Here is a 63465-nt window from a genome sequence, read left to right on the forward strand (position 1 = left end):
GCATAAGGGAAAGGGATAACTAAGCCTCCTTAGCAGAACAACACCCAGAACCAGAGGAAGTGCAGCATGGCTTCCCATGCTGACCCAGGTGGTATGCAGTGAAGCAGCCCGACTTCTACCTGTCTTTATAGCCAGATCACACTGCTCATACATTAAGCACTGTGCTCTCAGAAGGGCAGATCACTAAGCTGTAAGGTTCATTTCGCTCCAGATGCTGTCCAGATGGCTTGTGTGGGTGCAAAAGCAGCCTACGGTTAGCCCAAACCTTCTCCTATTCCCTGCTGAGCGCTAGGCCATCAAAAGCACTTCAGCAAACACCACCTCATTGTTTCAACTGAAGGAGGTGCCAGCAGGGAGGAGCCTTATTTAAGACTTCCCTGGAGCATTTTCTTTCCAGGATTCAGACTACCGTGGTCAATCAGAGGTTAGCCTTCTTGTAGCTATTCTAGCTCACTACATCCAGCTGAGCTAAACCTGATCACGACTTCATAGTCACCTTCATTGATGCATGCAAGGGAAACCAGGAGGGCTGCAGGTTACCATTAAGCTTAAACAAAAGGGTCAACGTGGCACTTGACAGCAGGTCTGTTCAGTAAGACTTTGTTATTACCTAGTCACAGAACAACCAAAATGCAAATACTGAGTCACTCTACATTTTGTTCAAGATGCTGTCAACACAAACAGCTTTTGAAAAGCATTTCTGTATGAGACATTCCAGTGAAACTTTTATGTCAATACTTTATTTTGCCTGTCATCTTGGACAAGAACATCACTTTCTGGGTGAACAGAGAGTATGAATCAAATGAAAAACAAGCACACACTTCACCTTACAGGCTTATGAATTCTTCACTGACATTCCTCAGCTCTTTCAAACCACACAATGAGCCAGAGCTGTCCAACTCCCACTGCAGACAACTGTTTCAGGCTTACAGGTGCTTACAGATTAGGCTAAGAGCTAGAAAATCTTCTGTTAATAGGACTTTGATAAGTCTGAAGTGAAATCTGTTACTGGAGTCTCTGATTGAACATCAAAACCTCAACAAACAAAAAAACCATTTCATGAGCAACACGGACAGAGCTCAGTGGGAGATTTCCATGCATACCTTCACCTCACAGTCCCCCCCATATGAGAAATACAGAAAGCTTTTCTTGTGAACAGCAACAAAAAAGTACCAGTAACCACCACAAGAGGAAGCAGTCTGTATTCCCTGTAGGATGGCTGTGAGAGCACTCCACAGCCACTGCTCTCGCACACTTTGCTCTCCTCCAATTCATCAAGATGTTTAAGTCTTCAGGAACAGATTGTTAAGCAAGTCAATGCGAGAACACATTTGTAAGGATGGAATGGAGACATAGCACAAGAACTCTGAAAAGGAAGCAAAACTGAAACCAAAACTCTGTTGCCACTTAGTGCAAGCACACTCAGCCACTGAGTTTGGCAAGAAGGCAAAAGATTACTCTTCTGAACAGGTAATACCCATCTGCCCTCTGGGCAAGGGCAGCTTTGCTCCAGCTTTAAAGCAAGCAAAGCTCAAGAGGGAGATACTGCATATGCACAGTGATTATATTAATTAATCAAGCAAAACATGGAAACAATGGATTCTGACACAGACAAGCAAACTTGCTAAGAGCAGCACTTTTGTATTACCAAGAGATCTGAAGGTCTGTTGCGGACTCCAAACTGTCCTTTGCACCCGGATGTTTAAGATCACCTATCACAGAAGTAACGCTGCTTTGTGCTGTACAACCTCACCAGACCTTTGACTGGAATCACAGCTCTGCATTTTATTTTCAGTTTCATCTTCATTCAGAGGCAGTGGGGAGCGTTCAACACCTTCCTGAACACCAGGACAGACAAGGCAGCCCTCCGTACTTCCAACAAGAGTCATCAAGGCAACCCTCCGTACTTCCAACAAGAGTCATCCTGTGCCCCTTCAGGTCTGGCAGAAGCAGGGGATGACCTTAATGCCTAAGCAGGGGATGACATTCAGGCCTAAACTGCGAAACCAACTTGTAGTTCACACAGTACTTTGACCTGTCAAGGACGCAGCCGAGGTACTTGGGAGACTTTGGCTGAACTTTTGCCTGCCCAGCCTCAACTCCAAGCTATCCAATTCTGCCTCCACAAAGGACTTGTTTTGTTTAATCCCTTCTGTTCCAAACAAAACCACCCCTTCAGCTCCAACCTAATAAACCTAGTGACTGAAGGAAGCACCTCTCTTTTCCCCTCCCCTTGGAAAAACCTCCCAACATATTCTTGATAAAGCAAATCTAGACCTTTGTTGTTTTATTTATTTATTAATTTTTTTTTTATTATTTCTTTTTTTTTTTTGTTTGTTTTTTAAACAATTTGCCAAGACTGGAATGAGAGATAAATAGAAGGCACAACAATTTTGCTTTTTCTTCTTTTTTTTTGTTTGTTTGTTTTCCTTTTTTTTGTTTTTTATACAAATACAACCTAAACATGGACCAAAAAAAAATGAAATCAAACAAAAAAACCAAAACAAAAGGAAACAAGCAAAAAAAAAACCCAACCCAAAACCACCAAACCTTCCCTATTTCAATTAAACAAAAAAAAAATTCATTTCACAAGTTCAGGAAAAGTGTTTTAAAGAGTCAAGTTCTAGACAGTTTAAAAACCTATCTCCCACAATCCAAAACCAAAGCATTTCTTTTTTGAAGTGGTAAAAACAGCAGTTCCAATTCCTTTCCGTGATCGATGTGGCAAAAGAACGACAGAAGAGAAGAAGAGAGCCTACAGACAGCCATTATTCCACTTTCACAGGGCCACAAGAGAGAAAAGGGGTCAAGGTCAAATCTGTCAAGTGGCAGCGTCTCCAGACCGGAGGGTGTTCGGATGGCCTCCAAAAATGTATCACCGAGAGTTCTTGTCCTGCCAAAAAGTACTATGTTCTCCTACAGGCTTCTTGAACACATGCACGTGAAACGGCATTCCGCTGACTGAAATGCACCCAAATTCAGGAGAAAGGAGGGGGTGGAAGGGGGGGGGGGGGAGAGGGAAAAAAACCCCAAAAGTAAAGAAAAAAAATTAAAGAGACATTCCTTTAGGGGAAAAAATAATAAACCAACCAACCACTGGTACCAAAAAGAGAATCCAGTCCGTTACGTTTGAGGTGAACCAAGAGAAGAAAAAGATTCAGTTCCTTTGAAAATCCACTTTGCCTAAAGCGTTGTTCCACAAAGCTGGAATCTGGGACAAGGACTAGGGGGAGGAGGGGGAAAAAAAAAAAGTAAAATCACAAAACCATAACACAAACCAAAAAGGGCCAAAATAGTATCAAACGTAGCAGTCTCTAACAGGCTAGGGCCACATTCCAAGATACCCAAGGCTGAAATTCACAAATCGGCAGGAAGAGAGGGTTTGCGCCACCGTGTCAACATCCGGCATGCCTTCACTGGCGTTGCCCGATCCCCCTTCCAGCTCCAAAGCCTGGCTTCTGGGACATTCCTCCACGTGGAGGCCCTCGAATCCCACCTCCCAGCCCCCCACGAGTGCCTCCAGGTCCACGTGGTCTGTTATCCCGGCGGTCGCCCTCCCTGGCGGCCCGCGTTTTCTTCTCCTCCACGTTCAGGCGCACGTCTCCCCTGAACATGATGGGCTGCAAACAGGAGAAGAAAAGGTCCTTTCGTTAATGACTCGTCAGTAACTCTTCAAGGTCAAGCACCTGTGGTGCATCCAGATTCACTGCCTACCACCACACTGCAGTCAAGCTGAGCAGGTAGCCCCTGCCTTTGCCAGCAGAAACCCTTTTCAACCTGCACACTTGTACAGCTTCTCCCTTTCCAGCTCTTCTCAGTCTGTTTACCAAACAAGATTCCACTTGTCTGTAGGGTCAGACTCTACCTTGCCTTCCTGAAAGGTATTTACCTGCTTCCTGTGTGGAACTCAGCAACTCCCCATTGGGTGAAAAAGCTCTATAATGAATAAATTCATGTTCCCCTAATTTGTTAGTAGCTATTTCAATAACAAAAGACTCAATCTGTACAAGTGCTGCACAAGTCCTAACAACAGGAGGGGAAAAACATCATACCTCCTGTAAGATGCTCAAAAAAGGCCAAAGGGACCAACATTTTTTTCCTCAGAGTAATCCCAAAAAGCATTGTCTGTTATTAACAGACCGAAACACACTGGCTAGAAATTTATTTACCCTGCTGCTAAGGATCTTCTGAACTGGCTCAGGATCATCAAACACCACAAACCCAAAATTGGGGAGCTTTCCACCACTGTTGATGCGGAGTTCAACAACATTGCCATAGCCTGCAAGAGAAAAGCCAAGTTCTTGGGTCATACATTAGAATGCTCTGTTGGCCACACCTATGGCTGCAACCCCCCCAAGCCCCAGAAGCTGAGCAAAGCATTAACTTACTTTGGAAAAAGTCTTTGAGTTCAGTTTTATCCACATCATGGGGGAGGTTCCCAACAAAGAGCTGATGGCTGTCAGGGTATCTCACAATCCGGCGAGTTTCCACGTCTCCTTGTTCGCCCTCACGAACTTGATCAAAGAAGTAAAATTTGGTTAAGGAAGAGTCAATCCCCACAACAAACACTAAACAATCAAGCCATGGTCCACATCAGCACCTTATAGAAGAATCAGAATTCATTTTACCCATCTGTATAAGAAAAGGAAAGTTTTCTACAAACAGTTTGTAACTGTTTGCTTAATACCTGACTGAAGCCAAACACCTGAGTAGAAAGCTACATACCTCAACGGTATGCTAGCAAAATTCAGCTCTAAAGCTTGACAAACACTCAAACCAAGCTCACCTATAACAACCATATCTAAAAAAGGGGAGCTAATTCATTTATTGACAAAACTAATGAGATTTTAAATGCTTTAGTTGTCATACTGCTTCCCCTCAAACCCTCAAATAGCAGTGAATAGTTTGATCTTTGTAGCTTCTCTTACTTGGTCTAGGACCCCTCTGCGGTGGGATGCTTGTTCGCTGCTCCCTCACTCGCTGATCCCTCTGAGGTCTCTGAGGTGGGGTCTGAGATTCAGGCTTTGCCTCAGGGCGGGGCTGTAGAGATTCAGAAAGAGAGATAACAGGAAAGAATCAGATAGGAGCAGAGTTCTGCTTTTGAGAGTCCACTATCAAGATGTTAATAAAGTAACTTGAAAATACAGTGGAGGTAAAGTTCTTTTTGACTTGTAACTAAAATGCCTGTTAGCTCACATTGGCTAATATGCTGAAAGCAAAAGTGTCACTCGAACAAGTCAGAATTTCAACATCACCTCACTCAGTTATACACAGTGAAGTGTCTGCCCCAAGTGGGGCAGTGAGGCAGACACAGTGAGGCTGGGGAGAGACTAGGGGGAATGGAATGAAGCTGGAGGTGGGGAGATTCAGGCTGGATGTGAGGAGGAAGTTCTTCCCCATGAGAGTGGTGAAGCCCTGGAATGGGTTGTCCAGGGAGGTGGTTGAGGCCCCAGCCCTGGAGGTGGTTAGATCAGGCTGGCCAGAACCTCATCCAGCCTGGTCTTAGTGTGGGGTGTCCCTGCCCATGGCAGGGGGGTTGGAACTAGATGATCCTTGTGGTCCCTTCCAACCCTGACTGATACTATGATACTATGAAACTCCCTCATCACAAAACCTCATTCATGAGCAGGCAGTGGAAAAAGAAAAGTTGCCTCTTGTTGTTAGGAGGGTGCAATCATTTTAGATGCAGGTACATCCAGCCTCTCATGTGAGCACTCCCCTTTTTTTCCCCTCCATGAGAAAACTCCTTCTCAACCCAAAAGCCAAGGAATAACATTAATGAAGTCTACCAGGAAACACAGACCTTCAAAGTCTTTGGAATGTGATCATTCAGCCCATGCACAAGCAGGTTTCACACTGTTTTTCCCCACCTCAGTCTACCGTCAGCCTGTTTAGCACTTACAGCTTCTCTAGGTGCTGAATTCCTACCTGTGAGACTGGTACTTTCACAACATGAGGTGGTATTCCAGAAACTGGAACAGCTCCACTGGGAGGGAGGTTCTTACTGGTTACTGATGCCCAGGAAAATGTCTGAGAGGATAAGTAAAAAATAAAGATTGGAACTCAGTTTCAGATGCTTTCATCCTTCTAAAATACATTTCTGGTACAGCTAACAGATGCAGGATACCTACCAAATACACCTTAGCTCCTGGAATTTTAACCCACTAGTTACTAGGTGGAATTTTGACTACCTGTTACTGTACAAGAACTAATGAGAAAGAGGCAAATGGTCACAAGAGTAATTTGGAGGGCTGGAATTAGTGTTTAAACACTTCTAGTTCCTGATATTTTATCTGTTACCAGAGAGAGGACCACACTCTGTAAGACAGGAGAGCCAACATAGTGATGAAACCACCAAGTCTAGGAAGAAAAGCCATCCACTATCATTACCCTGGAGTCCTCTTGCACTGCAGGAGCTGGATCAGCAGGAGCTGGAGAAGGACTCTTTTCCACAGTCTCTTCTGGAGCTGACTCCTCTAAGACGGGCTCAGATTTTTCCTCCTGCACCTCCTGTTCAGGTTCTTGTTCCGGTTCCGGCTCTGGCTCAGGCTCTGCTTCTGCAGCTGTCTCTTCCAGGTGTTCCTCAATGTCATTGCTATTACACAGCACCACAAAAAAAAGTAAAAAAGGTGCTATTACATGTGATTCTATGATTGGGAGGTAAGGAAAGCTACTTGTGCAAGACAAGTCAGACATCTCACCTTTGAGAGGAAGAACAAGGCTGATCTGCCTTAAAGGCCACGCTGCACAGGCATGAGAATTTCACTTGCATTACAGGGCAGCAAAAGCATCACATCTACTGAAAATTCAGTCGCTACACTTAGCCTGACAGCACTTAGGTTTCACCTGCCCGGTATTTTAAGTGAAAGGAAAAGTCATGAGCAGCAACACACTCCTTTGACCTGTCCTACAAGCAGTCTGTATTATTAGGTGAAGTCAGATGTTGCATAAGATGTTATTACCTGACAGTCTGCTCGTAATAAGCACCAGTATCATCAGGAACAGCCTCAGGTGTCTGCTGTCTTTCCTCAGGTTCCTCCCCTTCCTCCTCTGATTCTACATCAAGTCAGAAAAGGAAAAAACACACCAACCATCTCATTAGTGCATGGTTCAAACATAAGATATCTTCCACAACATACAGGTGAAGACTCTGCACGTGGGAAGCATTATCAAGATACAGGATGGAACAAACCTTCACTTATACTGCTGTTACTCGGCTTACTCAGTTTTGACCAAGGTCAAACATGTTCCAAATACTTCAGAGAAGCAGATTTATAGCCTACAAATCTAACTGCAACTGCTAAAATAAGGCTTACAGTTCTTTTAACAGAAAAGAATATGCCAGAAAAATAATCATCTGCATGTCACAACTGCTCACTGGAGTGCAAGGAAACCAGAGGCAAGGCAAAAAACCTAGCAGAACATGAAACTTAATGCTGCTGTGTCTTCTCCAGCAAGATTTCTTCTGGTCTGGGAATGGAGTGTCGATACAGACTCAAAACAAATACCAGAGGAACCATGCTTTAAAAATTCCTGCTACTTACCCTCTGGAGGCTCAGTGTCAGAGTCACCAAACACCTCATCTTGGTAGCGGAAGATATCATTGTGGACGTAAAACTTGTTTGCAACAGAACCCTACAAGCAAATCAAAAGGAGGAACTGATTCAAATTACATCATGTAAAAACTGGGGGGGGAAAAAACCCAACAGCTTGAGCAAATCATCCTTCCCATGTAAGATTAAACCAAAGTTATTCAGGGAAACAAGAAAAGAAGACAAAATAAACCAAGTACCACAAACAAAGCAAGCCCCAAAATACGCATCATGCTATCAAGTCAAGTATGCAGGGAACAATGGGAGAACAAAAGTTAATCCTATTAGTGCCTTTAATTCTAATAGCTTATAACATTGGGAAACAAAAGAACAACTTTCTGGGATCTGAAGTATCAAGCCTTAGCTCCAAACAAGAAAATAAAGTGATCTTGCAACACTCTTCTTTTTTATCCCATCAATTATTAGCAATTTTTCAGTCATGGGAATTGTTTTGTTCAAAAAAGAGGCCTATTTTTAAAAAGCCCCCTCAAATGCCAGTCAGCAGTTTATACAAGAAAATCTTGATTGTATCTTCAAATAGAACAGAACAGAATTAACCAGGTTGGAAAAAACTCAGAGATCATCAAGTCCAACCTATCACCCAACACCATCTGACCAATTAAACCATGGCACCAAGCACCCCATCCAGTCTCTTCCTAAACACCTCCAGGGATGGTGACTCCACCACCTCCCTGGGCAGCACATTCCAATGGCCAATCTCTTTCTGGGAAGAATTTCCTCCTGAAATCCAGTCTAAACCACTCCTAGGTGCAGCTTGAGACTGTGTCCTCTTGTTTTGGTGCTAGTTGCCTGGGAGAAGAGACCAACCCCCACCTGGCTACAACCTCCCTTCAGGGAGTTGTAGACAGCAAGAAGGTCTCCGCTGAGCCTCCTCTTCTCCAGGCTACGCAACCCCAGCTCCCTCAGCCTCTCCTCATAGGGCTGTGCTCCAAACCCCTCTCCAGCTTTGTTGCCCTTCTCTGGACACATTCTAGCATCTCAACATCTTTCCTAAACTGAGGAGCCCAGAACTGGACACAGGACTCAAGGTGTGGCCTAACCAGTGCCAAGTTCAGGTTCGTGATCATCTGAAGAACCTGAAAGTGTTCAAGTCCATGGGACCCGACGGGTTACACCCACGGGTACTGAGAGAACTGGCAGATGAGGTTGCTAAACCCCTCTCTATTATATTTCAAAAGTCCTGGCAGTCTGGTGAAGTCCCCACAGACTGGAAAAGGGGAAACATTGCCCCCATCTTCAAAAAGGGCAAGAAGGAGGAACTAGGGAACTACAGGCCAGTCAGTCTCACCTCTGTGCCTGGAAAGATCATGGAACAGATCCTCCTGGAGTCACTACTCGCTCAAAAGAATAGTGAAGAGGTGATTGGGAACAGTCAGCATGGCTTTGCCAAGGGCAAATCCTGCCTGACCAACCTGGTGGCCTTCTATGAGCAGGTGACAAAATTAATAGCTGAGGGGCGAGCAACTGATGTCGTTTACCTGGACCTGAGCAAAGCCTTCGACACTGTCCCGCACCACATCCTGGTCTCCAAACTGGTGACACATGGGTTTGATTGGTGGACCACTAGATGGATAAGGAACTGGCTTGATGGCTGCACCCAAAGAGTGGCTGTCAATGGCTCCATGTCCCAGTGGAGGCCAGTGACAAGTGGAGTCCCTCAGGGATCAGTCCTGGGACCTATCTTATTCAACATCTTTGTGGGGGACATGGACAGTGGCATTGAGTGCACCCTCAGCAAGTTTGCTGATGACACCAAGCTGTGTGGTGCAGCAGACACGCTGGAGGGAAGGGAGGCCATCCAGAGGGACCTTGACAGGCTGGAGAGGTGGGCACAGGCCAACCTCATGAAGTTCAATAAGAGCAAGTGCAGGGTCCTGCATCTGGGTCGAGGCAATCCCAGGCACAAATACAGGCTAGGCAGTGACTGGCTGGAGGATAGCCCTGAGGAGAGAGACTTGGGGGTGCTGGTGGACAAAAAGCTCAACATGAGCTCTCAGTGTGCACTTGCAGCCCGCAAAGCCAATCAGATCCTGGGCTGCCTCAGGAGAAGTGTGGCTAGCAGGTCGAGGGAGGTGATCCTCCCCCTCTCCTCAGCCCTGGTGAGACCCCACCTGGAGTACTGTGTCCAGTTCTGGAGCCCCTATTACAAGAGGGATGTGGAGGTGCTGGAACGTGTCCAGAGAAGGGCCACGAGGATGATCAGAGGGCTGGAGCACCTCTCCTATGAGGACAGACTGAAGGAGTTGGGGCTGTACAGTCTGCAGAAGAGAAGGCTCCGAGGTGACCTAATTGTCGCCTTCCAGTATCTGAAGGGGGCCTACAGGAAGGCAGGGGAAGGACTTCTCAGGATATCAGGTAGTGATAGGACTAGGGGGAATGGAATGAAGCTGGAGGTGGGGAGATTCAGGCTGGATGTGAGGAGGAGGTTCTTCACCATGAGAGTGGTGAAACCCTGGAATGGGTTGTCCAGGGAGGTGGTCGAGGCCCCGTCCCTGGGGGTGTTTAAGAGCAGGCTGGATGAGGCTCTGTCCAGCCTGATCTAGTGTGGGGTGTCCCTGCCCATGGCAGGGGGGTTGGAACTAGATGATCCTTGTGGTCCCTTCCAACCCTGAATGAAACTATGAAACTATAAGTACAAGGGCAGAATGACCTCCCTGTTCCTGTTGGCCACACCAAATGACAGGAAACACGCTCTTCTGCTATTTTTTTCCAGCAAGAGGATCAGTTGCTGGGGGCGGGGATAAATCAAAGATAACTTTAAAATGCTGAAGAAAAAAAACACATTACATTGCACATACCTAGCAGCCAATGTTAGGATATTTACAACTGTAACTGCTATCCAAGATGAACATGTCACCACACAGAAGTGGGGCCATCTCCCTAGGAATCTGCAGAACACTGATGAATTTTGTGGCAAACTTTCCAGCCTAACCCTTCAGATCCCAACACTGAACCAATTCCTAACCCAGCACAGAGTGTAGTGGTCCAAGCCACGAGCTGACAGCTTAGCCAGCAGTTTGCTGTGGGGGACAGTGTCAAAGGCCTTGCTGAAGTCCAGGTAGACCACATCCACAGACAGGCCTCATTAACCCTGACACATTACAAGCAGTACAACAGCAGCCCTCACTGCAGCATACCTCAGGTGCAAGTACAAACGTCTGCATGAACCTGCGCACGGGCTGCATGTTATTGGAGAGCTCTCCCATCACCTGCACTACAACACCATCGTTGAGGGTGGCATGGGCATCCACATGGCGAATCTTTGTGTGGCAATCCTTGAAGTTCAATGACAGCACCTTCTTGTGGATATCCTGTGAAAGAACAGCACAGATGTTGCACTGCAGAAGACGTTCTGGCTTTCCAAGAAAGCAAACCCAGAAAACGTGGTTTCAGAACTCGTTCCCTAACTCAAGAGAGAAAATTCAGCAGCAGCAAAGTCTGTTTTATAAGCAATTTTGCATTATTCACTTTAAAGAAAGTACTTGTCTAACTATTGCTGTTTACATAGCTTTGTCTCCCCCTTTTTTAAGGGAAGGCACTTGGACAAAGGGGGATAAATCACAGCTGGATGTGTTTCTTAACCACAAAGGTGAGAAAAAGAGGGGTTGTTAAGCACTTACAGATTGCCCATAGACTGCATCAGCTGGTTTTCCATTAGAATCCAAGCCACCATGGACATAAGAAGAGTTCTTCCCATAAAACCTGTTGGAAAGAAATACTTTTAACACTGAGCATTACTATCTAAGAAGACTGAGTTTCTACATCAGAGTGCACTAAGAATAAACAACTCTCTATCTGAATTATTAGAACAAATTCTATTAACCTCTCAGTGACTTTAGGGCTTTTAATCAAAGGGGAGAATGCAAAGCTCTCCTGTGTAAACTGTAGCATTCAGGCATATCAGATACCCAGAGTCTCAAAGGAGCCTTTCTGTACAAGGTCCCTAAAGCAACACAGTGCCTTCAATATCCAGGATGCTGAAGGCTTCCCTTCAAGCTCTACTTTAAAAGCTTGAGCAAGGAGCTATAGTACTTTTTATTTTGTCTATAGGGAAGGACTGCAGCTATAGCTCCCACTTTCACTGAGGGATTACAAGCTAAATAGTCATGAACATCAAGGGATCACATTCTGCTAGAAGATAAAAGGACTAAACCTGAATTCCATAGGACACTGTAAACTTTCCTGCCCCAGTGGACAAGGTCAGCTGTCCAGTGTTCCTGAGACTGGAAAAAGGAAGGTTTCAAATATTTGTCTAGCTACTTCTAGCACAGCAAAACATAGTGTTGTCTTCAGAAAGGAGATTAGTTCTAGCAATGTAGGATATTTGTCAAATCAAACAGAACCAATTTGTTTAGATAACAGATTGTAGTTGTCTGTACATTCAAAATTCCTCTGACTTTTCTTTATCAAATCACTGCTGCTATGACTGAGACACCAACACACAAGCAAACAATCATTTTCAATGTTTTTCCCCTAGTTAGGGGGCACTGTGTCAAGACACAACTACAAAAATGCTTAGCTAAGTAACATTTATCCAACTTCAATTTATATTGATCACAACTAGAAGCAGCAAACACCACACTTCTGATTTACATTACTTCTTTTGGCTTGCTTAGAACAAATCTAGCAGCATTCCAGTAACAATCAGAATACAGATTGAAAGAATGCCTCCAAGTTTTATTATTCACATTTCAAGACTGCTGAGCAAGATTTAAGGCAAACTACACCTAGAGTAAATCAGATTTAAGTGTACACATACAGCAGGCCAAGAGATAAGCTTATTCACCAATTTTAACACACAAACTCAGAAATTCCCACAGCAAAAGGGATGATCAAGGGGAATGTTACCTGTGCAAGTAGTCAGGTGCTTGGTTCAGCAGGGTATAGTACTGCCTCACAAATTCCCGCCCGACCAGCAGGGGACTTGGCTTCTCCATCACCATTTCTTTGGTCAACTGAAAACTATGGGAAGAAGAATTCAAAAAGCTCCATAAAACAAGAGTTTCAGGCTGCTGTTCACATACTGATAGCATAAACCCCATAACCACAGGGGAAAGCAAGCACCAAAACCCATCAGCTGTTTTACCACAGTAAGCAGTTTAACACCAATGCATTTTCAGTCACTAGACTTTTGTGCTGAGAAGACTGCTGGGTACCAAACCAGGAGCGGGAGAGGCCACATGGGTAAGGGAGACTACCTCCTAACATGCCAGCATTTAATCATCCTACAGTAAAAAGCAGGTGGGAAGCAAGTATGGTTCTTCAAGAGGATTTACTAAGTAGCTCAGTCATTTACAGTCGATCCCAGTTCTACTTACCTCACTTGACTCCACAATCAGAATTAAAAGTCAGATGTTCTAAGGCAAAGTCTGTGCTAGTGTATTAGAGGCATTTTCAAAAGGTCAGAAAAAGTCCAATCTATTTTTATCTAGCAGCACAGTCCTTGCTTCTAAGTGACAAATACTGTAGAGGAATATCAGATTATATCAAAATTACTATGCTAGAAACAAATCCATCTTGCTCTACCCCTGATTCCACAAAGCTCAGCAGGTCACCTTACTTAAATCCAGAGGATCAGACAAATGGATAGCACCATCCAGGTGCAGGGACAAACTGACCTAGGTACCTCCTCCCTAATTTCCACAGATCTGCAAGTTACAAAAGGGAAATCTTTGCAGGAAGATTACACCACATGTACCTGCAGGGCAGATCAGTCAAAACTGAAGCACATTCCTGTATTTCCTTGCTTTCAAATACTCATACAAAACAGGTTCAATCTGGAAGGGGAAAAAGACTGATACCAGGTTTTCTGCTTCATACTCAATTATACCAACAGACAGCAGGATGGGTGCTCAACAGATCCTTTTGCTGTTGATGCATCACAGACTATATATGATGGTTTGTTTTCAGGCCCTGCCTTGTGGACACAAAAGAGCTAGCAAAACTGCTTTCTGCAGTGAGCCCAGCAGCTGTTGACCAAAAAGGGCATTAAAAAGACCACATGCAGCTCAAAGGACTTTCCCACCCAATAATGGACAACCTGCATTGCATCCAGCTTAGCTGAAGATACAGCACACTGATTCCTACCCTAGCAAGTGTGCAGTTTAAGTTTCAACCCAAAAGGTATAACTAGAATTATTACCACCATATGAGGAAGTGTTACTTACATGACAACATGCAGAAAGGACAAGAGCGAAACTGATCCAGAGTTCAACAAGGCTTTTCAATACATCCCAAAGCTATTGGTTGTTTTGAGGCTACTTTCAAGAGTTAACTGTGCAGAAAGTGATACTGGCCTGCAGGAAATGCTCAAATTCTGCAGACTACTTTCCTTTTAGGAAGTATCTGTGGGTTTGAAGAAGCCTTTGAATTGCAAGGGTCATGTTACAGACAGAGATGTTTGAGACCAGGCAGTCTGAGGGGACAAAAACCTCAGAGATCTCAACTTGTTTGCCTTCTAGTGCATGTTAAATTAGATCCCCACAGTGTACTATCAGACAGCAAAGGAAATAAAACCCACAAGTAAAGCAAGAATAAATTGTGGGTACCACTGATTTCCTCATTTAACTTTGCTTCCTGTCAAGCACTTGTGAAATTCTGTCATTACAAAGGGCAGGATGACCCTAAAGCAGTGGGAATTAAAATGGCAGGCAGACAAGATTTGCACTTTTAGATCCACTCAGCTTAACTGACAGTGCAAGACTGAACTGCTCCACAACAGTTAAAAAACTTGCCTCTGCACTGAGAGTTTGCAGTTAGAAGCCACTCCTGCCATACACCCCAAGATACCAGTGGGAGCAGGACAAGAGCTCTACACAGAACATACACATGTTGCTTGTTCACTGTTTCAGGTGAGGATGAGGAAAGTGCAGGGGTTGCATTTTATGTCTTTGTAATGACTGATTTCCTCTGGAATTCAAGGGAAATCTTATTTTTACAGATGTCAGTAGGCAGGTTTTCTGCTCAATTCTGTTAAGTGCTGAATCAGGCTCTTTGGGGAATTCTTTTCTATTGCTTCTAGAATATTAATATACAAAGCTTAACTTCTACACAACAGTAAACTGCTACCTGTAGCACTCAAACCCCAACAGCTCATTCATCAAAAGCTTTCAGGCTACTATTCAGTGAGTCCTTGCCTGCATTAACCCACTAAGCACACCAACTTCACTGCTGTTCTGAGCTGTTCCAGTGCTGTACTGAAGACACTGACAGTCAAGTGTCTTGTGCTTATTAGTTGTGTCAGATTTGTGTGCTAAAACATCAAGTCAAAATGCTTCCCTACTGCTAGGGTGCAAAATCTATTAGAACTAACTTTAGCATGGAATGAGGAATAGCTGAGTGCCCAGTTCTCATTATGCAGATCTGAAAAGAAATGGGAAAAACCTTTACATGACCTAATCAGAGGACAACAATCTGTTTTCACTCCTGCTGCACCTGCTGCTACGCTGCCAGTTGCCATCTGTTCCTGCTGTCCAGCCAGCACAACCTGAATGATAGAAGCCAAGCATCTCCAGAGAGATTACTTACTCCCTACTACTCATGAGCAATTTTACTCTGGTATTCCTTGACCTAAGAATAACTGCAAAGATTTTATACCCCATTTGTGCTGCCCACAGCATAATAGTACCAAAGGCTTGAACTGTCACTACATTACTCCTGATAGAAGCTTACCCACACATTTCCATGTCAATTGAGATAATGATGAGAGGGGGAGGACTGACAAGAAACACTGAAAATCAGCTGATTAAAGATTCATTCATAAACATGCCTTCCTATCACTCCATGGATGTAAAACAAATTGGATAACCCAAATTACAACAAATACACTGGAACAGCTCTGCAATATCACTGAACCCTTTCCTTAAGCCAAGAGATTTACAGAAAGACAAATATCCCCTTTGCAGCGGTTATCACCTGGCTGGTGGAAAATTCCACCATCTGTCATAATGCTCCTACTTGGCAGAAAATCAATGCTAGGCACTCCATTTCTAAAGTACAGTTATGTAAATTAGAGCCATTTACATAAATTCAGATTTAGGTCCACAAAACCCAATGGCATCTCAATAGTCTGAAAGATAACAGGCTAAGAATACTTAACAGCTAGCATCCGTTAGTGTTTTCCCACCCAACTGCTACAGTGACAGGGAACTAAACCATTGCTGCCTCAACTCCATTTTATTTTTATTATTAAAGAAAAAAAATATCAGAGAAGGGGTTTAGTCTGGATCTTGTCTCTTATTAAAAAATCTCTCTAATGTACATTACACAATGCTCAGGCCCTAAGGACAACCAGGGGATACAAAACTAAGCCTCATGCAACCAGCCAGAGGAAAAGACCCCACTGAAGTAAGTCACTTCCTAAAGCATGTGGCAGTTTTAAACATCATCTGTCAAGAAAAGTATCAGAGTAACAGAACTAACACTGAACCATATTCTAAATGGTTTGTCTTTAACATTGTCCTCACACCTTTCTCTGATATCTTCATTTTTGTGTTTTTGACTTGGCAGTTCAACACAAGAAAGTTTCAAATCCAACATTACTGCACCCCTTCATAGCCCTGTTTGATTGGAATATTACACAGCAGATGAAGGGAAGGAGCCTACAGCAGTTCACATTTGCTCTTGGGGCTATTTGTGTGCTATAAGGTGATTTGTTTGATGCTGCAGCCACGCCCATCTCCACAAATTCATAGTTTAGAATAGAATAAACCAAACCAGGTTGGAAGAGACCTTCAAGATCATCACGTCCAACCCATCAACCAATCCAACCCACCTAAACAACTAAACCATGGCACCAAGCACCCCATCAAGTCTCCTCCTGAACACCTCCAATGATGGTGACTCCACCACCTCCCCAGGCAGCCCATTCCAATGGGCAATCACTCTCTCTGTATAGAACTTCTTCCTAACATCCAACCTGAATCTCCCCTGGCACAGCCTGAGACTGTGTCCTCTTGTTCTGGTACTGGCTGCCTGGGAGAAGAGACCATCATCCACCTGTCTACAACCTCCCTTCAGGTAGTTGTAGAGAGAGTGATAAGGTCACCCCTGAGTCTCCTCTTCTCCAGGCTGAGCAATCCCAGCTCCCTCAGTCTTTCCTCATAGGGCTTGTGTTCCAAACCCCTTACCAACTTTGTTGGCCTTCTCTGGACTCACTCCAGCAAGTCAACCTCCTTCCTAAACTGAGGGGCCCAGAACTGGACACAGGACTCGAGGTGCAGCCTAACCAGTGCAGTGTACAGGGACAGAATGACCTCCCTGCTCCTGCTGGCCACACTGTTCCTGATGCAGGCCAGGATGCCATTGGCCCTCTTGGCTGCCTGGGCACACTGCAGGCTCATGTTCAGCCTGCCATCAACCAGTACCCCCAGGTCCCTCTCTGCCTGGCTGCTCTCCAGCCACTCTGCCCCCAGCCTGTAGCACTGCATGGGGTTGTTGTGGCCAATGTGCAGAACCTGGCACTTGGATGTGTTCAATCTCCTGCCCTTGGACTCTGCCCATCTGTCCAGGTCCCTCTGCAGAGCCTCTCTACCCTCCAGCAGATCAACTCCTGCCCCCAACTTGGTGTCGTCAGCAAATTTACTGATGATTTACAAGGTACCAAAACAGTCATCTCGCCCCCATCCCTCCCACCCTCCCCATGTGTCCATCTGTCCATTTAATTATAGGTTTAACCACCCAAGATGATGTCAGAGAGCTGTGACACGCTTTCCAACCACCCCATCAGCTTCTTTGAAATGCAATTCAAATCTTTCCTTTCTACAACTGTACCTCTTCATGATACAAAAGCAGCTCTGATGGTGCCACAGATGCATAATTGAGATGAAGAGAAATTTCCCCTTTAAGCCAGAATGTCAAACTTCTAATTCAACACTGCTCCCTCATTTTAGTATCAATTAATTCCATAACATAAAAGGGGTTTTTGGAAACTTAAAACACCCAGAAAAGCTTGCATGGAAAAGTGGTGTGTGTGTGTCTAAGCACACCACACTACAAAGCTGGCAACCAGCAATTTCATTGGACATTAAAGGTCTGGTCAATAGTTAATAGGATTGTGTAATTAAGTGTCATTTGGGATTTCTCCAGGTTGCTTAGCAACAGGTGAGCACATTTGAAGCCCAAACCATTTATCTGTACGGAGTAACCAGCACTAGAAGCAGGTACTAATGCTGCCTTAGACAAAAAGAGAAACAGTGCAAATAAAATCACAAAGAAAAATCCCCAAACTCCTCCAACAGGCATGATCTAGACTCAAAGTTAAACAACAAAAGCAAAGCAAACCAACTCTCCACACCATTCAAGTAACTAGCATTTGCTAGTGCTGCTGTCTAAGCAAAAAGAGAAGCTGCTACCTGTGTGACTAAGGCAGAAAATATGGACAACAACAAAACACAAACATGCATCACTAGGCAAATTCCAGCGCCCATCTCAACAGGGGATTAATGCTCTTACACCAGCTTGCTCAAGTAGGAAGAGTAACATACACTACAGTGCACCAGATAAGAGTATCTCACATCACAGCATGATACAGCTTTCACTATTGAATGGCAACAAAAAAGCAAGCTCAGTTGCTGACCTCGAGCCTAAATTATGAAGCATAGAAAAAGCACTTCAAGTAAGTAGGCAAACTTAGTCTCAAAACACTAATCTCCTTTAAAATAATATATCTCTACTTGCCTCCCACTGGGTGCAGAAGTGGGCAATGTCACAGGGAACAGTGTCACAGCCATGCAGCCCATGCTTTATACAGAAGCCGCTATAGAAAGTTGCCTGCTCAAAACCAGTTCAACTTTTTGTATCTGGAGAGGTTCAGAGCAGAAGTACTCTGTCTGAAAGAAGTTATCCTAAAGGTTGCACCCTCCCACAGGAGGCAAGACATTTAGAAGCCACAGCCTGAAAGATAAGTGATGGGATAACTTATCCAATGAATAATGAAATATTTGAAATACTGGAACAAGTTGTGAGGTTACCACAGCCAGAAGCTCTCACCAGTATCTCCTGGAAACATTAAGATGGTCTGTAAGATACATGTTCGCTAGGAACATCCAGAAACAGGCACTCTGCAGCTGAGATGAGAGCAGTGTGAAGTGCTAGACATATGCAGGCACAAGAGCCTTCAGTCTTCAAAAGCAACACCTAATGAGCCACAGATCTGGTTCTTCAAACTTAACAGACATTTCTCTACCCGCTACAGCGACTAGTGTCTACTGTGTGACAGCCACAGTCTACAAAGACAGGGTCCAAGTTCAAGGGTACTTGAGGTGTTACAAGGAGCTGGATCCTAAATAAAATAATCAGGCTGTATCCTTGGGCAAACAGCTTTCTCTGTGCTTAATTATCCTGATGCTGCAGAAAGGCAGAGCAACACCTGAACCCCATTCTGAAGCTCTTTGAGATACACTGACAAAGGGCACTATAGAAAAGCTAGACACTACATCAACATACAGATGAGAAGATTCAAATTAGAAGCTTATCTATTTTCTAACCAAAGTATCCAAGCAATCAATCCCAACTTAAGCACAAGAAAAACATTTTCATTACAGGATTAAGAAAAAATAATTCAGAATTAGAGTCAACAGTGCCCATGCTAGTACTGAAAACACCCTCTGCTTGCCAGTGGCAGATGGGAAGCCTTACTCAGGAGCAATGCACAGCCCTTTAAACACTGCTAGAATACAAATAAACAAGTCATGAATTGCTGCAGAAGAGCTGTCATTCTAGAAGTCAGCCCGTGTTTTTGCTAACAAACCTAAATGTGAGCCATAAATTGATGGATACGATGGAGTCTGCCAGTTTGCAGACAAAATTCAGTGCTGCTTGTATTGTTCAGCTTTGCCAAGCAAGAGAGATGAACTGCTAGCATTCAGACTCTAAAAGAACAGTGATCATTTCAGAGAAATGTGGGTTCTCAAGCTTGAAGCTCAAAAGCAAAGAAACAAAACACAAAGAAGAGTACCTAAAGCCTATGTTAAGGTAGATGAGATCAGTAAAGGAACATTTATCAGGGGAAGGAAAAAGATACTAGGTAATATTCCTGTAGCTAGAAGCATAAAGGTCCACAGACACAAAGCAAGTTAGGTCATATTTAAAAGGAGAGAAGAATAATCTTCATAATTTGGCATTAAAAGGTAAGTGGTATCATAAGGTTCCCACAGAGCTGGTTTTCTTGCATTCTCCTCTCAAGTTCACCTTCCTCAAGTGCTGGAACAGTTTTAATGTTTGGGGCTTTTTTCTTCCTTCCTTTTTAAAGCTGTCTCAACTGGCTTCCAGTTTTCTACTTTGTACCACAGAATCATCACTTCTATTCAACACCACAAAAAGTAGCCATACAAAGAGGAGGATAGCATTTCTGCAGAAGCAGCAGGAGCACTGGAATCCAGCAGCAAGAAACAGGTTTTATTGTAAGCTTGTTTGTAACAACTGCCCTATGCCCACAACCCAGCAAGTGTCCCCTTTCAGTAGCCAGTTACCTGGAGCTTCCCTTTCAACTGCAGCTACGGTGTTTAGCATTATTTCTTGGAAGTTCTGCTGCACTGTGTCACAGGAGAAAAACACTGATGGTTAGAAGACACATACACACCAAAGTTTTCTGACATTACACACAGATCAGCACACCAAGTTCCATGTGCAGTTTATTGCCTTTGTTTCAATGATGTACCCTACAGATTTAGGATAGGAGAAGTGAAAATTGTCTCTTAGATTTCTCAGTAAGTCTTTGCATCTCTCAGCAAGCCACTAGAAGTTTCTTACTCATGACAGACAATATGAAGCAGATGAGGTGGAAGCTCTAAACTAAACAAAGATATAAGCTCCTGCTACTTAATCCCCAGTGTCTAATTTGGTGCTTTGCCTTTTTGTTTGGTTTTAGGCAATCTCTGGTACCTCTAGATGCCCAAAAAGGCAAGAAAGCAAGCCCTGGGATGAGAGCTACTTCACTAAATTCCTCCTGTGGCAGAACTCTGCAATTAAAATCAGACTTTCACTTAGAATTACAACCTGAAGCTCAATCACTACTTGGGGACTTTTCATGAGAACTTCACCTGCAGTAGGTCAGCCAATAAAAGCAGGTTTAGACAATTTGATCACCCTGCCCTCAAAAGAGCCTCAAGTCTGTATACTCAACAATTTCCAGAAGTCCACTCATCAGCTGTTGAGAAGCTGTAGCTAGGTATGTCAGACACACAGCTCCAAAATGAATGGAATATGCCTCATCTCCTCTCCTTTTTGTACTACAACAGTTCATGCAGCTGCTCATATCCTGCTTCAGCCTGATAGAGGAAAAGCTGGAAATAATCTTACCACTAACAAACAGTTAAGCAAGGCTGCTGTAAAGGAACTGCTCTAACATTAAGCTAAGGCTAATTAAGCCTAACTAGCAACACTTCATACCATCACAGAAAGATAGCTATGCTGCATTTAGCATCACAGAAAAAGAATTGGCCCTTGCAAGTGAGTTGACAGAAGTCCATAAAGAAAATTAACTGAGTTTTCTCAAACCCTTGAGAATTCAGAGAAATTCCTTCAATTTTTTAAAAGCAATCCTCAGATTCTCCTGAGCAAACTTTCCCCTGCACCTGGGTGAAGGATTTTCTCAATTCTAACTGGGCCTGTTCCAACCTCATTCACCCTACAATCTGAAGTCAGTTTTCTGTAAAATTACATTTTAAGCATGCCTATTTCATCCTCAAGAGTGGTAGGACAGTTCTAGTCTGAATGGTTTATTTACTCACTTTTTTAAATGAAAAATTAAGTCAGCTTTATGCCTGTATGGCTCTCCAGACTGCTTCAAGAAAAAGTAGCTACACAGACCCTATGATTTTGCCATTAGAACAGGTTTTGTTTTGACATCCAAGAGCTGCTCCAACAACTCGATGAAGTTGGCAGCAGGTCTGGTCCTCTTCTCTTAGGTCTGCAATTTTTCCATTTGGCTCCACTGCAGCTTTTAAAGTCAAAAGTAAAAGTTACTCATAAGCAGAAGAGGAAGATCAGAACACCCCAAACTACACAGACATTACAGTGAAATTCAGGCTCACTCCCACCTGGACTGAAGTCACCAGGATTAAGGTTTCACAAAACATTTTCTGCACGCCAAGCAACAGATACCTGTAAAGAGTGAACTCTCACCTCTATCCCTCTTAGCTAATTTCAGGTATGAACTGGATACTAACACTTAAGTTTGATCCATCATGGCATTGTTACTGGGTTAGATACTCCAAAACAAGAAAGTGAGCCTAACAGTCCCGAGTGAAATGAGAAAACAGTAGAGAGCAGTGCAGAGGAAAATGAAAGATGGCCACCAGCATTCCAGAATACAGAATTTCATGTTTGCCTCAGCAGAGATTCAGGTTCATTAGAGATTATTTGTACACAACTGAGAGCCCAAATAATGTAGCTCTGAAAGCTGTACTCCACCAGCTATGTCTTTCTGGAAGAGGTTCAGGCTTCATACAGTGAAATCTGGACCTGAAGATTAGTGTAGGAATTTTTCTAACCACTCAATGAGGTACCAAAGATTATCAATCAAGTCTACTGGCAGTTTCAGCAAAGAGTTAACAATTACTTCAGCTCTGGAGATTTTATATAGGTACCTGTTAAAAAGTATCCAGTTTTCTAGACAAAACTAGCATTTTAACCTTCAATTTCATTCAAGCACAACAGACCATGTCAGCATAATCACCAGCACCACCCTGCCAGAGCCCTGCTCTACTTTGATTTCCTCTTTGATTCTTCCTCCATCACATTACTTAGAAAGGCCCAGGTTCTAATATTAAAAACTCCAATAATCAATTCAAGTGTTTTCCAACTCAAGAAACAAGCCATTTATGTTAATCTTATGAGTGCTCTCTCAGACAGTACTGTTATGAAAGGAAATATCCCTATGTATGTATAGCAACATAATCTTCACTTCTATATATGTTCACCTTACAATTTTCAAGGCTAAAATGCAAACAAGCTTTCTGAACCAATAAAGCACTTGCTGTCTCACCAGGCACCTAAAGATTTCATGTTTAAAATTAGGATGTTGAAACTTGGAAAGTATCATCAGCTGTGCTGAACTCTACTGGTGCTTTTGTGCCAACAGCAAAACAGACAGCAGAGCAGTGGGCTTACAATCGGTGTACAAACAAGGAGGGTTTTTTGTAGGGTTTGGATGTTTCTTAAGACTGCAAATGAAAATGATTCCACAGAAGATCCTGATGTTTATACCTGACCCACATAGACAAAGAAAAGCTTGTCTACCAAGTCTTCCACCTTAACTTTAATTATGTTTTCTAGCCTTCAACTCAAGGAGTTAACACTTGAAATAATGCAACCTAGCATAAAAACATAGTTGCCCAATTCATACAAGTCAAGAAGTGGAGACCACTACTGAGTGGCTGATGCATACAGGATCCTTTCAAATAGAGGATTTTACATTTAAAGCTAAGATACACTTTTGTAAAGGTTCCAATGTTGATATGGTTCTTTTCCTAATAGATTTTGTGCAGTTACACTTCCCAGCATGTTTTAACATTGCCTTTCGGGCAAACTAGCTCCCAGAACATGATTGTATCAAAGAAATTGAGAGATCTTAATCACAAAGATGCTCCATGAGCATTAGGATACGAGACCTTAAGCAGGTAAATACTTAGAGCTAGCCTTCAATGCAGCTGTATATTCTGTCCACTACAGCTTGGGGTTTTCTAAAGCTAGAGTCACAACTTCACATGAAGTATCTGGAGTGAAACACCCCAGAAAAAGGTGAGTTCTGTTCACAGGATGTGGAGATGCTACCACCAGTATTAAGGAAGTATCTATTTAACATTATTGGGCTTATTCTTTAGAGAATAAAAGAAGGGAAAACTTGGTCTAAGACATCAGAAAAGGTTTGAAATGCAGTTTTTTGTCTGTCAACTTAGGCACTTCTTTAAGACACCAACCTAAAAAGTCTTGTTAGATAAAAACAATCCAACATACAGACACCACGTTTGATTTATGACACCTGGAAGCACTAGCTTTCAGAGCTTGGTAGCAGGGTCCACATTTCCTAGAGCTGTCACTCCTGGCTGTGAGAGCACAGGGCTAGACAAAAATAGCATACACTGGAAAGATGGCGGCTTGCTGCAAATGCTGCTTGCAACCAACTCTGAATTAAAAAGGATCCCTTTCTTTGTAAGGTACACTTATCAGATGCCTGCAACCCTCCCCACAAAAGGTCACCAGGTAAAGCCAGTGAGGATGACTAACACATCCGGCCATCAAGAGCAGGAGAAAATGGATCTCAAAGATGCATGGAAGCCTATTCTCTGGTTTTCCTCCAGCGAGTGTATCTAGGGTCTTACAAAAGGCTGGAAAGTCTTCATTCAAGCACTACTTCGCTTTTAAATCTTGGCTTAATCTCGGATCCCACCAAGGTCATGCGGGAAGTCAGAGGAAGATAGACGCTCTCCTCCTGGTCGAATTGGGAGTCTCTTCAGCTATAAAGTTTGAGCAAGGAAGACACCTACCAACTGATACACCTGTACGCATGACCTCGCTATGTGGCCACCCCAACATCACTGCGTTAATCTGTAGCTACAACTACGTAAAGGGAGCACCTTAGCTACACGCGAAGCTTTGGACCCTCTCATGCCTGGCTCCCGCTCCTCTCAAAAAAACCCCAAACAAACACCAAAACCAAACAAAAGGAAAGAAAAAAAAACCCAACCGACAACCCCCCAGCAAGGCCAGCGGATGAAAATACATCGGAGTCTGTGAAGCCGAGAACAAAGCTCGCAGCTCCGCATCTCGACTCGCACAATGAAGGCCCGTCGATCCCCATCCCCCATCGATCTCCTCCCCCCCACATAACGCTCTCTTCCAGGTAACTGCTGGCCCAGCAGCGCACCACAGTGTCCCGCTCCCGCCTCGGCAGCCTCAGAGGGCGCCGCGAAACCAGGAGGTTCCTCCCGCCTCAGGGCCCCGCTCCAGAGTCCCACAGTGGGCTGCGAAAGCCCGACAACGGGGTCAGGAGGGAGGGCGCTCGCCACAAAGCGCCGCCGAGATCAGGACAGCGGGAGCCACCACGGCGCCGGGGACGCGAGTGGGTGCACCTTCCTCCCCCCCACCCCCAACCAACGGACCGCGGCCTACCGGGAATGGGAGGGGGAAGGGAGGAGGGGGGGGGGGGGGGGAGGGGGAGTTGCGCCTCAGGCCAAGCACCGTGTAGTGCGGCCCCCAGGTTTCCCTCACAGACCGCGGCCCTGCCGGTGGCTGCGGGCCGCTCTCCCTGCGGCCGCTGACCCTCCCCCCTCACCTGCGGGCGGAGCGGGACGGGAGCGGGAGGCGTCGCTTCACCACAGGCCTGCCCGGCGGACGACAAGCACCTCACGCAACGGCGTGCTCTGCAGCCGGCTAGATATATCCGGCGCGCAGCCTACCCCAACTGGAGGCCCCTTAGCCAATCAAAGAGCGGCGGTCGCCTTCACTCGGATACTAATTGGCCCACAGCGCCAAAAGTGGTGGGCACATAGTTGAAAGGCATTTCAGTTTACCAACCACGCAGCCCGGCTCCGCGGGAGCAGTAAGAGTGACCGACACTTAGTAAGTCCAATGGGCAGTGGCGCTCCCGGTGTTGAGGCGGAACAAGGCCTGATAGATTTCCTCATGAGCCAATAGGACGGCGGTATCCGCGCGGTGAGCCGCGGAAGGTGGGGCAGGCCTGATGCCGTAGTATGGTTGAGCCGCACAGCAGCGCCCTTGAAAAGGTGCTGGTAAACCCCGTTATAGAGCAGGGCGGCTCCCTCGGTGCGGCACGGAGCGCGGCGGCCAATGGGAGAGCGCAGCGGGCCCTGACGGACAGGCCACCTCTGATGTTCTTAAAGGGACAGAAGCCCGCCACGAGGGGCAGCGTTCCGCGCCCAGCACCACCCCCTGCTGGAGGGAAGAGGACGGCGCCCAACATGGCGGCGGGCAATGCATGTGATGCGGGCATGGGCGCTGCTGCCGCCTTTCTCAGCACAGGGGAGCCCAGTCCCTGGCTCATCACAGGTGACAGCCACAGACCCGTAACAGTAAACATGGCATGGGCTCCCTCCTTGCTGACTGCGACTCCTCCAGCTGCCACAGCCTCATCTGCACCACAGCCTGAGGTTCGCTTGGCACAACCGACCCACACACCTGAGAGAAGCTAGCAGTGGCAGTGGGTGAAAGGAGCTTCTAACACGAAAAGGCACTTGGGCTGAGCTGCAGCCGAGGCCACCTCCACCAGAAAGAGACCCAGCCACTGGCAGAAGGCAGTGGTCACCATCACCATGACTGGAGCAACACAGACTGCCTTCACCTCCTCACGCCTTGAAGGCCACAGGCCACGCTAGCACACTCAGGCAGCTCCTTTCCTTCACAGTGAGCAAAGCAAACAGATGATGTGCCCCAAAGGAAATACAAGCCAAGGAAGGGCATTTTATAACCCACCTTGCAAGGCTGTATTCTGAGATTCTGTGGTCAATTAATCCTGCAAAGGAGAAAAAAGGCCTCCCCCAAGTTCACAGCAGCAGTGATGGTTCAGGGATCCCACGGACAGCAAGAGGGAGGAGAAACAGCCTCCAAAAGCCAGCTCCTAGAAGGCCATCCCTTTCAGTTTGCTTGTCTCACATCTCATCCCAAACATAGCTATGGCATGAAGCAGTCAGAGATATATTTCACTCTATAAAAGTGATTTCCTCCCCATCACCATATCCCCAAATGCTTGCCTAAATCCCTCCCCGCTACGCCTTGCAGCTAGAGATACAGTCAGTGGGCTGGCACGAGGCCACGCTCAGCATTAATATCCATCCCCCCACACAGCCCAGCTATTTATAATCTAAGCCACATTTGCAGACTTGCCAGTTCATAAATCAGGAGCAAGGCCTTTTGCAAAGTTTAACATGAGACCAGTGACCCGGCACAACAGCCGTCCAAAATAAACCCTGCCAGGAGATGCCCCCCTGGCATCTCTGCCCGCAGCAAAAGAGGTTCAGGTAATGCACGTTCAGCCGAGCGCCCTCACCCCAGCAGCTGGCTAGGAAAGGCATTCACATCACCTCCAGCTCAGCGCTTTTCTGGCCGGGGCTTTGCCTGTTCCATATCAACTCAGTGTGACAGGAAGGGTTAGCCAGGGCCAGCCAACATCCCAGGATGCAGCTCCAGCTGGTGGGGTAGCAAGTAACCAAAACCACCCCAGTTATTTGTGCTGCTACGGGCTGGGCTCCTTACCAGCGAGATGCTGAAGCCCACCACGTGGCCAGGAAGTGTCGCTCCCCACGCAGCTCTTCTCAGCCCTGACATACCGCACTGCCTCCTTTCCTGGTTACCCACAGCCCTGAGCTGCTCCCAGCCCCCACCTCTGCCTCCTCCACCTTGGCTTGAGTTTTTCAGAAAAAGGCCCATTCTCCTTCAAAGGACAGCCAGGGGAAGAGAAACAGCAAACCACCCCAAAGCAGGCACACAAACATCCACAAGGACCAGCAGCCTTTCTCCCAACTTACTCTGAAGCAGAGATGCCCCCCAAACCTCCCTTGTCCAGTAATCCACTCTATCAGAGCTCTTCTGAGCCAAGTAAATACCAAAACCTCAAAAGGCAGAGAGGAATAAGCTTTCTGAAGCAGCCTGGCCAAGCCTCACACCTCCTGCCCCATCTTTGGGATACTTCCCACAGCTGCTGCGTCTCTGCCGCTCTTCAGCCTATAAAGCAGGCTGAGCACCAGGCAGCTGTTAGGGATCCACACCACAACTTTCTCCACCACTTTCTCATTAACCCTTTTCGGCATCTCCTGCCTTCCCGATGGCCTCAGCCTTATTCCCACCTCAGGCTTCACCCTAACCCAGGTGGCATAGGTCCAGCCACAGCCCTGGTTCCATCTACTCATGGAGGGCAGTGTTTTATTGTCAGGAAAACGGGAAGAGAAACATACCCGCGAGAAGTGGGGCTGTGCTTCAGAAACCAGTACTCCTGAGAATTAAAATCGCTGTCCCCAAAGGGCTCCCAAAAGCCATTTGGGTCAGCGTGAAGAGCAGGGCGAAAAAAGCGTCTGAATGCCTGCATCCCGGATCAGGTCAGCGCTGAGAAAAACCACCAGCCCCAAACTCCTGCCGCGCTGAAACCTCTCCCTGCCCACCCTGGGCTTTTCTGCAGCTGGCACTGGGGCCTGGCCCACGCGTGGCTTTGGAGATCCTTCTGCAACAGCGTCCTTGGGGGGGCTGTGGGGTCAGAGACGAAGGTGGCCACAATGCTTCAGGTCGGCAAGGGGACGGGGTCTTCCCCGCTGCCCCGGGGGCGCTGTGCGTGGCTGGGGCTCCCTGGGCCAGCTGCCCAGGGCACGCTCCCCGCTGCCCCGGGGGCGCTGTGCGTGGCTGTGGGGTCCCCAGGCCAGCAGTCCCCACCGGCTCCCCGCCGCCCCGGGGGCGCTGTGCGTGCCTGGGGCTCCCCACCGCCCCGGGGGCGCTGTGCGTGGCTGGGGCTCCCCGGGTCAGCAGTCCCCACCGGCTGCCAGCAGTCCCCACCGGCTCCCCGCCGCCCCGGGGGCGCTGTGCGTGGCTGGGGCTCCCCCCCGGCTCCCCGCCGCCCCGGGGGCGCTGTGCGTGGCTGGGGCTCCCTGGGTCAGCAGTCCCCACCGGCTCCCCACTGCCCCGGGGGCGCTGTGCGTGGCTGGGGCTCCCCGGGTCAGCAGTCCCCACCGGCTGCCAGCAGTCCCCATCGGTTCCCCGCCGCCCCGGGGGCGCTGTGCGTGGCTGGGGCTCCTCACCGGCTCCCCACTGCCCCGGGGGCGCTCTACGGTGCTGGGGCTCCCTGGACCAGCAGTCCCCACCGGCTCCCCGCCGCCCCGGGGGCGCTGTGCGTGGCTGGGGCTCCGTGGGCCAGCAGTCCCCACCGGTTCCCCGCTGCCCCGGGGGCGCTGTGCCTGACTGGGGCTCCCCCCCGGTTCCCCGCTGCCCCGGGGGCGCTGTGCGTGGCTGGGGCTCCCCCCCGGTTCCCCGCTGCCCCGGGGGCGCTGTGCGGTGCTGGGGCTCCCCGGGTCAGCAGTCCCCACCGGCTCCCCGCCGCCCCGGGGGCGCTGTGCGTGGCTGGGGCTCCCCACCGGCTCCCCGCCGCCCCGGGGGCGCTGTGCGTGGCTGGCGCTCAGGGCCCGGCCTCGGCGCGGAGGAGCCGTTCGCGGCCCGCCCCTTCCTCCGCACCCTGCCGACAGCCGGGAGCTGCCGCCGCGCTCCGCCATGCCGGTGGGTCTGGGCCTGGGAAACGCTGAGGAGGGCATCGGAGCAGGCTGGGGACCGAGAGGGGCCTGCGTGGGGCCGGGGGACGTGGTGGGGCTGGGCCCGGCGCCAGCGGAGGCGGTGGGGCGGGAAGGGCGCTGCCCGGTACGGGGAGTCGGCGGAGTCCCCGCCGGGAACCGGGGCTTGGGCGTGCAGAGCGGCCCGGGGTGGGACTCGGGTGGCAGCAGCCCTCCTGCTCCGTCCCCATCCCTGCTGCCCGGTCCCGATCCCTGCTGTCCGGTCCCGATCCCTGCTGCCCGGTCCCGATCCCTGCTGCTCCGTCCCCATCCCTGCTGCCCGGTCCCGATCCCTGCTGCGCCATCCCGACCTCTCTCTCCTGCAGCCCAGCAGCCCGGAGCGGGCTGGGCGCTTGTAAAATGGAAACCAAGCAAATGCTATTCACGCTGGAAAACCCTGGTGGGAACCCCTGCTCTCCATCGCCTTTCCCGGGTGAATGGTGCCCACCAGGGTTTTAATCTCTTGGTGTCGGGGTGCAAAGAGTGGCTTCGAATGAGGGTAACACATAATAGGTTTGTTGGTTGGTTAGTTGGTTGATTTGGGGTTTGGATTTGTTTTTGCAAAGGAAAGTAAGAAATATGCAAGAAAATGAAATCAGGATCTGTCTGGTACCAAAGCTTGAGCACGGTGGTTAGTGTTACAGGGGGGCATGCTTATGGTGACCCAGTGTCTCTCACAAGAAGTGAAGGGATGGAAAACCATCACTAACGTTCCCTGCATTTTAGTTTTGTTGGTATTTCTGTGAGTTTATTATGCTGGGGACCAGAGGCCTTGGTTAGACACCAGAAGAATAGAACTTTGCAGACCAAGTCAGGACAGTGGGTGACTGGAGGTGGGAAACTTGGATCTCGTGGGCTCCTCAAGGCAAGTAGAGTGAGTCCAGCAGAAGCCTACAGTGCTGGCAACCTGTGCTGGCCCTAAAGGTGGCCCTGCTATGTGCAGGGACCAAAGGCACCTCAGGGTGACACTGTGAGGAGTACGAAGAGCTCTCAGTTGTGCTGAGGATCCCTTAGTGACCTATGTGGAGCTTTTGGTGGGGAAGGATTTGAGCCCACCTCCCAAAGGAAAAAGGCCAAGCGTGGAGGAAGAGTGCTTGTGGTGTGTTGCCAGCTGCACCCTCCCTGATGCCTCCTCTGCCTCTTCTCAGAAACACGAGTTCTTTGTGGACATGACCTGCGAGGGCTGCTCCAACGCAGTCACCCGCGTCCTGCACAGGCTGGGAGGTAAGTCAGCGCTGGGTGAGGGGCAGTCAGCTCGGAGCAACACCAGCCCTGAGGCAGGATGTCGGTGCCCTGGGGTCCTCCATCCTGCCAGGGCAGCGCCGTGGGTGAAAGCTGAAAGTGGCCTCTGCTCCCTGCTCTGCCCTGCGCCTGCTGCTTAGTCAGCGATGAGTCGCTGATTGTCCGCAGGACTTGGGTGACCTCTTGAAATGTCGAGGCAGGGTGGAGCTGCCATGGCTGCAGGTGGCCCTGAATCACCAGGGTTTCATCCCAAACCTTCTGGGAACCACGCTGGTAGACCCTTGCTCAGGCTGCCAGAAGGAAGGGAGGTGGATGTCCTGCCAGGCTTTGTTCCCGGGGAGGCTTGGGGTATCTGTGGTGCTTCCCTAGGTGTGTCATCAGCGTCAACATGCAGAGCCATCACAGTGCAGAGCTGCTGAGCAGAGCATTTGGTGGTTGCCTGCACAGCCTGTTTTGAATACCATCTGGAAAATTATAAGCCATACCTCCTTTGTGCTGGAGGTACCAAGAAAGAGGATCTGACCCATGCTTGCCAATTGTGAGGATGTGTCACCCTGCTCCCCTGTCCTCCCCAAGTGAGAACAGCTTTCAGTCACCAATGTGAAGGGCTTGCTGGTAGCTGGTACCACCACTGACCCTGTGTCCTGACCCTCTTCTAACCCTACACTGACTCCTTCATTATTCCTGTCTGTGCTAAACCACAGCACAGGCTGAGCTGGGTGGAGATTATAGTGGTTGGTTTAAACTCAGCTTATTCTGATTATTGCTTGAGTGATTGTGTTGATCAAAGGTGGGGTGAGCACACTCAGGCAACTGAGAAACTCTGGTGCCCAGTGCAGATCTACAGGCGGTCTGGCTTCCTGTGTACCATTGCTGGCAGGACATCAGTCTGGTTTTGCTGGCTGGTGGAGGCATCAGGGTTTGCTGGCAGGAGGCACACATACCTTTGACTTGTGGCAGTGGTGTGGGATAACTGCCTAGCTCACCCTAGGACAGGTAAACAGGCATTTGGGAGCACAGTTGTGTGAGGGTGAGCTCTTCCCCTGCTCACACCATTTGGCTACTTCCAGCTGTGCTAAACTTGTTAATTTCCTTGTAGGTGTCCAGTTTGATATTGACCTGCCCAACAAGAAGGTGTGCATCGACTCTGAGCACAACGTTGACACCCTGTTGGAAACCCTAAAGAAGACTGGGAAGAATGCTTCCTACCTGGGGGAGAAGTCTGCACAGTAGGCTTGGCTGGTGTGAGGAGGCTAGGTATATAGCAGGTGTATGCCATGTGTATGAAGAGATCTGAGCTTTTTTCCCCCCATTCTCCCAGTAAAGCAGGCTGTTTTCTGGGAGATTGGAAAAGATCTGCAGGCCCAGCTTCAGCAAACCCTTCATGTCAGAGGAGCAGCAGGACCACCTACAGCCAGCATCATTTCAGTGTAGGACCCCTCAGCTGCTCTGGAAAGCCCATGTGATCCCAACCGTGGTTGTAGGGTAGAGGTAGAACACAGCCTTTGTGCCATTCCCAGGTGAATCTAGAGCTTGCCAGAGCATGTCATGCATGAGAACAAATCACAGAGACCTTTGCCAGCTGACCAGAGAGAGACTGGTGGCCCCCAGCAATACCAGGGAGGGGGATGGGACACAAAGACCCCTGTGGGTACGTGGTGGCAGGGGGTTGGGTGTTACCTAAGAACATCCAACATCTGGTTCTGTTGATCTTGCTGGTAATGCTCCACTAAACTCGAGGATCCAAGAAGAGCAGCACCCTGCTGCCCTCACAGGCAGAAAATGTTGGGTTTCAGAACGGTTCCCAGCGCACAGAGCCCCTGGCCAGGTGGACATCTGTCCCACAGAGCACCTGATTGTAACAGCCTGCCTGATAGGATCCCAGCACGATGAGGACATGTGCAGAACTCTTTCCTGACTGAAATCTTTGTGTAGACAGGGTTCAGGTTCAGTGGAAAAGAATGAAGGGGAAGGATCAAGCTCCCCACTCACTGCATGCTCTGTTCTTCTTATACTGCATCTCTTCAGAGCTTGTTTCTGTCAGTGGTGCTTCCTAATCCAATGACATTGTTTTACAACAGCCTGGTTCCATCATCACCAATAGCCAGCACAGATGCACTGAAACCAGTTCCTGCTGATTTAATTCCCAGTCAGTAAATTAAATCAAGAGCTTTACACCAGCAGGAATTAAACAGATACAAGAAAGAGTTGAGCTGATGCTGAGGTGTGTGTGATAAGTCAGTCTATTAAAATAAAAGCAGCTCTAAGAGATTTTAAAGGTGCAGTTTGTATCCTTTGAGCAAGCTCTCAGGACTTCTCAGAAATGGCTTCAAATCAGCTTGAATCAACTAGCATTGCTCTTTAAACAGAGGGAGAAACATGCTCTGAATTGATTGTGCCTCAGGTATTCTTCACCTCGTAGTACTGACTGCAGGAGCTGGTTTCAACCTGCAGGGGCCTGTGGACTGTGTCTCAAAATGCCCTGCAGAAGTTAACCATTACAGCAAAGCTCATCTCGAGTCCTGGGGACATGTCCCTGGCTCTGTGTTCTCACCACTTTCCCTCACATCAGGGCAGCTGGGCAGTCAGTTCAGAACATTTCTCTCCATCCTTTTTGTTTTCCTGTTGTATTTTGACTGAAGCTAATTTAACTTACCTGGGAATTCCAGGATCCAAAACAAAAGAGAGAGGTAGCTGGACTGCCCTAGCTAGTAGAGTAGAGTAGGATAGAACAGAGCAGGATAGAATAGAGCAGGATAGAACAGATCAGGATAGAGCAGAGTAGAATAGAATAGAATAGATTGGAAAAGACCTTTGAGATCATTGAGTCCAACCTATCACCCAACACCATCCAATCAACTAAACCATGGCACCAAACACCCCATCCAGTCTCTTCCTAAACACCTCCAGTGTGGTGACTCCACCACCTCCCTGGGCAGCACATTCCAATGGGCAATCTCTCTTTCTATGAATAATTTCTTCCTAACATCCAGACTAAACCTCCTCTGGCACAACTTGAGACTGTGTCCTCTTGTTCTGGTGTTGGTTGCCTGGGAGAAGAGACCAACTCCCACCTGGCTACAACCTCCCTTCAGGTAGTTGTAGAGAGCAGTAAGGTCTCCCCTGAGCCTCCTGTTCTCCAGGCTAAGCAACCCCAGCTCCCTCAGCCTCTCCTAGGGCTAGTAGCTTGCTGCTGGATCACCTCAGCTGTCATGGGAGAGGAGGAAGTAAAAAATAATCACAAAATGCAAGGTTTACAGCACATTTCCATCTGTAGGGACTATTTTTAGGCTTCTATCTGCGAAAGGAGGGAGGGCAGTTGGTAGCGCTTGGGGTGGCGGGGCGGATGCGTTGCTCCGGCCGGCGGCCAGCAGAGGGCGCCCTTGCACAGCGCTGCGCGGCCGGGCGCTGCCCCCATTCATTCCTCTCTTCGTTTATCTTGCAGGAGCCGCAAACAGGACTTCAGCAAAAACAAACAAACAGACAACTGGCTTAACTGTTTACATATCTTCCAACTTGCTCTTTCATGTGACACTTACTGCCCTGCCAGATGTGGGTGAGCAGAGGGGCTGGCAGGAGACAGCAGCTGCGTCTTGGGCTTCACGAGTAGAGAGGTCTAGGGGAGGTGGTGATGTGCTGTTTCTAGTTGCACAGTAAATCAAGGTGCTGCTTCTATCTTCCAGTGCATGTCTGTGTGTCTTGTGTGTCTTTGTACTGCTTTCTGTACAACACATGGCTCTTCAGGATGGGAAACTACCCATTATGTGCAAGACAGGTCTCCCAGGAAATTACAGCTGTCTTTAGACTGCAGCCTCTGCCTGAGGAGCATGCCTCAAGAGGACAAAGCTTGAGTGTCACTTAGGTTCAGGGAATCAGTATCTTGGCAGATGTCTTTCTGCCACAGAACAAACTTTTCATTTGGGGTACAAGTGCTGGGAAGGAGGGACTCTTGCAGCCCTTGTAAATCAAGGGCAACCAAGTGACCTTTTAAGGTAGATGGGGCCATGGGGCAGAAGTGGGCATGCCTAAATGTAGCCCATATCTGGGGCTAAACTCTAGCAATTTTTCTAACACCCAGTGACCCCCTCCCCAGCTGAGAAGGGAGGTTGGGAAAATGAGAGGAGACCTGTGGGCTAAAATGGAAACAGATTCAATAAACCAGCAAAATGAATATCAGTACTAATGCAAATGAGAGAAATACACAGAGTTAGACTCAGCCCAGGGAACGTGCAGCAGTCACAACAAAGAGGAGAGCAGTCCTTGGGAGCAGAGGGATAAGCAAGCCCCCCAGGGATGGCAGCCCTTGAGAGGAGCATGAGCAGGCTCCCTCTGCTCAGCAAACTTCCCCCTTTACATTGAGCATGATATTTATGGTCTGGGATACACCTGGGGGCAGCTCCCCTGTCTTTTACTTCTCCCAGCTTAAGCTCCTGGCTGACTCAAAACTGCTAACAGCCTGCAGCTGACAGCTGGCCTATGCTCCTATCCCAGTGAAACCAGGACAGTGCAGAAGAGAATGGCTGTGCTGAGGAGAAATGGCAGCAGGGATGAAGGAAGGGTGTGGGGGTCACTCCAAGGTCTCCTCTTTGTTGGCCCAGTGAGCAGTGGTACAGTCTGCACTGCTGCTCTGCCTGCCTCACAGCTTTTTACTTCATGTTTTCAGCCCAGTGAAAGGATTGCACACGTCTGTCCCAGGCTGCTGGCTCCTGCTTCATCTGGGGGATGTCCCCCATGCCTACCAGTGCCACAGGAAGGAAAAGCAATGAAGGTTTGAAGCAGCAGGTGATTTAAGTGCTCTTTGCACACCTGGACACCGAGGTGACTCTCCACACAAGTCACAATTTACTCTTTCCTATTCAGGTTTAGGACTTCCAAGTCCTTCTGTACCACTGATCTAAAGACACCTCTGGGGGTCCTGTGTGAGTGAATTTAGTCCCTTTACCTACACCCCTGGCCCCTGTGGTCTGGTGTTTGCCCATGTTAGTTGTTATTTACTGCTTGCAGCTTCATCCCAGGCTTGGCCAAGGTGTCCACCAGCAGCAGGCTGCCCGGGGGCTCAGCCCTGGTGGCAGTGGGCTGGCTTGGGGAGGATGTGTGCTGTTGGTTTGGCATGGAGCTGGGTGGCACACAGTGGCCTTGGACCCAGCAATCCTTGTGGCTCTTGCTGTCTGCCACACTGGCACTGTTGTGCCTGCTATGGATAACTCTCACTACGTCTTGCTGTAAACCAGGCTGCCTGGCCTTGATGTCTGGGCTGCAGCTTGTGCTTATCCACACTCCCCCAGCTGCCCTGCTCCCCTCTCCCTGCTCTGCTGAGCCATCTATTTTGGTTAAAGCTTGCTTATCTCCAAGCCAAACAAGGGAAGATAATCTGCCCACAGACGGCAAGGAGGTGCTTGCAGCTACCTGAAGTTTCAGCACCCACCTGCAGGGCTGCAGTCTCCCAAGCCTCCTCTGCACCATTCAGCATGGCTGGAGGGAATGCATTAAGTTTGCCTGCTGCAAAAATGCCACTGCAGCTTTGGCTGGAAATGAGCTGCACTGACCAGCTGTGATCACCCCAAGCTGGCTGCAGAGTGTGGTGGGAATGCAAAATCACTGAAACATTCAGGTGGGAAAAGACCTTCAGGATCACCAAGTCCAACCTATGACCCTGCTCTGCAAGGCTCACTCCTAAACCATATCTCCAAGCACCACATCCAAACAACCTGTAAACACATCCAGGGTTGGGGACTCAACCCCTTCCCTGGGCAGCACATTCCACTGCCTGACCACTCTCGCTGGGAAAATGTTTCCTAGTGTCCAGTCTAACCCTACCCAGTGGCAGCTTGAGGCCATTCCCTCTCGTTCTAGCACTACTTACCCGTGAGGAGAGACCAGCACCACTGCCCAGAGGGGAGAGAGGAGCAGCCTTTCACCAGCCTGTCTCCCTCCCCTGGAGCTGGGGACTCTTTGCCTCCTCATCCCTCTTCTGGGCTTTTAAGAAATGGCTCTGACTGTCCCCTGAGGCAGGCAGTTGTTGCACTGCTCTGATCCCCCTGGCCATTAGTGTCATTTGCAGACCCTCTACAGGGTCTGCTGTGTTAAGAGCTGCCCACAGCCACTTCCCTGATGTGTCCCTGTCACTTGCTTTGTGATGGAGGCTGTGTGTGTGCAGGGCTTGGGAGCTTGCATGCTGATGGCATTTGATGCCCTGCTCCTCACTGACTGTTCCAGAGCAGAGGGGTGACCAGTCTGCACAGGCCACCCCTCTCTTGTGCCATACCCTGAGGATGCTGATGGCAGTGAGTGGCTGGGAAAGCACCAAGGGCTCCTGTGAGCCCTGCTTCAGCCTTCATTCAGTGGCTGCAGTACTCAGACCCTCCCTTCACATCTCTCTTCCTTTCCTCAGCCATGGGGAAGGAGAAGGGAAGGGAGCTGCTCAGCTTTCTTCTCCAGCCAAGAAGAGGGAAGTGCTGTGATGGTCACTAAGCCCAGGATGAAAGAACCAGGATAACTCCTGCTACAACAGGGCTGGATGGTGCCCAAGCTGCTCCTTGTTTGCTCCATCAGGACCCCATTGTCTCTGCTCCTCCATCAGCCTTGCAGACTTATCAGGAGAACAGAGTGTTTCAACCAGGCCAGGCAGTCTGCAGGACACTCTCTCTCTGCCTGCTTTCATTTACTCTGGATAAGATAAGGTGTTTGGGAAGGATGACCTGGTAGTCCTGCCTCCAGGACAAGGAGCACAGGAGGCTCTGCTCCTGAAGCTCTGCACCAGCGCTCCCGAAGTGGTGACTCTGCAGAAGCCCAGGGTGCCTCCCAAAAGGCCACCTCTCCCTCAAACATGCTGCCAGAGCTCAGTAATGACACCCTGTGACAGTCCTAGCTTTGGTATGTGGGCTGCATTTGGGCTGGACACAGCTGCACTAGGAAACCTAAGGAAGGATGGTCAAGACTGAAGAGAGGAGCAGACCTGCAGGGTGGTTGTCCAAGAGGCTTCTGGAAAAGCTGTTGGAGAAAAACCAGCTCCTTCAGAGAGCCTAAAAGGGTAAGACAGCCAGTGCCCAAGCAGAGTCTCTGCTGTACCACTGCCCAGCTTCAAAACCTTCATTCCTCAGACTGGCCTGAGTGGGCCCCCCCAGGCTGCATGTCATGGAGAGGAACCCCCAACAAGCCTGCACAGGTAAGACGGGCGCAGTAATTTCCACAGGAAACAATGTGCCAGACACTGAGGCTGTGAGGCTGCTCTCAGACAAGGAAATGCTCAGTGTGCAATGCAAACAGGAAAGGGTGGCCCTTGGAAAAGGATCTTTCCTGTACCACAGACACCCTGGCTCTGCAGGACAGCCCAGGGACCTGCTGGAAGAGGAACGTGTCAGCCCTGCCAGCCGCAGGACGAGCAGCCGGGGAGGTGCAGTGCAGCTGACTGCTGGCCATGAAGACATCCTGCCAGCAGCAGCAGTTTGCTTCTGCTTTCTTCACAAGGTTCTCAGCCCAGCCCCCGCTGAACAGTGGCAGTCCATGAATTGTCTCTAACTGCTGCACCCACAAGAGCTGAGTACAGAATTAACCAGGTTGGAAAAGAGCTTCGAGATCATTAAGTCCAACCTATCCTCCAGCACCACCTAATCAACTAAACCATGGCACCAAGTGCCTCATCCAGTCCCCTCTTGAACACCTCCAGTGATGGGGACTCCACCACCTCCCTGGGCAGCACATTCCAATGGCAAATCTCTCTTTCTGGGAAGTACTTCTTCCTAACATCCAGCCTAAACCTCCCCTGGCACAGCTTGAGACTGTGTCCTCTTGTTCTGGTGCTGGTTGCCTGGGAGAAGAGACCAACCCCCAGGTGGCTACAAACTCCCTTCAGGGAGTTGTAGACAGCAAGAAGGTCTCCTCTTCTCCAGACTAAGCAACCCCAGCTCCCCAGCCTCCCCCCATAGGACTTGTGCTCCAAACCTCCCACCAGCCCCACTGCCCTTCAACACGTTCCAGCAGCTCAACACCCTTCCTAACCTGAGGGGCCCAGACCTGGACACAGTAAACCTTTATTAGAATAAACCTTTATTAGAATAAACCAAACCAGGTTGGAAGAGACCTTCAAGATCATCGCGTCCAACCCATCAACCAATCCAACCCACCTAAACAACTAACCCACGGCACCAAGCACCCCATCAAGTCTCCTCCTGAACACCTCCAATGACGGTGACTCCACCACCTCCCTGGGCAGCACATTCCAACAGGCAATCACTCTTTCTGTATAGAACTTCTTCCTAACATCCAACCTGAACCTCCCCTGGCGCAGCCTGAGACTGTGTCCTCTTGTTCTGGTACTGGGTGCCTGGGAGAAGAGACCAACCTCTGCCTGTCTACAACCTCCCTTCAGGTAGTTGTAGAGAGTGATAAGGTCACCCCTGAGTCTCCTCTTCTCCAGGCTGAGCAACCCCAGCTCCCTCAGCCTCTCCTCATAGGGCTTTTGTTCCAAACCCCTCAAACTGGGCAAACCCAGAGGAATGGACCTTAAAAATGCATTTGTTCCCCCTGCCTCCAAATGACCTTTGCTTCCTCCCCTCCCTGCTGTTTCCAACAGCAGGTGTTTGCAGTGCTGCCACCCCTATAGTGCTGCTCTGCTTCTGGGGGGTCAAATTTTTCACCCAGTGTTACCTCCCCCAGCTTTTTTTTAACCAAAATCTGATTTCAGTAGATAAAAACACAAATAAATCTACAGCCTCCAGAGCCCAGTCCTTCAGCCAGAAAAGAAAAAGCTGCCTTGGATAGCCCAGAGCTGCCTTAAGCACCACTGGCTTTTTGGTGCTTTCTAATTACCAGTGGAGAGGCAGGGAATGATTTCAGCCAAAGGCACTCAGCTGAACCACCCAGCAAAGGAGAGGATTTCCAAAATAGCACCACAGGGCTGCAGGAAGCAGACAAGGGAGGGGAGACCCTCCCTGGTGACTGCAAACAGTGATCCCTGATGGCTTGGGGAAGGAAACTCCAGTTCTGGGCCCCTCAGGTTAAGAAAGATGTTGAGTGGCTGGAAGGTGTCCAGAGAAGGGCAACAAAGCTGGGGAGGGGTTTGGAGCACAGCTCTGTGAGGAGAGGCTGAGGGAGCTGGGGTTGCTTAGTCTGGAGAAGAGGAGGCTCAGGGGAGACCTTCTTGCTCTCTACAACTACCTGAAGGGAGGTTGTAGCCAGGTGGGGGTTGATTTCTCCTCCCAGGCCACCAGCACCAGAACAAGAGGACACAGTCTCAAGCTGTGCCAGGGGAAGTTTAGGCTGGATGTTTCTTCCCAGAAAGAGATTGGCCATTGGAATGTGCTGCCCAGGGAGGTGGTGGAGTCACCATCACTGGAGGTGTTTAGGAAGAGACTGGATGGGGTGCTTAGTGCCATGGTTTAGTTGATCAGATGGTGCTGGGTGGGAGGTTGGACTCGATGATCTCTGGGGTCTCTTCCAACCTGGTTAATTCTACTCTAAACTCCTGTGAAAATTCAGGGTGGGAAAGAAGGGTTCAGTCTGCCGCAGTCTCAGGCAACCCTCAGCTGTGGTGTCTGAGTGTTAAAGGTTGTTACCCAGGGGATTCATTACCAGGTCTTTTGCACCTTCTAGTCTTATTCTGCTTTTAAACATTTGCTGTGAGAAACAATCCCCCTTGGGTCTTTACCTTTGCTTGCTGTCTGCCTGCTCCCAGCTCAGGCATTGCAGTAGCTGAACTGGGATCTGGATGAGCACCAAGAGTGATACTTTTCCCATGGGCAGGATCACAGCCCCGTGCTTTTGGGCTCAACACTGCTCTGACCAACTGCAATTTGGTTTAGGGCCATGCAGCTGGACCTATTGCCCTGGGCTTAGAGTGATCCTTGTGACTGCGGACACCAAGTACTCTCACATCCCTGCAATGGAGGCCAAGCATGATGGAACAGGCAGGTTGTGTGGTCCCTTGGAAGGGCTCAAGCTCCCAAACTGTCTGGGAAAAGCCTGGAGAGGTCTATCTGAACTAAATGTGCTGATCTTGCATCTTTCCAGTAAGGTGTACAGAGAGCCAATCCTCTTTGTGGTGAGTCCACAGATGGGCTGAGGCCGCTCTGCCCTGGGAGATGCGCCGAGCTGTGCTGATGCTGGCTGCACTGACATCCAGAGCAGAGCTGGGGGCCCTCACTGCTTCCCCCTGCCCTGTGCATACACTCAGATTCCCTGTCTGACCACCACAGGCAGCATCCCACAGCACACGAGGAGCTGACAGGCTCCCCCTCCGAGACTGTGGCAGCACAAATAGCAAGGCACAAAATCAATCAACAGAAAAACAGGCTTAATTAAGGACCTCAAGAGCAGGAAATGTGCACATGTGTGCTAGCCAGAGCACAAATATTTTCTTTCTGAGCTGCTTTCTCCAAGGGTTCAGCAAGGTGATGGAGGCTGGGTTACAGAGGGAGGGTAGCAAACAGCTTCCAGCCCTCCGGAAGGCAGTGGGCACAGGGCACTGCTGTTCTGCCTCCTTCCCTGGTGCTCCAGCCCTTGGCTTTCACCTCCTGTGGTATATACTGAAGCTATTCAACCATTTGGCTAGAAGCAGATGGGGAGGGAGGGAAAACAAAGTCAAAGGAGAGGGAGAAAGGCAGCTTTTGTGCTGCCTCTGTTTGCAAGAGACAGCCCAAGCCCCTTTTGGACTAAGGTTTGATTTACTGGGCCCTGGAGAGCTGAGCACAACCCCACAGCTGCTGCAGGCACTGGCATCTGGGGGCAGCAAGAGGGAGCAGGTAGGGAGCCAGTTCTGCCGAGTGAGGAGCTCCCCCAGTGAGGCTGTGGGACACATGGGGCATGCTGCAAGGCCTGGGGACAGTGGATCTGCTCTGTGACTGTTCTGCTCTGGTCACTTGCCTCAGGTCACCTGGAAGGGACAAAGGTCTGTGTAGGCAGGAGCCTTCAGTCTGCCCTTCCTGCCATTGTCCTTCTGTTCATCATGCCTTTTCCTGAGCACCTCCCAAAAGACTTCTGGGTGCTGCCTAGATGGGTTCAGGTTTCCTCTTCACCAGTTCAGGCCAGCAGGTTGCAGAGAAGTGCTATAGCAGTTTGGATTTCCCCATAGCTCCCAGGGGGTCTGAAATTCTCAGGGCAGGAGCATCCCTGTGGAGAAAGGCCTTGGAGTCCTAGTGGACAGCAAGTTCTCCATGGGACTGCAATGTGTCCTTGTGGCCAAGAGAGCCAATGCTATCCTAGGGTGCATTATCCTAGGGTGTGTCCAGCAGGTCTAGGGAGGTTTTTCTTCCCCTCTACTCTCCCCTGGCTAGACCACACCTGGAATACTGTGTCCAGTTAGGGGCTCCTCAATTCAAGAGGGACTGGAGAGAGTCCAATGGAGAGCTACAAGGGTGATGAAGGGACATGAACATCTCTATAAAGAAAATCTGGGACACCTGGGGCTTCTGGAGAAGAGAAGGCTGAGAGAGGATCTTACCAACATCTGTAAATGTCTGAGGGGTGGATGTTAAGAGCTGCTTGAATGCAGCAGGAATTCACAATGTCCAGACACTCTCTTGCCCCAAATTCCCCTGCTCCAATGTCTGCTTGGCTGTGGGCAGAGCTTGGCCCACAGAAGCCAGAGTCAGCACACAGCACAAAGCCCAGGAATCACAACAGGGCCATGGCTTAATCAGTTGTGCACAGCTTCAGCAAAAGCCAACCCACACAGCTATTGTCAGGGTGATCCCTCTGATTGCATCACAAGCCTGCATGGGACATGGGACTCTCATGAGGGCAGCCAGGGCTCAGTGTGGGGGTGCCTGGAGTGCTGCCTGCTCAGGACAGCATTGGAGAGAGCAGCCCTGGTGTCCCCTGGGCTGGCTGTCCTGGCCTTGGCAAACAAGACACAATCAGGTTTATGCTGCACTGCTGACTGTCCCCCACCTCTCTGGGGCTAAACTGTAGCAGTTGCTCCATCACCCAGTGCCCCCTCCCCCAGCTGAGAGGGGGAAAATGAGAGGAGACCCTCGGGCTGAAATGAAAATGGACTGAATAAAAGAGCACAAGCAGCAGTGAGGCTAATGCCAGCACAAAGCATGCAAAGCCATACCCAGCCTGGTGAGCCTGCAGCAGCCACCACAGGATAGCAGTCCTCAGGAGCAGGATGTCTGTGCAAACCCCTCCAGTGATGGGGAAAGGTGAGGAAAGAGCAGGAGAAGCCCCAGTCCTCACCACACCTCCCCCTTTCTCCTGAGCATGAGATTTATGGCCTGAGACACACCTGCAGCCGGCTCAGGGCAGCTGCCCTCACTTCTTCCCCTCCCAGATTAAGCCTCTGGCTGAGTCAAAGCTGCTAATGGCCTGCAGACCATGGCTGGCCTATTGCCAGCAGGAGCAGCATGCTGGCCCACACAGAGAGCCTATGGTCCTTTGGTCCTTGGACCTTGCCTTGTGTCTCAGCTGAGCTGGTTGGGGTCTTTGTAACATCCCTGCAAAGGCATGGGGAGGAGGGCTCAGGGTCTCCCTTTGATGGGGACCACTCTGATACCAGGCTTTGCATCTATACTTACTTTCATCTTTTGCCTTCTCCACTTCCCCACTTCCCCTGCCTCTGCCCAGTGCTAACTGCCTGTGCCCTCCCAGGAGCAGTCAGCAAAGCAGGCAGCTTGGTGGGAATGATCCAATTGCCAGGGCAACTGGACGGGATTGAGGCCAGAGCGTCCTCGACTCACAGTGCTGCTCTTATTCCTCCAGTTTCCTCTCCTTTTGCTTTCTCAATGCAGCCTGTGCTCTGCCAGGGGAGAAGCCAAAAGAGCAGAGATGTGGCACATCCAGAGTCCTCCCTGCTGGCTTTACAGCTGCTGGGGGATTTTAGAGCTTTCCAGTTTCAGAAGCAGCCCTCCAAGCTTGCCCTGCCCTGAGGTCAAAACATGTGAAAGTCTGGTCAGAGCAAGAGCACAGGGAGCCAAGAGGCTCTGTGCTGAGAACTTGGCTTCCCAAGCAAGGGGCCATGTGCTGAAGAGAGGGACATGTATCCACCAGCACTGGCCACCCAGGGCTACCTTCACTATCAACCTGCTGGGCACAGCTGAAGCTACAGCTCCTGGTGTGTGCAGAGGAAGACCAGACATGTGGGGTCCTTGTGCCCCACCAACCCTCTCAGCTAAGTGCCTCCCAATCTCTCCTACCCTCCACTGGCTTCCCTCCTCCCTGGCACAGCCAGTTTGCCCACGGATCCTCTAAACAGGGTCTCGGTGTGCCAGTGGGGCTGTGGGTGCCCAGCTGTGTGCCAGGCAGCTCAGCAGAGAGGCTGCATCAGCCAGAAGCCAGCAAACCTTCCCCACGAGCTGCCCAGAGCTCCAACCAACAGCAGGAGCTGCACTTGGGATAATGCTGGAGGAGCCACTGTGAGGCAAAGGGAGCTGGGAATGAGCCAGCAGCTCTCTCTGGTATGGAAAACAATAGGCCAAACCCAAACCAATGCAACCCAACATGGGAGGGGTTTAAAATTCACCCCTGGAGTGAGATAATGCAGAAGCCCTCCAGCTGTTATTTCCAAATCCAAGAGAGGAGCTGCCAGCAGCTGCCAGAGGAGAAAACTCATTTGTGTGTGTGCATGAAAATGGAAGGCAGAGCTTGCTCCCCACGCCTGGCAGTGGCTCTGTGGCCCCCAGCTGGGCAGCAGCTCAGAGAGTGGGGAGGGAAAATGTCCCTGTCCCATGCTGAATGGGCCCTCCCAGGCTGGCAGAGCAGAGCTTGCTCCCAGGCCATGGGTGAGTGCCTGGACCCCACTCCCTGACACATCAGGCTGGAGCCACGCTTCAGATGCAGCCTTTGAAGGCTGCAAAAGTAGGGTCTGGAAAAGGCAACCTCTCCTAGTTTGTCATTCCCTTCCCCTCTCCCACAGAGCTCCAGCAAAGCCAGGGGCAGGGATACACTTTCTAATTCCCCTGGAAGAGTTTGTACCTGGATTTGGGAAGGGGGCAAAGGAAGAGATGTCCCTTCCCATCCAACCTTTGCATGCCCTCTTTCCTTTCAGGAGCAGCACACAAGCCCTCAGCACCACTACTTCCAATTCTCTGGAAGGCATTCCTTGAGCAGATGACATCAGTGGCAGTCCAGACACACCTGAGACAGCAAGGACCTGTAAAGGGCCCTTCCAGCCCAAGCTGCTCTATGATTTCATGATTCTTCAGAGCAAACCAAGGAAAGAGGAGCAGGAAAAGAGCCTCTGGGCACAGCAGGACCCAAGCTCCTCTGCCCACTGCAGGGATGCCCTTGTTGTTCACAGCTTCCCTGGGCTCTGTGTGCATTGGCAGAGGAAACAGGTGAGCATCTGCATGCAGGTGTGATGAGAGCTGCCTGGATCCCGCTGGGTGTCTACCCAGGATCCCAGAGTACAGTGTGGTCTCCCTCCTGCTTTGCAGCTGAGAGACCCCAGACAATCCCATGCCCATCCCAATCACCCAGGAAGCTGGTGCTCCCCTCATTTCCCAGCTCCCACCTTTCCCCCAGGGTGAACACCAGAATGTTTGGGAACATTCATGCCATTAATAATCCACTCCACTAATCCTGGTAACAAATCCTGGGTGCTCACCAGAGCAGAAGGGGCAGGCAGGCAGCACAGGAGAAAGGAAGCAGGAGGTACCCTTGGGCTGGTCTGAAATCAAGGTGCTGGGGCAGGCAGCCTCACCAATGCTCATGTCCCACCCCTGGGATTTTCTGGTTGTTCTTTGCAGATACCTGATGCAATTCTGTGTCAGTTAAAAAGAAAGGTAAAAAGTTAATTCACAGCCACAGGAAGAGTCCAGAGGCCTCTATCCAGGACTTCCATTTCAGGGAAGGATCTTTTCCATCCTTTTTTTCCCCTTTCCCCCATAAAGGAAAAGGTTAAAAGGGAGTTCTCCAGACCTGATGTTTTGTTAGACTTTGGTTCTGGTCCCTCCCTCTCCTTAGGCAGCTGCTGATAACAGACACAGGGCACCCAGCACAGGGAACTGCTGCTCCTTCAGTAGAAGGACTCCAGGGAGTGACCCAGCTCTGGGCCAGGCACAGGATGGAAAGTCCCAGCACTCGCCCAGGGCCCTGCAGGACCTCTCTATTTTGGGGCTGACCACCTCCCACCTTGCCCCAAGCCCACAGACGTGGTGCAGCATCAGCCCCAAGCCTGCCCACAGCCCAGCTAAGCCTTCCCACAGCCCAGCTATTCCTGCCCACAGCGCTGCTCCTGCCCACAGCGCTGCTCCTGCCCACAGCACCAGCTCTGCCAGAGCCTGGCCAAACTGGATGGTGGTTCCTGAGGGGAAGTAAACAAGTTTCAAGGCTAAATTGAGATGCCCAGGACTCATCCCACTGGAGCAGTGACAGGTGAGGGATTTTCTGCCTGTGGCCTCATGTGGCAGCTGTTTTGTCATCATCCAGCCAAGGGAGCTGTGTTCTCTTGGGTTTCTTTTGCCCTCTGCTCAGTGAAATCCCATTCAACTCCAGGCAGATGGAGCAAATGATTCCTCTGCTGACTGGCCCTTGCCAAGGGCAGAATAATTGTGTGTGGCCATAAAGATTTGAATTGCTCAAAGCAAGAAGATTTTAAGGCACTTGAACTCCCCAGAGTAAAATCCAGGCTGGGCAGGGGAGTTTATAGGGGCTCAGAAGTGCACTTGGAGGTGGTGTGGAGGAAGGCAGCAAGCAGAGATGGGAGGGAGGTCAATGCTTTCACTGTTGGTGCTGGCCTGGAGTGGCTGTGTTTGTAAATCACAGTGTTTTGAGATGCTGAAATGCTCAAGTGGTTGTCAGCACTGCCCCTACCCTGTCCCAACAGCCCTCCACACAGCTGCATCACTGCAGGGGGGGCTCAGCCTCCCAAGACATCCCACTCCAGAGCCTTGCTGTTAAAAAGCATTCCCCACTGTCTCTCCTATAGCCTCTTGTTTCTGAGCCTACCTGTGAAGGCTGGATCCTGTTCCCCACGTCGAGGATCCTCCCAAGTGCATGCTGCCAAAATCAGCCCCACTTTGTCTCCTTTAAGGGCTGCCTTGTGTGTGGACCCTCCTGCCTCCAGCAGCATGGCTCATCCATCTGGCACATCTCAAGCTGGGGCTTGCTCTGAAGCAAGCTCAGCTCAAGCAGAAAGTGTCAGAGCAGCAGACTGAAAAAATGCAGGTTCTCAGGGTGGATGCTTGCAGGCTCAGTGGGGGTGGTCCCAGCATGCCAGGCACCCCCAGCACCCCCAGGCTCTGCTGGGGTGCAGCACAGCTCCAGCACGGTCAGACTCCCGCCCAGGGATGCTGCAAGACCTCATCCATGAGCAGTGCTAGAGGAGGGGATGTGGCTTCTTAGGCTCCCTCTGCACAGCTCAAAGCTGCCTCTCCTGCTTTCTGCAGCAGCAGGGTGGCCAGGGCTGTGCAGCTGGCAGGGGATGGGGACAGCGCTGGGAGCACCGAGCCAAAGCCAGGCTGACTTCATGCAGGGCAGGGCTAGCCAGGAGAGGGGATACTTTGATAAAGTTTTGCCAGCACGGATGGTTAATAGGAGGACAACAAGGTCCTGTTCTCTCCAGCCTCCCCAGGGAGCTGTTAAACTATGCAGACTTGAAGGAGCAGCCCAGGTTCCTCGCTGCCAGCCTGCCCTGCCCACCCCGGGATTGTCTTTCCCTGCTCCTCTTCACCTCCAGCAGTGCACAAGCCTGGAGTCAAGGCAACCATCATTTAAAGCTCTTGTTCTCAGCTACCACCCTCCTGCAGCCAGCAATTTATGCTGGGGACCACACCAAGCTCTGCTGCCTGCTTTGCCTCAGCCGTGATCCTGATCCATGGCAGCTTCCAAACACAGCCTCACTGGACACCAGTCGGCCCACAGCACCGTGTAGCCATCTGAACAGGCTCCCAGCACATCACCCAAGGGCTCCCAGCAAAGGCATGGGCCAGGAAAACCACTCACAGGATCACCAATCACTCCTTTCACTCCCAAGGTGTTAGGCCATGGAGCTGAGCAAGTCAAGAGGAGTCTGCCTACCAATGCTTTGGGAGTTCTAATCCAACTCATCTGAAAATCAAGTTTCTCTAAGAGGACCTCATGTTGCTGACCCAGAGCAGCAGATGCAGCTGGCCCCAGAGAGCCTTGGGAACCCTGGCATTTGGCTTCTGGGTCTTTCCCTCACCCACAGTTACTGCCACTGCTTTTTAGGTGGCATTTGGATGTCCTGGAGCTGGCACAGCTTCACCTGGGTCCTCCCATCAAGGCTGCCTTTTAGGAGAGACTTTCAGGCTGTGTTTATCTATGCAAAAGAGCTGCCACTGCAGCCCAGGAGCTGCCCTCTGCCTGCATGTCCCAGGGGCTTGAAAGTGGATTCCTGTTTATTTCCTTAGGCAGCTCTATTCATAGCCTTCAAAAGCTGCCAAGCCACATCACCAAGCCCAAAAGGACTCGAAAGTGCATCTTAGGTAAACACCAGGAGCAGCTTCTCCCTTGGAAGCTCTGTTCCATCTTCTGCAAGTCCCAGGCACGCCTCCAACACAAGATCTTGAGCAAAAGCAAAGCTGGGCTGGGACACCAGGCTTCAGTTCAGGCACACAACATCCCCATGTTCATGCTGAATAGCAAACTATTCCCTGCAGTGGGGCAGAAGTCCTTTCAGGAAAGGCAATGAGGACCTTTGGATGTTGCTCAGCCAAGCTGGATGTGCCCAGAGCATGCATGGCAGCTGCAAAGCAGCTCAAGACCTGTGTCACATCTGCTGGTGCCAGGCAGTGCTGCAGGGGCTCTGCCACAGGGATGGGCAGGGGGGCTGTGGCTGGAGGGGTGATATCAGCCCCCCTCTCTGGGTGTAGCTGGAGGCAGGCCCAGCTGCCATGTGCAGACAGGAGAAGCCTCCAGTGTAGGGGAGCTGCAGCATGCAGGGCTCCCTGCTTGCACCATGGCTGAGGACAGCAATGGATGTTTGTTTCTTCCTCGTTTCTTTGGGCTCAATTTGGTTTCAGGGAGGGCAGATAAGCTTCTCCCCAGCCTGCAGCCCCATGCATTTTCCAAGCAAGTGAGCTGATCATTGCAGGGGTGGTTTGAAAGAGGTGGAAGAGAGATCCTTCCCAAGGGAAATTCCTTCCATTAGAGACCCCAGGACTCCCTAAGAGCTGTGAGAGCCCATACACACCAGGGAAAGAGCAAGCTATCCCACAGCAAGCATGTCCTGCCTCCTGGCTTTGCAGCCTGCTCCTAGGTCATGACTCACTGCAGAGTCATGAACAGCTGGATTTCCACTCCCTGCCCTGCAGGCCTCTGATTTACAGCTGAAAATCTGCAGTGACATACAATCATAGAATCATAGACTTGTTAGGGTTGGAAGGGACCACAAGGATCAGCCAGTTCCACCCCCCTGCCATGGGCAGGGACCCCTCACACTAGATCAGGTTGCCCAGAGCCACATCCAGCCTGGACATCCACTGCTGCTTCTCCATTTGCTTCTGACAGAGCCAGTACCCCATGTGCCTGCATTGCCCCACTGAGCCACCTCACCCCCAGTTCATCTGCAGAGCACAGAGCCTCCCAGCCCAGGCACTGGGGGAGACCTTGGCTGACTTTCAGCCTGCCCCACCTGCCCCAGGCATCAGTCCTGCTACTGAGCACAGAGGGACAGTCCCATCCCACTGTGGAGAAGTCCCTGCCCCAAGAAGGACAAAGACAAGCTCCCAGGGGAGTTTGGCTTCATCCTTCCCTGTGCAGCTGGAGTTCCCAGACAGCACAGCCTTCCTGAGCTGCTTCTGAAGTGGAAAAAGCCAGAAAGCTTCCAGCAGGAGCTGCTGACACACTCCCAGGGAGCAGGAGCTGCTGACACACTCCCAGGGAGCAGGAGCTGCTGACACACTCCCAGGGAGCAGGAGCTGCTGACACACTCCCAGGGAGCAGGAGCTGCTGACACACTCCCAGGGAGCAGGAGCTGCTGACACACTCCCAGGGAGCAGGAGCTGCTGACACACTCCCAGGGAGCAGGAGCTGGGACATTCCTGGGATAAGCAGATTCCTGCCTGCTCTGCACTTACTCGTCCCACTCCCTTCTGCCTCACCTGGGTGTTGTGTTCTCACCTCGGGGCTGCTGCCTTGCCCCACACTCCTCTCTCCATGGGGTGAGGAACTCAGCCCTCAGCCAGCCCAGTGAGGAAGACTTAGTCAATGACATTTCCACCGAGGTTCCAGGGCATCCTGTTTATTTATGTGCACTTTGGGTTCATTGTTTTTGCAGCACCATCCACCAGCAATTAATGCAGGAACATCCTCTCCAGAAAAACTCATTAGAGGATCCCTCCCAGAGCAGAGAGGAGGAAAGGCTCCTTAGGCTGACAGATTGCTGAGCAGGAGGCAACAGGATTGTTAACCCACACTTGTATTGCTTCCACACAGCTGCTCACTCGCATTTCTCCCCTTTTCCTGCAGCAGAATTGTTCCTCTCTTGGAGAGCACAGGAGGTTTCTCCACTCCACCAGCCCAGATGGGCCTGACCTGGCTTAAAATGGGATGAAGAAATCTGGATTTTGAACTGGGGTTAGCTGGAGTTCAAACCTCAGCCCTGCCAACCTCTTAGCTTTGCTGTAAAGTGAGCTTAAACCTTGAGGGGTCTTGTCCCAGTTGCTGTTGCCATGGGTTTGTGTGATCACTTGAGCTGGGAGCCGCTGCTGAGAGCCCTGGGGTGCATCAGCTGTGCCCAAACCACCCTGCTGGCATGTGGCTGTGAGCCTGAGCTGGATCTGTGAGGCAGGCAGCACTGCAAGGACTCCCAGAGATGATGAGCCCCCTTGGGCAACCTCCTGCCCATCCAGTGCCCCAGATGGCATAAGATGACCTTATAAACATGTGTGAGGTCCAGTTCCCCTCCTGGCAGCCTGACACAAAAATCTTCTCTTTGATGACGCCACTAAGTCTTGTAAGTACAGAGAGGACTTTTCAGGACTTCCTTTGCAAGCTCTCAGCCATTTCTGGAGCTTCTTAAAGCTGCTGAGATTGAAGTCAAGCAGTAAGAATCACAGAATCAATAAGGTTGGAAGAGACCTCAGAGATCATCAGGTCCAAGCTGTCACCCAACACCTCATGACTAACTAAACCATAGCTCCAAGTGCCTCATCCAATCCCTTTTGGAACACCTCCAGGGATGGGGACTCCACCACCTCCCTGGGCAGCACATCCCAACGGCCAATCTCTCTTTCTGGGAAGAACTCCTTCCTAACATCCAGCCTAAACCTCCCCTGGCACAGCTTTAGACTGTGTCCTCTTGTTCTGGTGCTGCTTGCACCAGTCAGCTGTAGTTTCTTTCTTTGTGGGGGAGGGAGAACTGAATCTTCTCTCACCACCACACTGGGAGAAGAGACCAACCCCCACCTGGCTACAACCTCCCTTCAGGTAGTTGTAGAGAGCTTCATAAGCTTCAGGCTCATGTTTCCCTCTCCATGTGTTTCCCCCCCTCCATCCCACTTCTGACGACACACACACAGAGTCCTGGCAGCCTGCCCCTCACTAGACACAGGATCCAGCTGCCCCCACACCATGCTCACGGAGGACAGGAGGCCCCCTCACTGCCATCCCCCTGCCTCCAAAGCTCACTGCCATGAATTCAGGGGCCATGGCCAGCTGTGGCTGCACCCCTGTGGCAAGGGCTTAAGCCTGAGGGCTTGCCCAAAAGCAGGGCTTAAGCCGCCACGTATGTAGAGACATCAGCTGTCCTAATTATCCTCCTGGCACTGTCCTCTGCCTAAGCCCTTAGGAGAGGGCTTAGCTTCAGGCTGCAGTCAAGAGCACCAAGCAATTGCCACGTTGTCAGCTAGAAAAGTTGTGGTTTCTTTTCTTCTTCTTTTGAGTTTTTTTTTCTTTTTTAAACTCCCTAAAATTTTTTCCAGATGTCTCTCTCTCTCTCTCTCTCTCTCTCTCTCTTTTTTTTTCCTCCCCCCTCAGGAGAAGTCCCAGCAGCTGGACAATTTCACTGGGAGCCGTGACTAATCCAGCACAGAGAGCATTCAACCAGAGCACTCCACAGCTCAGGCTGCTCTCCCCACCTTCACTCCACTGTCTCCTGAGTCTCACACAGGTCCTCATCTCCTTAAGAGCAAAAGCACACTCAGAAAGGTCACCTCTGGTGTGTAACACCATCACCAGCTGACACCTAGAATCATGGATTTGTCAGGGATGGAAGGGACCTCAAGGCTCAGCCAGTTCCAACCCCCCTGCCATGGGCAGGGACACCTCACACCACAGCAGGTTGCTCACAGCCACATCCAGCCTGGCTGCAAACACCTCCAGGCAGGAGGCTTCCACCACCTCCCTGGGCAACCTGTGCCAGGCTCTCACCACCCTCCTGGGGAAGAATTTCTTCCTAACATCCAAGCTGAATCTACTCCTTTCTAGATTTTTTCCATCCCCCCCAGTCCTATCACTCCCTGACACCCTCAAAAGTCCCTCCCCAGCTTTCTTGGAGCCCACTTCAGATACTGGAAGGCCACAAGAAGGTCTGCTCAGAACCTTCTCTTCTCCAGACTGAACAGCCCCAACTCCCTCAGTCTGTCCTCACAGGAGAGGAGCTCCAGCCCTCTGCTCCTCCTCATGGCCCTTCTCTGGACACCTTCCAGCACCTCCAGATCCTTCCTGTACTAGGGGCTCCAGAACTGGATGCAGTGCTCCAGGTGGGGTCTCACCAGAGTGGAGTAGAGGGGGAGAATCACCTCCCTCAGCCATAAGCCGGTGAAATCTGGGCTTAGGACATGTGTCACCTCTGGAGCCAAGTGAGACCTTGTGAGTGGCACTGAGCTATGGACACTTGTGGTGGGAGATGAAGCCGGTCCAGATGCCACAGGTGGTTGGCTGTATTAGGAGGACCCATGATGTCTTGGACACCATCACAAAGCTGGCTTTCACATGGACCTGAGAGGGTTGCATGGGTCTCTGTGAGCTATATCAGCACCCAGTGTGTGGCCTTGTAAAGAAATGGGTGAAGAAGGCTTTCTTCTCTCGTTCTTCCTGAGCTGCCTGCTCACAGAGATCAACCACCTCCCTGGGCAGTGACAATGGTTTCTCACACCCCCCCTCTGGGGTTCCCCTCCCCTTTCCCTTTCCCTTTTGTTTGTTTGGTTTTGTTTCTCGCTGGCTGCAGGGATGTTTAGATTTACATCTGGTTCCTTTGCAGGCAGCAGAAGTGTCACAAGGGCAGATGAGGAGCGAGCTGATAAAAGAATCACAAAGCATGAAGGAAGAGGCATCCTACAGAGCAAGGAGCCAGCACAGCCCAGCAGATCATGACAGGCCACTTCCTTTGTTGACATCTAAACCCTCAGCCACATCAGTGGGGAGAGCTGAGCACCCAGATCAGTCTCTGGGCCCTGGAGAGAGGTAGGATGTCATCACAAACCCAAATCCCAGGCAGCCAAGACAAAACACCATGTTTTGTTATGATCTAGGGTGTCCTTCACCCAGCATCTGCAATCAGGCTGCTGGTGCCCAGAGGACTTTCCCTCAGTCCTATCAGCTGCACCAGTCACTGTCTTTCCAGAGGTCTCTTACATCACCCTGATCAGGGTGAGGGTTGGTGCCCCAGGTGAATCACAAGCTGCAAAGAGCTGGACTATTCTGCAGGGCTCAGGACAGCCTTGTATGTCCTGGGGACACCCTTCAAGGATGCCCAAATGGCAGCAGTTTGACAGCTTCACATTTTGGCTGCTGGCTTCACCTATCAGTGCAGCTTCATGGCCAATCCTGGATTAGCCTGGAGAAGAGGAGGCTCAAGGGAGACCTCATTGCTCTCTACAACTCCCTGAAGGGAGGTTGTAGCCAGGTGGAGGTTGGTCTCTTCTCCCAGGCAAGCAGCACCAGAACAAGAGGACACAGTCTCAAGCTGCACCAGGGGAAGTTTAGGCTCAAGGTGAGGAGAAAGTTCTTCACAGAGAGAGTTATTGGCCATTGGAATGTGCTGCCCAGGGAGGTGGTGGAGTCCCCATCCCTGGAGATGTTCAAGAGGGGATTGGATGTGGCACTTGAAGCCATGGTTTAGTTAATCATGAGGTGTTGGGTAATGGGTTGGACTTGATGATCTTTGAGGTCTCTTCCAACCTTATTGATTCTATGAATCTGGTGCATAAAGTCATACTGCCTGGTCCTGCCAGGGGAGCAGATGAATCCCCTCAGGCATAGTGAGATGCAAGGAGAGAGGAACCAGGTTTTCATCCTTAGCAGAGAGAGGAACAGATGAGAGCAGCCCACTCCTAACAGTTTTGCTGTCTGGCTGCCCCTGGCTGGGCAGCTTCTCCAGCTGAGTTATGATCTGTAAGGTCAAAACACTGATGTCTGAAGGGACCATTGGATTTAAATGACCAACAACTCTGACTGTGGCTTCAGTCTAGATCTGCTGGACAATAATCACGGCAGAGAGATCAATGTGCTGAGGGTTGCACCTCCCAGCCCAGCATTTTTCTGCCTGTTTGGAGCCTGTTTCAGACATGTCATAGCTCTCCACAGTCTCTGGATCATTCTTTCCTCTCCCTCCCCACAAGGCAGTCCCAGATGGCAGCAGTGTTAGAAGGTAGAGGAGAGAGGACTCTTCTGCCTTCCTCCACATCCCCCTGAGGATGGGAAACACCAGCACAGTGACTGAGCGACCCCATTGTGAAATGACAGGATTGAAGATTTCATTTGCAGCAGGCCACAGTGCTAGGAGGTGCACAAACCAAGCAGGGAGAGGCTATTCCTCCCCACTCCTCTCATGCTGTTAGCCCAAGAGAGCCAGAGAAGTGACAAACTCATTGCATCAGTGCAGGCAGCTGCTGTGACAATGACTCTGCTGGGAAGGGTGCAGTAGGAGCTGACCTGTCCCTGCAAGAGACCCCCGTGGATCTTCAACCCTGCTTGATTTCTCTGGTCTATCCCTTGGACCCAGGCTGTGCCTCAGCCCGTGGGACAGCCCACTGGGGAGAGAGGGAGAGGAAGAGACCGATTTGGAAAGATAGCGAGGAGGAGGAGGAGGGAGGAGAGGCAGTGGGAAACCCAGCCCACCCTTTGGCTTCCTCCTGCCTCCTTCTAAAACCTGCAGATTCCTCCAGCCCGTCCAAGTGCCTGAAGTTTCCTCAGCCCTGCTGCCGGGACTGCGAGGTATGGTCGGGAGCTCCGCGTTTGCTTTGGCTGTGCTGCTTTACCGCGCCTGGGGTGGGGGTCCCGACAGCCCCACTCACAGCGGGGCACGGATTGTCCCTGCCCCAGGTGATGCATTTAGAGACCCCTCCTGACCTCTTCTCTTTTTCCTCTCTGCAGCATCTCCTCTTCTAAACTGTTCGTGTATTTTACTGTACTAGCTTTAACCCCTTGGTGGCATCTGGCTGTGCAGCTTTAACTCGCCCAGATTTGTCTCTCTCCTCCCTTTGGTTTGGTTTTTTTCCCCCTCTGGCTTTGCAGTTGTGAGGTATTTCCTTAGAGAGATGCTTGACACCAGCGCCTGGGTGCATCAAACCCACAGGCAGAGCAGATCAGATCTAGTTACAAGCCAATCCCGATCGCCACCGGCCTGAGGTGCGTTGGCAGGTGAGGTTTTACTCACCAGAGTATCTCGAGGAAGAACAAAAGAGTTGCAGGCTTCGTCTCGGCGTGGTTGGTTTGGTTTGGTTTCGGTACAGCTGCTCCTATTTCTCCTAAAAAAAAAGCCAAACCCAAACCAGACACTTAGCTTTTTGTTCCCAGCCGACTTTGAGACCCTTTCAAGTCCTGCTGCCCCGGTTTGCTTAACTCCAGCTGATCAGCTGTTAAGAGAGGTGGAAGTTGCAGGAGAGGAGGCACAAAGCTCTTTCTGGCGTGTTTGGTTTTAAACTGTGCGTTCTTGGGCTCACTCAGACACATTTTTTGGGTCCATGTAGAAGAGCTGAGGGCTCGCTTCCTTTAAAGGCAGCTGCCGTCCTTCTCCTCCCGGGGTCGGTGACGTGCGTGGCAGCCTAACCCTGCTCTTTGTGTCCCTCCTCTAAGAAAACTCCATTCTGTTCCATCCAGCCAAGAAAAGGAAACTTGGGGGGGAGGACGACACGACACTGAACTCCCACCCCAAACCAAAAAGCAGCGGCTTCAAGTTGGAGTGAAACTTGAGGCAGCAGAAAGGTTGCCAGAACTCTGAGCCCTCAGTTACCACCAGCCCGCCCCAGCCCCAGCCCTCAGCACCGCTCCCCAAGGGACAAAAATAAATCGCAGCCACTTGTTAGGGTTGATCAGGCGAGGTTTAAGTGGTTGGGGATAAAAAAAGAGGCCGCTGCGTTCGGCAGGGCAGCCGCAGCCAAGCTATTGTCTGCCACATCGGCAGGAGCAGGGATGCGGGAGGGGGGCAGAGGAGAAATAAACTTTTCAAGCTTGCTTTTTTTTCTCCTTCCAAGCCCCTCCCTCCCACAGCTCTCTGCTCTTCCATGACTCAGCCCCAGAGGAATGTCGGCTCCCATGGAAACCCTTTCTGGGTCCTCTGGTCGGAGGGATGTTGGGGCTGTTATCGCCGGAGCAGCTGGGGCAGGGCGAGCCCAGGGACTGCTTTGAGGATGGTTTGCATTTTTCTTTTTGTGCAGAATATTTAGCAGAGAGTTTCCTCCCCCTCTCCTTTGTGGGAGATCCGCTCGCTGCGTCCCCCAGGAGCCAGAGGGACCGCTTGCAGCTGGCACAATAGCGTTTAGGCTGCCCTTGGGCGCTGCCCCACGGCCAGCCCGGTCCAAGCCCCAGCATTCACTGGGTCTGTGGAAAGCAAAAGCTCAGGCGGGACAGCAGAATGCTGCCTGCGAAGGCCTGGGTGGTGAACTGCTGCTGGCAGCCCAGGGGTCATCCAGACACTTTTCTTGGTGCCGATTTAATTGTTGGCCATTACGGATGCAATTAGCAACCCGGCCAAACTAGGAGAGCTTCAAGCCAGCACCCAGCTGTAGTGGTGTATAGTATCAGTCAGGGGTGGAAGGGACCACAAGGATCATCTAGTTCCAACCCTCCTGCCATGGGCAGGGACACCTCACCCTAGATCAGGCTGGCCAGAGCCTCATCCAGCCTGGTCTTAAACACCTCCAGGGATGGGGCCTCAACCACCTCCCTGGACAACCCATTCCAGGGCTGCACCACTCTCATGGGGAAGAACTTCCTCCTCACATCCAGTCTGAGTCCAGTCCAGTACAGGCTCTTGCCCTTGCATCAGTAAGGTCTAGATGATTCCTAAGTGCAGAGATGCTCTCTACCTGGAAGGGGAAAGGGTTAATGCAGCATTGTGCTGTCGATGTGCCCTTGGTGCCTCTGCATGGGCAGATGTGGTAGGTAGATTGTTCTTCCTGTGTTTTCCACTTGGAGTGTACAAGTGTGCACAAGCTAAGGGGCATTTCACTTCCATCTAAACCTAGCTTAGCTTTCTGAGCCTGCACACTGTGTGTGAGGTGACTGCACAGGTGACAGGAGCCAAGCTGGCTTCTGCCCAGCCCTCTGCTCCTGCCTTGCTCCCCTGCTCCCCAGTGTAGCTGTGGCACATCTGGGGAAGCCACTAGCATGGGCTGGACACACAGGGACCTGTTCAGCAGGAAGCTCTGCAAGGACTCACACAAACAGTTGACTTCAAATTGAATTTTACCCTGGGAGTGGTTGACTGAGCAGCCCTCAGAGGGTCTTGTTGCATAGAGAGGTCAGGGCCAGAGAGCAGGGGCACAGCCCTCACACTGTGTCCCTGTGGTAGCCACACTTGGTCACCCACCTGATTCTTGAAAACTGAAGCCCATGGAGGGGTTTGCAGGCAGAAGCTTCTTCTGGGCTGGTCATGTCTTCACATTCAGTCTGGGGTGCTGAGGTGTGTCAGATCCTGCAAAGCCCTGCAAGAGCAAGGAGCAAATGGAGGGTGGGTGCAGGAGCTCCTGCTGCTTGGACTGGCTGCCTCCTGCATGGCTGGACTGGGTTGCAGCTGGGGAGCTGAGCCATGGGAGGGGTTTTGCCCCAAAATTACCCACTGCTGGTGATGGGGCCTGGGTCAGTGATGATGCAGCTGGGGCTGTTCCAGTGGCCTCAGGGAGGAGCTGTTCAAGTGGCCAGGCAGAGACTCCTCCCCACGCTAACGTGGCATCCCAAAGGGCTTATGCAACCCTGGCTGGGGTCAGCGCCACATGGACCATGTTCCACCATCCACAGAGCCTCCTCTGGAGGCTGCACCCACCTGATCCTTGTCCTCTCCCAGCCCACAAAGGCCCCCAGGCTGTGCAGGAAGAGACAAGAGAGACCAAGGGAACCCAGTGGCACAGCCTCTGCTCCATGCATCACTGCAGGTATTTTCCCCAGCAGGAGAAACTTGTGATGGTGCTACAGGACTTGGGGCAGGGTGGTAAAGACTTTACCAGAGTAGCCTGCTTGATTCCATGGAGGGTCAGCCTCAGACCTCTCTGCACCCCACAGCTCTCTTGTTAAGGACACCTCTGCAAAGTGCAAGAAGTAGCCAGTGCTGAGGGATGGCCTGGGCCATGCTGGAAAGGTGACTGAGGGGAGCAGCAAAACTCTGACCACACAGCAACTGAGAGCTGAGGTCTCTGTTTAGGATGCAAGTGGGGAGAAGTGTTAGAAAGGCTGTGCAGGACATGGGTCCTGCAGCTGGGTGCCACAGCACCAGGCTGTCATCTCTATCATCTTGGGAGGCTGAGGCCTCTCTTATTTTACATTCAGCAGCACTCTCTGCCCATGAAGTGCTGGTTTCCAGCCTCTCACAAAGTACTGGCTTCTACTGATTCCCTCAGGGTGTAAGTACCTGCTTGCTAAAATCTCTTTCCCTGTCCCAAATAACCTCTGTTGCACCCCATTGCTCTGCCCCTCATGCTGCCCTCCATGGGCCTCTTGCAGAGTGATGCAAATCATCCCCAGTGCAGGGAACACCCTTCACAGGGATGGCTCCAAGCTGGGGGATAGATGCTGAGCTCATGGTATGGCCCAGCTGCCAGCTCCAAGGACCATCCTCCTGGACAGCAGAACCATGACAGGTTCCCTGAAGAGGGAGGCTTGCACCATGGGCCAGGATCTTCTGCCAGGGCAGCTCTGTGTGCAGGTTTCCTGAGCCATTATTTCAGGACCTTTGGCTAGCAGGCATTCAAGAAAGAGCATGTGTTTGCAAAACAGGCACTGCAATGTCCTCTGTGCAGGGGCTCTGCCTCCAGGAGGAGGCTGTTTTTCAAAGGAGTTTGTTTTCCCATTTGCAGCACAGGACAGCTCTGCAGAGCTTGTTTGCTCTTTCGTGCTCCTTCTTCCTCCAAACACAACACTGGCAGCTCTCACTGTCTGCTGGCTCCTAGCAAGAATGTAATTCCCTGACCTCAGCTCACTCTATGCCCAGACTTTGAAATTCAGGGGGTTTGGGGGCTAGGGGAAATGATCTGAGATGGCTTTGGTCTGGGGTTGGGTGGTTCTTACTGCCAGATTCCACATGTACAGCCACTGCCCTCCCTTCCAGGCTGGGCGCTGCTGCGTTTCTGCCCACTGAGCATCACTGACCCTCAGAGCATCTTCCAAAGCAAACAAGCCCCTTGGGAGGAGCCCAAAAGGAACCAGGGGGATGGCAGCAAGGGAGGAGATGGCCAGATTCACCAGTACTTTTCCAGTTCCCGCCCCCAAACCACCCCTCCAGAAATGAAGCACCAGTGATCTCCTCTGGCAAATGCCAGGAGAGCTCTCAGCAGCCTCCAGAGCAAATAAAGGCAAGGGGAAGGGACGGCATGTACAGAGCAGGAGAGAAGGGAGCTGCTCAGCTGCAGCCCCACCACAACAAATGGGCCCATCCACCCCACACAGCAGCCCCTCTCCCCACAGGTCTTCACTCCCACCACAGCAGCCATCTCCCCCATCCCATGCTCCCAACCCTTCCACATCTCTGGGAAGCTTCCCTCCATACCTTAAGCTCGGTTTTGCACAGGCACCCTGCTGGTGCTGGATGAGGTGCTGAGAAGGAGGATTTCAGCTTCTGCATGGCCCAGCCTTGCTAAATTCAGCAGCACAGCCCAGACTTGGCAGCACAGAGTGTGGGTCTGTACCCAGGGAGCTGCTGTGTGGAGGGGTGAAAGGGAAGGATGCACTGGGACATTAGATATCCATCCATCCATTCATCCACCCAGAAAAAGACACCTTGCCCAAGACTTTCCATCCCAGCAAAGCCATCTGTCCACCCAGCTCCAGGGAGGCACTGGGCTGTGGTGCCCCAGCCATGCAGGTGGAGCAGAGGAGGGCAGGCGGAAGGGAGGCAGCAGAAGCCTTGGCACAGGGACAAGTCCCCTGGCTGGCAGGAGACAAACCTCTCCAGCAGGCGGAAGGGAGCAGGCAGCCCTCGCTGTCAGGAGATGCCACCAGCATATCAAGTGGCCAGCTGAGCTCCTCTCACACAGAGGGGCTCAATCCTGCCAAAGAGGAACTGGGGGGAGGACGACACAAGGACAAGGCAGTTTCACCAGCTGCACTCTCCTGGCTCACATCACAGCCAGTGGTAGCTGGCCTGCCAGCCTTGCTCACCCTACATTGTCCCTTCAATGGCCAAAACTAGGAGGATGCAAAGGCCTCATCCTCCTGGAGCTCATCTCCCAGCAGCACACAACCCCAAAGCATCTTGGATCCTCAAACACAGTTTTTGGGGACCTTCAGGGCTGAGCAGGAAAGGGAAAAGCAATAGTAGAGACCCTGGCATCTGTTGGGGGTGGGAGACTGGCCCCTGGTACCCATAGAGATGTCTGTGTCCATGTGGGAAAGCATTCCCTAAAGGATTTCAATCTCCAGTGCCCCATCTCACTCCCTCTTTGCTCTCTCTTCCTCCACTTCCATTTTTCCTCTGATGGAGACATGAAGTGGCAGAGTTTCACTGCTTGTACCTGGGGGCCATATCAGGGGCTTTAAACATGGAAATTGTGAGGGTTTGGTCCAAGAGACCTCCAGGGAAGGGAAAGTGCCAGTTTCACTGCACATTTTCTACAGGCATCCAGGAATGCAGCAGAGATCTAAAGCCCTGCAGCCCCATCTTGCAAAAGTCAAAAGAATTTGTCTTGGGAGCATGGCTTGGGTTAAGGTTTTGGCTGGAAAAGCCACCACGGGAGTCTGTAACGCTGAACAGACGAGGCAGGAAGCAAAGAGAGTGAACGCCCTTTGCTGGGTGTCTGAGTGCCAGCTGTGAGCCCAGCAGCACATACTGGCCTCCTTCCTCATCCTCTTTCTTCTCTCCTTTATTCAGGGCTTGCTGAAAGATGAGGGCCTGGATTCTCTTCCTTGTCTGCCTGGCAGGCAAAGCCCTGGCAGCTCCGGTAAGTAGGGGAGACAACGCAGCCTCTTTGCAGTTGAGGTTGTGCAGCCAATGTGTCTGATGGGGACCTTCTTTCATTACAAATAAAGCCCTGAGGGATGAGGGGCAGTGGGGAGGAGGAAATCAGTGACCCTTCCTGTCTGTCCCAGTGGGTCACCTCCTTTGGGACAGTCCTCACTACAGACCCCAGCTCATGGTCCTTTTCCCCTGCAGCAGGAGGCTCTGCCTGATGAGACAGAAGTCATTGAAGATCCCACAACAGAGGTAGGTGGCTCTGCTCCTCCTTGTCACCCATCCCTTTCAGTAGCCACTGCTCTGGGAAGAGCACCTCTGAAGCATGGGAGAGCCCAGGCCATGTGGAGGGGCATTGGGCTGCTCTGCCCCCCAGGAGCTGGGACCAAGCTCTTTGTGCACCCCACCAGAAACACTGACCTCTTTTGCAGGAGCCTGTGGGGGCCAACCCTGTCCAGGTGGAGGTGGGAGAGTTCGAGGAACCTGCAGAGGATGTAGAGGAGATTGTTGCAGAGAGTAAGTCCCTCTTACCCTGCCCTACAGCAGAAAGAGACTTCATCCCTTACCTGGCTGGGGGAGCTTTAGCCACCACAAGCAGGGAAGGGCTACTCTGGCAAGGGCTGTAGCACAAGGATGATGCCAACCTGGCTGCACACTTAAAGCAGAAGGGGGGCATGGCCTCTTTCCAGCACTGGACTCTCTGTAACACCTTTTTTAGAGAGGGTAAAAAAGACCACCACCAGTGTGCTGAGTGGCTACAGAAAGGAGCCAGAGGGCTAACGTGGGCTTCTGGAAACCCTCAGGTTTCAGGTGCTGGGAGGGATGCTTGGGGCTGTCCCTGTTGAAGTCTCTGTCTTGCCTCTGTGCTGAAATGCCCCAGGCATCACGTGGGAGGTGAGGATGGGACAAGATCTGACTTTGCTCCCTGCCCTCTCCCAGACCCCTGCCAGAACCACCACTGCAAGCACGGCAAGGTGTGTGAGGTGGATGACAACAACTCCCCCATGTGTGTGTGCCAGGACCCCTCCAGCTGCCCAGCCACCGCCGGTGTCTTTGAGAAGGTGAGGGCAGAAGCTGCTTCATGGGCTGGAGCAGGGAGGGACCCCACGTGGGACCTTTCCAGGGATGATGGAGACAGTCAGAGTCAAGGTGGCAGGTCCCCATCTGGCCTTGGGCAGCAGTGACCAAGAAGCCATTGCTCACCCCAGGAAACAAGTTAACCATCTCCCGTGGAGGAGCTGCCTGCTGACTCCCCATAAGGCTTCACTGCCTCTCATGCAGCATCTCCCTGTCCTGTGCAGGTCTGTGGCACTGACAACAAGACCTACGACTCCTCCTGCCATTTCTTTGCCACCAAGTGCACCTTGGAGGGAACCAAGAAGGGACACAAGCTGCACCTGGACTACATTGGGCCTTGCAAATGTAAGTGGAGCCATTCCCTTAGACGAGGGGATGCCCAAGCTGAGCACAGTGTCCATGCCCACGGGCTGAGAGAGAGCAGAGGTCAAGGCAGGCTCAGGGCTGAGGGGGGAGGGCACTGGTTCTGTGTGGGAGTACATATGAGATGCTGCACTGACCTCTCTGTATGGCTTCCAGTCATCCCTGCCTGCCTGGACACGGAACTGACCGAGTTCCCCCTGCGCATGAGGGACTGGCTGAAGAACGTGCTGATCACCCTGTACGAGCGTGACGAGGACAACAACCTGCTGACCGAGAAGCAGAAGCTCAAGGTGAGGGGCTGGGGAGTGAGCCTGAGAGCTCACCCCACCAACAGAACCCAGTGACCTGTGGGCACTCCAAGCAGAGCTCCTCCTGGGGTCCTGTTTCCCTGCTGACGAGGCCTCCCTGGCCTCTCCTGCCACAGGTGAAGAAGATCCATGAGAATGAGAAGCGCCTGGAGGCTGGTGACCACACTGTGGAGCTGCTGGCCCGTGACTTTGAGAAGAACTACAACATGTACATCTTCCCCGTGCACTGGCAGTTTGGGCAGCTGGACCAGCACCCCATTGATGGGTGAGTGACAGCAGAGCAGGACAGGGGCCCCTGCCAGGACCCATTCCTGCCTGAGGACCAGGGTGAGGTGGTGGCAGCAAGGGTGGAGATGGGACACAAGTGTGGCTGGTGGCAGAGACACAAAGACCTGTGGAGGGACAACCCCTGCACACATCTGTCAGGGATGGGGCAAGCCAGGCTGGGTGAGAGGCAGTTTTGCCTTCCACAAACAACTCTTCTGCAGAAAGAGGGTCCACCCCGTGTCCCAGCTGCTCCCACTTCCCTTGGGTGTGAAGGTGAAGTTTCTGTCTTCTCAGATTTAGTTCCCTAAAATATCTTAGTCCAAAGGCTCTGGGATAAATTCAGCAGCTGAAAGAGCAGCTGGTGGCTTAGCTGTGAGCCAGACCCATAGCTGAGAGCTATTTTGTGACTAGCACAGCAGGCTGCAAGAGCAGTCACAAGTCCGTGACCTTCATGACACTGAGGGGTGGCCACCGGGAGGGTACTGGGACACCAATCAAGCCAGACTGAGAGCTGGGGCCAGCATCTCACCCTGTGCCAGCAGAACATCTCTGCTGCCACGGGAGGGGAGCTGGGGGGCAGCAGCTTACCATGAGGTCACCTCGGCAGGTACCTGTCCCACACCGAGCTGGCCCCGCTCCGTGCCCCTCTCATCCCCATGGAGCACTGCACCACTCGCTTCTTCGAGGCTTGTGACCTGGACAACGACAAGTACATCGCCCTGGAGGAGTGGGCCAGCTGCTTCGGCATCAAGGAGAGTAAGTATTGAGGAGGGAGGGCACAGGGCCGGAGGGGACACTGACAAGCACGCCCAGAGCCCCTGCTCGGGATTGCAGCTGGTCCTGGGGAGGGGCGAGCAGGGGAGGGCAGGGACAGTGGGACCCTGGCAGCATCCACCTCCTAACCTCGTCTCTCTCTTTTCCTTCCACAGAGGACATAGACAAGGATCTTGTGATCTAAACCCTCAGCTTCCTTCTCTGCTGCCAACTTTGTCTCCTTTTACCCTCTCCTCTTCCTCTGGGCTTTAAGCCGCTTTTCTTTGGTTTGTTGTTTTTCCTTCCCTCCCCCGGGAACAAGGTGCTAATATAGACATAAACACATGTAGCAACGGTGC

The 63465-nt window shown here is 50.9% G+C and overlaps 3 protein-coding genes and 1 long non-coding RNA gene across 5 annotated transcripts in view; 2 read left to right on the forward strand and 2 right to left on the reverse strand.

Annotated features, from left to right (window-relative positions):
• Positions 1-718: 718 nt before the first annotated feature.
• G3BP1 (G3BP stress granule assembly factor 1) lies at positions 719-24995 on the reverse strand. 2 transcript variants are annotated; one of them, XM_068161967.1, is made up of 12 exons: positions 24889-24995; positions 12462-12575; positions 11234-11315; positions 10751-10924; positions 7545-7635; positions 6963-7056; positions 6391-6595; positions 5929-6030; positions 4929-5040; positions 4389-4514; positions 4170-4279; positions 719-3620 (listed from the first exon to the last, which is right to left on the reverse strand). In XM_068161967.1, the coding sequence occupies exons 2-12, from the start codon at positions 12554-12556 to the stop codon at positions 3414-3416; spliced, it is 1398 nt and encodes a 465-aa protein (XP_068018068.1). In that variant the 5' UTR covers positions 12557-12575; positions 24889-24995; the 3' UTR covers positions 719-3413. The 2 variants fall into 2 exon arrangements, with proteins under 2 accessions (XP_068018068.1, XP_068018063.1); XM_068161962.1 differs by having other exon boundaries at positions 4170-4300.
• A 3745-nt stretch (positions 24996-28740) lies between these two features.
• Positions 28741-33805, forward strand: ATOX1 (antioxidant 1 copper chaperone). The gene is made up of 4 exons (XM_068161980.1): positions 28741-28826; positions 30025-30100; positions 31218-31375; positions 33564-33805. Exons 1-3 carry the CDS (start codon positions 28821-28823, stop codon positions 31349-31351), a joined length of 216 nt encoding a protein of 71 aa, XP_068018081.1. The 5' UTR covers positions 28741-28820; the 3' UTR covers positions 31352-31375; positions 33564-33805.
• Positions 33806-49270: 15465 nt separating this feature from the next.
• On the reverse strand, positions 49271-56871 carry LOC137453079 (uncharacterized). Its single transcript, XR_010990243.1, has 3 exons — positions 56769-56871; positions 54615-54705; positions 49271-49553 (listed from the first exon to the last, which is right to left on the reverse strand). It is a non-coding gene; the product is annotated as an uncharacterized lncRNA (long non-coding RNA).
• Positions 54044-63465, forward strand: part of SPARC (secreted protein acidic and cysteine rich) — a 10052-nt gene continuing 630 nt past the window's right edge. Inside the window, exons 1-10 of the mRNA XM_068162024.1 lie at positions 54044-54172; positions 60258-60327; positions 60540-60590; positions 60770-60854; positions 61278-61399; positions 61640-61760; positions 61935-62068; positions 62203-62351; positions 62961-63109; positions 63283-63465. The exon at positions 63283-63465 is cut by the window's right edge and continues 630 nt beyond it. Coding sequence (XP_068018125.1) covers positions 60271-60327; positions 60540-60590; positions 60770-60854; positions 61278-61399; positions 61640-61760; positions 61935-62068; positions 62203-62351; positions 62961-63109; positions 63283-63311 — 897 coding nt within the window. The 5' untranslated portion in view covers positions 54044-54172; positions 60258-60270 and the 3' untranslated portion in view covers positions 63312-63465. The remainder of the gene's footprint in view (positions 54173-60257; positions 60328-60539; positions 60591-60769; positions 60855-61277; positions 61400-61639; positions 61761-61934; positions 62069-62202; positions 62352-62960; positions 63110-63282) is intronic.

The sequence above is a fragment of the Melanerpes formicivorus genome, unplaced genomic scaffold (genome assembly GCF_026170545.1).
Source record: "Melanerpes formicivorus ecotype bairdi unplaced genomic scaffold, bMelFor1.0.p_v2 SCAF_2, whole genome shotgun sequence".
NCBI lineage: Eukaryota > Metazoa > Chordata > Aves > Piciformes > Picidae > Melanerpes > Melanerpes formicivorus.

Coding starts and splice junctions, on each gene's coding strand:
- G3BP1 (XM_068161962.1), bottom strand. CDS start 12,556: ATGGTGATGGAGAAGCCAAGTCCCCTGCTGGTCGGGCGGGAATTTGTG. Junction 7,057..7,544: donor TGACACTGAGCCTCCAGAGG/GTAAGTAGCAGG, acceptor GACTTGATGTAG/AATCAGAGGAGGAAGGGGAG. Junction 4,515..4,928: donor GCAGAGGGGTCCTAGACCAA/GTAAGAGAAGCT, acceptor TCTTTGATCAAG/TTCGTGAGGGCGAACAAGGA.
- ATOX1 (XM_068161980.1), top strand. Junction 30,101..31,217: donor CGTCCTGCACAGGCTGGGAG/GTAAGTCAGCGC, acceptor ATTTCCTTGTAG/GTGTCCAGTTTGATATTGAC.